This window comes from Cavia porcellus, unplaced genomic scaffold (assembly GCF_034190915.1).
Source record: "Cavia porcellus strain 051 isolate PalLab524CR breed Dunkin Hartley unplaced genomic scaffold, mCavPor4.1 scaffold_6, whole genome shotgun sequence".
Taxonomy (NCBI): Eukaryota; Metazoa; Chordata; class Mammalia; order Rodentia; family Caviidae; genus Cavia; species Cavia porcellus.
In genome coordinates, this window is record NW_026947489.1 from 94,443,275 (window position 1) to 94,501,594 (window position 58,320).

Below are 58,320 nucleotides of genomic sequence, written 5' to 3' on the forward strand. Positions count from 1 at the left end.
TAGCAACTGGAGCCAGAGGTCTGAGCATCTCTTTGGATGACCATATGCAATGTAGCAAATATGGGGATTTCCTTCCATCTTCTGTTGGAAGGCAAAAGTTGTTTTCACTGTTTTGATTCATTACAATTAATTGTATTGCACTATTCAATATTCTCTTTCAAATGGTTTTATAATGTTCTGTTTTTGGTTTGATTTTGCTCTACCTAACTGACTGGACAACTCTTGTGGTACCTGTTGCTGTTATCCTGGGATCCTGCTATGAAGTTCTGTACCAATTTCACTGCACTGTGTCAGTTGGCTATGCTCTGTCTTGTTCTGTTATATTTTTACTGCCTTCAAAATAAAAACAAATTTTAAAAAAAAAGAAGATAAAGCATGGGCCAAGGATATAGCTCAGAGATGCAGTGCCTACTTGGCAAGCATAAAGTCCTGAGTTCTATTCCTGGTATGCAAAAAAAAAAAAAAAAAAAAAAAGATAAAAACTGCCAGTGGATACATACATAGGGACTTTATAGCCTGACGTTCTAAACTCAGGCATCCAGCAGCTTCTTCGGTTTGTGTGTGTGTGTGTGTGTGTGTGTGTGTGTGTGTGTGTGTGTGTGTTTTCGTGTAAAGCCTTAGGATTTTCTATGTACGCCCACTTTTTATTCTATAAATAAAGAGAGAAGAAGAGAGGGAGGCCTGCAAAAGCCGCTGGAGCGCATTCTTCCTTCCAGTCCACACATCCAGCCAGACTCTGGAGGCGGAGCTGGCGTACAGAGGCCACCCAGGTCAGGGAGGATCGGACACGGGTCACGTGGATCCTGCCCCCCACCCAGAACCTGAGGTCCACCCGAGATGCCCGTCAAGGAGGGGGTGGACGCTCGGTCTTCTCCAGGGCTCTTTGGCTCCTGCTCCTCACCTGAGCCCCAGGGGCTGGAGCAGGAAGCCCCATGCCCACTGCGACCCCTACAGAGTGTCACAGACCCACCCGGCTGGCCTCCCAGATCCGGTCCTAGACCCACTGCACCCAGGCAGCAGCCCAAGTCTGAGGCTGCGGAAGGAGGAAGCCGGAGAGACGGTGGCCGTCACCAGGACCAGGAGGTTCAGACAAGAAGCTGAAACTGTGCGAGAAACTTGCTGACAGGATGAGGCGGGCATGGCAACGCACACCTGCCTTCTTGGCAGGCTGCAGGAGGACTGCAAATTCAAGCCGAGCCTCAGCAATTTAGCGAGGCTCCGCCTAAAAATAAAAGTAACTTTTAAAAATTGTTTTAAAGGGCTGAGGAGGGTATGCAAGAGCCGTGGGTTCAATCTCCAGTGACCAAAAAATAAGAAAAATGAAAAACTTAAAAAATGCTAAAAAGGCAAAATGTTCCCATTTTTAATTAGATTACTAAATAACTCTTTTTATAACTTTGTGGTGTTGATTCAACAAACCAAATGACAGAGAACAGAAAACTGAAACTATGTCAAAAGTTAATTTTTAATAACAATCTCCTAAACAGTTTTCATCAGTCCAGGGAGCCTGCTGACAAAAGGGTATTTACGCTGCACTGGACAGCAGATTCCAGCTGGACTGCAGCGTTCAGCAAGGAAATCAAACAAGCAATGGAAACTGTAGAAACAGAGAACTTGGCCCATATACTGGATTACAACTACCATCCCAACTACTAGGGAGGCTGATGCAGGAGGATCACTGTGAGTTCAAGGGAAGCCTAGGGTACATAGTGAGTTCAAGGCCAGTCTGTCTTTACACAAAACAGGGCCTCGGATTTAGCTCAGCAGCACAAGGACCTGCCTGACAAGCAAGGTTATGAGTTTGAACCCTGTCCAAAAAAACCCAAAACAACAAGAAAACACAATGCCATCACAAAACATAGATTCCAAATAGTAATATTAAAAAATGAAAGCAAAAAATATATAAAATGAAAAATTTTAAGTGTGTGCATATTTTTTCTCTAAGGGATGTAAACATGTATCAAAACACCACCCCTTGGGTTGGGGATTTAGCTCAGCAGCATAAGCACCTGCCTGGCAAGCAGGAGGTCATGAGTTTGATCCCCTATACCAAAAAAAAAAAAAAAAAAAAGAAAAGAAAAGAAAAGAAAAACTCGACCCCTCCTCAGAATGTGGTACAACCTCTCTGGCAGTGGTGCTGGTGGAACATTTACCTTAGCATCCAAGTGGCTCCCAAATTTGTGCAAGGTGCCACAGCAGGAGGCCGGAAGCTCATCAAGCCCAGCCTTGGCAAGTTAGCAAGACCCTGTCCTAGGGTCTTAAAAGGGCTGGGCTTGTGGCCCACTGTTATAGCCCGGGGCTCAGCACAGGACACACATGTTGTACATACATAACCACACTTACTGTGTACACAGAATTACAGCTGGGCCCTCACACTTGTGTGTTGGGGCGGCGAGAGAACTAGAACCAAAGCCAGGGCTTTGTGTGCACCAGGCCAGCACCCTGCTACCTGGACTCTGAGCCACAACGCAGCCCTTTACTTTAAGACAGGGGCCAGGACTAGGGATATGTCTCGGTGGAGCAGCGGCTTCCTGGCAAGCACAAGGCCATGAGTTTGATTCCAAGAAAAGACAAGACACAGGGACCTCCTAAGACAATAAATTGCCCAGGCCGGACTCAAACTTGAGATCCTCCTGCCTCAGTGTTCCAGGGCGCCAGGGTGACAGGTGTACACCACAGTGCCTGGCTGGATCCACCTACCTCTCTCTTCCTCCTCTTCCTCCCAGTCTCTTCTTCACTCCTTGATCTCCGGCCCAGCCCTACAGTCTGCCTGCTCTACCCACTTCCTCACTTGATTTTCTCACCCCCAGATCAACTCGGGCAGAGCTCCACTGCCCTCTGCCTCTGTCCAGGAGAACTCAGGACTGTCCCCCAAGCATGGCCAGGCCAGCCCAGCTGGCCGCACCCTACACCAGTGACCTCCCCCTCCTCTCGCCCCCTGGCCATGGAAATAGAAGCCACCAGGTGCAGCTACCAGTGCTGTGCCGCCCTAGCATCTACGCCTCCTGCCTCTTCCTGGGGTGGGGGTATGGGGGAGGTTTCTTTCCTGCAGTTAATCCCTGGGCCCCAGCTGCATCCCAACAGCTCCTGCTCCCAGGGCCCTCATAGTGGGCCTCCCAACCTCCGCATCACATAGTGGCATCTGCTCTGCTCTGGGAGCCTGGGCCCCTCTCTCCTTCACCACAGGGCTGCTTCTTAGCCTTTTCAAACCAGAGCTGTCTTTGCCTTTGGTGAAAAGTGACCTTCGGATTTAGAAAAAAATACACACAGGGTTACTTGGGGCTTGGTGGGCTGAAATAGAGTTGTGACAGCTGGGCCTGATGGCGCACACTTGTGATCCCAGCACCCGGGAAACAGAGGCAGGAGAATCTCTGGAAGTTGGGAGACCAGCCTGGGTCACATAGTGAGTTCAAGGCCTGAACAGCATAGCAAGACCTGTCTCAAAAAATAGAGAGAAAGTAAGGCAGGAAACACCAGACCAACAGAGTGGCAGGCAGTTTAACTGTCAGGTCTCTGGGCAGTCTCCAGGTCCCAGCCAGCCATGGCCACCAGCCCTGCAGGAGCCACACTGTGGGCGACTCCTGAATCTTCCCTGAAATGGCACCACCACAGCTAGGGGAGGCTGAGACCTGGAGGGCAGCCAGGTGGTCTTTAGAAAGACAGAAAGGAAGACAAAGCCCTTCCGGGCTGACTCGGCTGCAGCTCCTCTGCAGCAAGTCCCAGAGAAGGAACACAGGAGGGGACAGTCCAGGAGCTGGCAGGGACCAGTCCAGGAAGGGAAGCCATGAGACTCCACAGTCAGCAGGGGGCAGCTTGCTGTCCAGATGGAAAGAATAAAGTGGGTCTCCAGTGTGCAGCAGCCTCCAGATAACTTCCAGATGAGTGGAAGACCAGGGAACCAGCAATGCCAGCTTGGGCTAAGCTGGGAAAAGTGAGGGAGGCTGGCGGCTGGGGGACAGGCGAAGGTCTCCTCCACAAGATAGAAAAGATAAGATGGAAGCTGGGTGAGGCAGCACATGCCTGTCCACCAAGTACTCTGGAGGCTGAGGCAGGAGGATCACCAGCAGTTCAAGGCCAGCCTGGACTACATAGTGAGGCCCTGTCTCAAAAAAAATTTTTTTTGTCCAGTTGTGATGACAAATGAAGCTACTCCCCCCCCCCCTTTTTTTTTTGTTCTTGACCATTCTGGGCATCCCTTGAGAATTGCTTGCCTGTATGCTTTTCCCAGGGCTGGTGGAGTACATGCTTAACATATGCAAGGCCTTAGATTTGAATCCCAGCATTAAAAACAAAACAATAAAAACAGGTTAACATATTCCTAGCCTTTTTTTGTTTTGTTTTTTGGTTCGAGGCAGGGTCTTGCTATGTAGCACAGACTGGCTTTGAACTCCTGTCGATCCTCCCTCCTGCCTCTCAGCCCTCCAAGTGCTGGGATGACAGGCGTGTGTCACTACGTCCAGCTCTTCTCTGACATTATACTCTGTCTCCCATTTATTAAAATGGTTTTAAAATGAACCATAGTGAAAAACCCAGAATGCTGCCGTGTGTCTATCTGGGTGTGTATACACACGCTGGTGTGTGGTGCTGGGGTGGAACCCAGGGGCTCCTGACTGCTGAGCTACACACCCAGCCCTTGCTTATGGATTTTACAGTGCTGGGATTGAGCCCAGGCCTTCAAATTGAGCTGTGTACATCTCCAGATGTGTTCTCAGTTTTTAATTTTGAGATAAAGTCTCTCTGAGTTGCTAAGTTGCCCAGCCTAGGCTCCAGTTTGTGGTTCTCCCACCTCAATCTGCTGAGTAGCTCGGATGACAGATATGCACCCCCGCGCCTGGCTTTTAAATTCTCTGTGGTTTAAAGTAACATATAAATCACCATGAAATAACACTTTGCAACCATTAGAATGGCTATTAACAAAAACACACAAAGTTATTAATGCAGGTGTGGAATGGAATGAACCTTTCTGCATTACCAAAAGGAACGTAAACTTGTGCCCCTGTTGTGTGCGATAATTGATCAAAAACTGAAACAGCCAGTCTTGTGGAGCATGCCTGTCATCCCAGCACTCAGGAGGCTGAGGGCTGTCTCGAGTTCAAGGTCAGCCTGAAATACAGAAGAGGAAGAAGAAGAGGAGGAGGAGGAGGAGGAAGCAGAAGAAATATGGAAAAAAAAACCAGAATTGCCATACACGCCAGCATTCTGCTTCTGCGCATATGTCCAGAAGAACGAAAAGCGGAGACCCCAGTGGGTATTCATGACCTGCATCGGGAGCTGTCATTTACAGTAGCTAACCGAAGCTGGCATGGTGACACAGGGCTATAACCCCAGCACTTGGGAGACTGAGGCAGGAGTACTGCTGTGAGTTTGAGGTCAGCCTGGCCTCCGTAGTGGACTCTGCTCAAAAATAAATAAAGAACATAGTGGCCCAGGGGGGCTGGACATGAAAAGCCAGTAATCCCAGCACCAAGCGAGGCTGAGGCTGGAGGGTCAAAGTTCAAGTCTTGCCAGGGCAACTGAGTGCCTGAGACCCTGCTTCAAATTACAAAATAAAACGCTAGTGGTGTAACTTCACAGAATATTACCCAGCCTTCAAAAAGCAACCTTGACGCAAGTTATCAAACGCAGGAACCCTGGGATTCTACGCTAAGGGAAAGAGAACACACACATGACTGCTGGAGTCAGGCTGAGACCAGAGCTCTGGTGGCCGGGGGCTGTGAAGAGCGACAGAAAGCGATCCTCAGGGAGCCCCAAAGTTTCTCTGCGGGAGCTGACAGAGTGATTTAGAGCAACGCGTGAGGTCCTCCATGCCATAGAACTGAGGGCTTCCGAGCGGTTACACAGGTAAAGCTTGTGCTTCGTGCACTGTGGCACCACGGACAAACCAGAGAGCCCAAGGAAGGAAGCTGGCCGGGCAGCAGGGGGGCCCTCTGGTCTCACAGGTGGCCGCACAGGCCCTAACTTCCCCGCGCAGGCGCAGAACGGACCGGGGTGGGGGTGGGGCGAGGTGGTCGCGCCTCTCTGCGCCTGCGCGAGCCCAGCAGCGCTCCTGGGGAAAAGATGCCGCCAGGGTTGGACCAAGCGGTTGGGTGGCGGGGCCTGCACTGCACACGCGCAGACCTGACCCCGCGTCTCCGGCCCGCAGCGTGCTTCCCGGGCGGGCGCCGCCGCAATGCCCCGGGAGATCATCACCTTGCAGCTGGGCCAGTGTGGCAACCAGAGTGAGCTCCGGCCCGGGCTCCGGGGGGCGCGCGGGCGCGGGTCCCTGGGCTCCAGGCCGTGACCCCGCTCTGCCCCGCAGTCGGCTTCGAGTTCTGGAAGCAGCTGTGCGCCGAGCATGGCATCAGCCCCGAGGGCATCGTGGAGGAGTTCGCCACCGAGGGCACCGACCGCAAGGACGTCTTCTTCTACCAGGTGCCCGCGCGGGCGGCGGGTGGGGCTGGGCGTGGACCCTGAGTGACCCCCAGCGTCCCCGGCCCCGCAGGCGGACGACGAGCACTACATCCCGCGGGCAGTGCTGCTGGACCTGGAGCCCCGAGTCATCCACTCAATCCTGAACTCCGCCTACGCCAAGCTCTATAACCCCGAGAACATCTACCTGGCCGAGCACGGCGGCGGCGCCGGCAACAACTGGGCCCGGGGCTTCTCGCAGGTATCCGCCCGCGACTCGGCCACTTGGACACTCAGTCTGGCCCGAGCCAGCAGAGGGAAGCCGAGGGGCTGGGCAGGGTCCCTGCAGGCCCTGCATGAAGAAGTGATCCTCGTTGAGGGCTGCACTGAGGTCACTTTGGGGGCAACAGTGTCTGGGGGGGGGAGCCCTAAAGAGAGCCCGCTCACCCCATCCTCCTTCTGTCTCCCTAAGGGGGAGAAGATCCATGAGGACATCTTTGACATCATAGACCGAGAGGCAGATGGCAGTGATAGTCTGGAGGTGAGGTTCTCTCCCCCCGGGATGTCAGGGAAGACAGGCTAAAGAGTGCTGGTGGCCTGGATCGGTGATTGAAGGGGCAACTCAATTCAAAACCTGTGTTTTAAGCTGGGATGTGGTAGTGCAGGCCTCTAACCTCAGCACTCTGGGAGGCTGAGGGAATAGAACTGCAAGTTTGAGCTGCCACCCACCCCTTGGCCTGTCTGAAAAAAAAAAAAGGCCTGAAGAGGTAGCTCCATGCAAAAACCCTGGGTTCAATCCACAGTACTAAAGATGGCTAGATAGATAGATGGATAGATACACAGATGAACAGACAGGCAGGATGTGGTGGTGCAGGCCTGTGGTCCTATCACTTGGGAGGCTGAGGCAGGAGGACTACAAGTTTGGGCCCATCTTGGACAACATCCATTTAGTAGACCCTGTCTCAAAATAAAAAATAAAAAAAGGAAGATCCCAGACTCAATTCCCAGTAAGGAAAAAAAAAATCAATCAGTCACTCAGTGAACACAGGATGCGTCTGAAGCTCACTCAGCGTGGCATAGCCAGGTAGGGAAGGTCATGACCTGGGTGGTGGCGGGTGGCTCCTGAGATGTGAGTCATTTGCCATTGCCTGGCTCTGGACCGACCTAGGAGCTTCTGGCGTGGGTGGACACAGGAAGTTGCAGGCGGGTGTGGGCCATGGGGCCGGGATGCCCTGAGCTCCCCAGCTCCCCATGCTGTCCCTGCATCTGTCCCACGCAGGGCTTCGTGCTATGTCACTCCATCGCAGGGGGCACGGGCTCTGGTCTGGGCTCCTACCTCCTGGAGCGGCTGAATGACAGGTAAGCCCACGCTGGGGGACCCCAGGTCCCCTGGGAATGGTTGTGTCATCCTTTTTCTCTTGCACAAGAAGGGCTGCCACCTCCTCCTGAGCCACAGGGGCACACAGCAGGGTGCATCCAGGAAGCAGAAGCCCAAGGAATGAGAGAGCACTGGGGGGCCGCCTGGGCACCGTGACTGCCCCTGCTCCCTTCCACCCTCATTCCTTGCCAGGAAAAATATGGGGTCCATCTGGTCACAATGCACTGCACCCCTTTTCTCCTCCTCACCCCCAGGTACCCCAAGAAGCTGGTACAGACGTACTCAGTGTTCCCCAGCCAGGATGAGATGAGTGACGTGGTGGTGCAGCCCTACAACTCCCTGCTCACACTCAAGCGACTCACACAGAACGCAGACTGCGTGGTGAGGGCCAGGAGGGGCGGGCCGGGCCGGGCCTGGTCCCCTAGCCGCATCCCACCCAGAGAAATTAGGTCCTGACCTCCAGGTGACTCCTGTCCGCCCCTGAAGGCAGCAGGACTCAACACAGCGGCTGCACCCTATCCCATCTGTTTGAGCTCTCAAGTTGGGGTCACTGTTTTAGCAAATTCTCCCGTTAATACTAGAGACTTTGTATGTGTTTCAGATTGTTAAATACCCTTTTTCTTTCTGGACACAGCATCTTGCTAATGTGGTTCAGGCTGGCCTTGAACTAAGTAGCCTTAGTTGGTGTTGTACTCCAGGTGATCCTCCTGCCTCAGCCTCCTGAGTGGTAGGATGACAGCCTATTGACACTACACTCAGCCAAATACAATTTTCTGATTGACTGGTTCCAGGTTCCGGTGCAGGGGTTTGAAGTCAGGGCTCAAGCTTGCTAAGCACATATAGTGCCGTCTCAGCTGCCCCAGCCTGGCTGTATTTAGTGACCGTCCCTCCACCGGCTTAGGGTAGAGAGAAGGCACAGTGGGGCATCCTGGACAGACTTGCTGATTGTCCATGTATCCAAAAGGAGCTCTGCTGCCCGGGATGTACTTTGCTTTTCAAGGGGACAGGTCTACTTCCAGGGTTCCAAGCTAGTGGAGGCCAAGGTGCAGCTTCTGTGTGGGTCCCCTTCCTCCTCCAAGGGCTGTGGCCTCCTCTGTCCCCAGGTGGTGCTGGACAACACAGCACTCAACCGGATCGCCACGGACCGCCTGCATATCCAGAACCCGTCCTTCTCCCAGATCAACCAGCTGGTGAGCCGACTCAGCCCCCACACTGGGCACCCCCACACTACGGCCAGCTGGGAGGTGGGTCCCCCAGACCAGCCGTGATACTGCCCCGCCCCAGGTGTCCACCATCATGTCAGCCAGCACCACCACCCTGCGCTACCCTGGCTACATGAACAACGACCTCATCGGCCTCATCGCTTCCCTCATCCCCACACCGAGGCTGCACTTCCTCATGACCGGCTACACCCCGCTCACCACGGACCAGTCGGTGAGCGTGGCCACCGCTTCTGGGTCTCCAGCCCCACTCTGTGCCAGGGCAGGGGTTGTTGAGCTGCGGGCGAGGGCCTGAGTTCTATAGCAGAGACCTGGGGCAGAGGGGACCCAGGGAGCCACCCTGTGCTGGGGCCTCAGTGCCACCTGGAGCCCTGCACCCCCACTCCCCCTCAGGTGGCCAGCGTGAGGAAAACCACGGTGCTGGATGTCATGCGGCGGCTGCTGCAGCCCAAGAATGTGATGGTGTCCACGGGCCGGGACCGCCAGACCAACCACTGTTATATCGCCATCCTCAACATCATCCAGGGCGAGGTGGACCCCACGCAGGTAGGCGCGGCCCGGGCCCCTCCTGGCCATGGGCCTGGGAGAGGAGGCCGCAAGCGTCCCCCTCCCTGTGCCTGGCCAGGTGCACAAGAGCCTGCAGAGGATCCGAGAGCGCAAGTTGGCCAACTTCATCCCCTGGGGCCCAGCCAGCATCCAGGTGGCGCTGTCCAGGAAGTCGCCATACCTGCCATCTGCCCACCGGGTCAGCGGGCTCATGATGGCCAACCACACCAGCATCTCCTCGGTGAGCCCGCCTGCATGTACCGACCCATTCCTCTTCCCTTGGCCTGTGTGTCACCCCTGGCTCTTGCAGCTCTTTGAAAGCTCCTGCCAGCAGTATGACAAGCTGCGGAAGCGGGGCGCCTTCCTGGAACAGTTCCGAAAAGAGGACATCTTCAAGGACAACTTCGACGAGATGGAGCGGTCCAGGGAAGTGGTGCAGGAGCTGATTGATGAGTACCACGCGGCCACACGGCCCGACTACATCTCCTGGGGCACCCAAGAGCAGTGAGCCCTGCTCCACAGGATACACAGCCCCCCAAGGGGTCCCCAGCCCTGCATTCCTGCCCAATCTTCAGGTCCATGCACAGCCCTGGAAGGGGCCCCACCATCTGGCTTCTGTTCTCAGCCCTTGATGTGTTTGTTCTGTTCTAATAAAATAATAAAGCTTGGTGATGAGAGTCAGGTTCAATAGTTGGTGTTTTTTTTTTTTTTTTTTTTTTGAGATGGTGTCACTCTGTAGCCCAAGCTGGTCTCAAACTTACAGCAATCCTCCTGCCTCAGCCTCCATAGTGCTGAGATAACAGGTGTGCATGCACCACCACGCCCACTGGGGTTTATCCTCTAGTCTGAGTGATGGTAAAGTGGCTCTGCTTTTCACCGTGTAGTCCTGGTCTTACTCTGTCTATACTGGCTTGGGAGTCCCCTACTCTGAAGCAGCCTTGATTCCCCGGAGTGAGCCTTTCTCTGTGGATTTGGTAGTGGCTCCTCTGTGCCTCAGCTTCCAGCCCAAGTTGGCCAGTGTCACTCAAGGGCCTTCCACTGGGGATTGATGGTGTGGCATCCGCATGAGCTGGGCCCTGGCCTGCAACTTCCAAGACTGTCAGAGCTAAGCTCAACTGGGCCTGGGAGTGGCTGAGTGGAGCAGGCCCCCACTTCCACTCTCCGGGAAGTTCCTGGCTCTCCTGCCTGGTGTCTCTGTGTGCCACCCAAAGCAGTGGGCACAGCAAAGGTGGACCCACACAGCGCCCAGGGTCCAGACACCAAGGTAGGACCTGGCCAGTCTTGACTCAGGGATGCCAGGAGGCCACCCCTACACCCCTAGGAGGAGAGGCTGAGTAATCCCAGCTCTCGCACCCTCTGGCCTGCATGCCCCAGCCCTAGGACTTGGGCTGCAGAGAGGTAGGGCACAGCCCCGGGAGGGGGGTATCCGAGGCCTGCAGAAACACCCCCCCCCCCCGCTCACCAAAGGCCAGGCCCCAATGTGGGTGTCCAGGGTGGGGCCGGCCTTGGCCCCCAACACCCCCACAACAAAGGTTTGTGTAAATAAGTTTCTCTTTCATTTCTGTTCTACAAATAAATTAAGAAACAAACTAGAAAAGTGCCCACACCCAACACAGTCCTGGGAGTGGGGGTGTGCCCTGTCCCTGCAGGGCCAAAGGGGTCCAGGTCTCTCGGGTCCCAGGGCAGCCCTGGCCCAGCCGAGGCAACAAGAAGCTGTGACCTTTTGGCAGCTCAGTCCTGCAGCTGCCCCAGGCAGCCAGACTGTCCCTGGGACTGGTCCAGACCCCGAGCAGGGCCAGGAGGGGCAGTGTCTGGCTGTTCTTGGCAGGGAGGCCTCTCCAAGGCGGGGGTGGCCAAGCAGACATTCACCAGCTGCATGATCTCCTCCACCTAAGGGAGAACAGAGTCTGTGCTCACAGAGCCCCGGCTTCACTTTTCTCGTCCTCTCCCTCACCTAGTGCTCCAGCTTCCCCTCTCTGCAGCTGTCTCACCTCTCTCTCCTGGGCCCACTTCCAGCCAGTCATTCTAGCTTTTAAGATAGGCCCTCGATTTGCAACTCACACGAGTCTTCAGCTTGGGATCTTCCTGCCTCAGCTTCCCAAATGCTCGGATCACAGGTGTGTACCACCAGGTCCATCTCAGTTTCAGTCATCTTTATTCCTAATTTACTTTTCTGCTCTCCAGCTTGCATTTGGTCATAGCCAGGTCTCCCCCTGCCCCCAGGTTTGGGACTTCCCTTCCCTTCTCTTCCTGAACTCTACTCCCCACTCACCTGTGGGCTCTGCAGGAGCATTTGGCTGTCCCCGACCCTCAGCACCAGGGTGTGAGGGCCCATCAGCTGGCAGGCGGCCACGCAGCCATAGCTGACACGGTGGATGGGCTCCGTGTCTCCAGGCCTGGAGAGGGACAGGGCCGTGGCTCCCAGGCCCAAGCACAGCTTCTGTGGAGCGCCTCCACCAGGCTCCTGCGGAAAGCAGGGGCAGGGTCAGATCGGAGGAGGCCCCAGGTTCCTAGGGAGCAGGGAGTGGGTGGTGGTGGGGCGTACAGTGCAGTGCAAGGGGCAGGCCCTGGGCTGGGGCCAGCAGTGTATCCCAGGTCAGAGGGCAAAGGTGGTGCCCCGCGCGGCCTGGAGCTCTGAGTGGAGGTGTGGGGCTTGGGCCTCCAGAGTCCCCTTCTCCCGTCTCCCCCTCACCGTGCTCAGCTCCAGAACGTCATACCGAGCAGCGCCGAGCCCCGGATACTGCGCCGCCAGCGCCAGGTAAGCAGCCATGGCCTCGGCTCGGCCTAGGCCCCGCAGCCGCTTCCAGCCACCCAGTACTGTGGCCGCCGGGCGCGCGCCTCCCTCGCCTCTTCCTTCTCCTCCCGCGCGCACGCCTGCGCCCACGCTCCGCCGCGCCCCCCGCTCTGCACGCCTCGCGGTCCCGGCCAGCAGGGCGGAGGAAAGCGTGGAGGGGCGCGAAGGGCTAGGTGCGCGCGGGCCGAGGTCCCGGGGCGCGTTCTGCAGGCGCAGCGCCGCCAGGGCGCGCAGCGCGTCGTCGTCGGGCGGGGCCGGCCGGGCGCGCAGCAGCAGAGCATGTGCCTGCGAGGAGGACTAGCGTCAGTGCCACCCCCGCGTGCCCCGAGGGTTGCAGCAGTCAGTAACAGCCGGGGTACAAGTTTGGGGTGCCTGCTTAGAGACGCAGGTGCCCACGAGCCTCACCTGCTCAAAAAGGAACGGCATCTGGGGGCCTTCGGGGGACAGTCCTTCGGGGTGCAGAGGTCCGTGAAGGCGCAGGCACAATCTCCAGTCCGCGTCTGGCGACTCCAGCGGCCCGGCTGTCTCGGCCGCCAAACTGCGGGGGAGGAAAGGACGCGATGCTGGGCCGGGGGAGGGAACGGAGCGGCAATCAGCGAGCACGTGGTGAGCGCTCAGTCTCGGACGTGGCTAGGGGACCGCGGGATGCTGAGGAGCGGAGGGCGGGGCTGGGCATTTACTTCTCAAACCTGGTGAGCACGTCGGCCACGATGGTGCCCCCGGCCAGGGCGCGCTCCTGGGCCCCGCGCTGCTCGTACAGCGCGAACGCGTTGCGGCTCCTCGCCAAACCCAGCCGCCCGACCAGCTCCTGGGCCACCTGCAGGAGGAGCACAAAGCCGGGGGACCCTCAGATCCCGGGGAAGGGGCTCAGCCTGCTGGAGGAGGGGTCCATCCCTCACCAGCGCGCCCTCCGGTACTGAAATCCGAAGTCGGGCGCGGGACTGAGCAGCCCCGGGAGATTCGGGCTGAGAAGTGGGGTGGGTGAGGTGGAGTGGGAGAGGGGCCGGCCCTGGCCTCACCTCCCCCGCAGTAGTGTACGAGTCGATGGCCACCGGGCAGGCCCGGGCGCCAGGACAGTGGACGGTGCACAGCAGCTCCTGCCGCCGGCTCAGCGCAGCGATCTCCGCCAGCGACGGCACCAGCTCGCGGCCGCGCGTGCGGCCCAGCGCCTTGCGGATGAAGCGCGCGTACTCCGCCAGCTCGGAGTCCGGGAGCGCCCGCTCGGTCCTGGGTATGGAGGAGCCCAGACTCAGCCTCACAGGGCTCCTCTGCCCCCGCCCTTCTCTGCCCTGCCCTCCCCTCCCCTCCTCTCCTCTCCTCTCCCCTTTCCTCCCCTCCTTTCTCTTGTCCTCTCCTCTCTTCTCTCCTCACTCTCTCATTCTCTGGCCTTCTTGGGTCCGGCTCTCACTAACTTCTTCCATCCTCGTCCACTCAGTCCCTTGAAGGCAGCCTGAATGTCTGCGGACTGAATTAACTTCGCAAGTCTCCAGCGGTTCTCTCCTAGCTGCCCTCACCCACCTCTTCCTTGGAAAGTCTCTTGCTCGCCTCCCAAATCCTCAGTCCAGCTGCACTGCTAGTTTTCTAAGCCCTGGGCTGGCCGACCTCCCCAGGGAAGCAGCCTGCTAGGCTCCCGTGCCAGAGCCAGCAAGTGTCTTAGCTTCACAGCCCCACATCTGACAATGGGATGGGATTTTGTAATTCCCACCGCGGAGGTGGCTGTGTGCGTCGCAGCCCTGACCAGGCACGTCCCCTTGCTCTGCACCGCTGTCCTCCCCCTACCCCGTGGCTCCTTCACCTAGACCTGCGGCTGGTCTTCTCACCTCTCCAGGTGCCCCAGGAGATGACCCCGGACGGCGCCCCCAGGCCGGAAGGTGCAGCTCATGCAGGTGAGCAGCTGCCAGTAGCGCAGGGCCGCGGGGTCCTGTGCAGCAGGGAGCCCCGGGGGACCCGCGGGGCCTGAGGTCTGCTTAGCCAGCTGCAGGAAGAGCTCGTCTCGGAGCGCAGGCAGGTCCCGGCAGGTCTGCAGCACGCCCTGCATCAGGGGCCCAGGCCGCCGCGCCCCTTCCAGCGCCTGCAGCGCCAGGAACAGCCGCACTGCCTCCTCTCGTAGGGGTGCATAGCCGGGACCTATGGGGTGGTGGGGGCGGAGGGATGGTTGGGAGAGGGGACACAGAGCTGCGCCCTGGGGGGACTGCAGGCCGAGACAGGTCAGAAGGGTGGGATAAAGGGACGGGGTGGTGAGGAGGGGAGGGCAGAAGGACGGGGGAGTGAAGGGAAAGCCGTGGTCCCACAGAGCCGATTCTCAACCAGAGAACCCCTGGCAAGCCTGCGGGGAGCACGGAGGGCCTAGGTTCCAGCCCCAGGTCTGGCAGCCCATCAGTGAGAGCCGCTGCTAGGGCCAGAAAACAGGCTGGTCTGGGAGTCAGAAAACCCCTTAACCCTCTAGCTTTAGGACCTGGCCAGCCACTAGGACCCTTTGGGGAGAACTAGAGTGGGAAGAGGCTAGCAGTGTTCCCCAGAGTCACAGTGGTGTCTTTCCACCACCTGTACAATGGAGGAGGAGGAGGTGCTCTTAGTGCAGTGACAAGATCCCCGGTGTGGGGGTTCGCACCTGTGATCCCAGCACTCTGGGAGTGAGGCATGAGGACTGCAAGTTTGAGCCCCAGCTGGACAACTTAGGGAGACCTTTTCTTAAAATAAAGGGGGCAGGGACAGCTCAGTGTATAGCTCACCTGGGCTCAAACCCTGGAGCCACAACCACAATAAAAATAAGCATGCAATGAAAAAACACGAGTGTAAAAACTCTTGAAGGAATAGCAGTGGTCAGAGTGAACCCGTCAGAGGGGCTCACCACCTCTGGAGCCTCTTTCCACTCACACCTGCCTCCCTCTGCCCTGCCAGCTTCCAGTTTGGAAAGAGAGAGGCTTGGGGGCTCCATCCCCAGAGGAAGGCCCTGCCATCCAGGGCTGGTACTTGCCTCCCCACTGCCTGCCTGCCCACAGGCTAGGGGTCCTCACCTGGGGTGCCCCCTCCATAGGGCAGGGGCAGGAGTGGGGCATACAGGGCCCCACTGGTGTGCCTCAGAATGGGGTTCCTCCGGTAGATGAGGGCCACGGCCTCAGGGTCCCCGCAGCTCTCCTATAGGCCAGGAAGAAAAGAGTATAGTGACTCACCAGGAAGCCCAAGGAGCGTTCCTGCCTCACCAGCCCATCTCCGGGGTCCTCTTGCTCACCTCTATGTCCCGGAGCAGCAGCTGGGTGGGCGTCTCCAGGGGCACCTTGGAGGCGATCACTTCCCGCAAGGCTACCCCCCAGCGCTCTGCCTCGGCCTGGCGTGGGGAGCACAAGCGGAGGCTGTGTTTCCTGCCGGACACAGTCAGGGACCACAGACCTGGTGGGAAGGGAGGCACAAGGGGGGGCTCAGGACCAGCCTGTGCCCCCAGCACAGGCTGGGCTGGAGGGTCCTCGAGGCTCTCACCGGTCTCCTTGGGTCTGCGCTCGGGACCAGTGACTGAGCACAGGCTTGTGAGCACCAGGCTGCTGAGGTGCCGTGCGCCCTTCCCGCTGCCACTGAACTGGTCCAGGGAATCCCGCGTGAGCACGAACCAGGCCCGGCGCGGGGGCAGCCATGGCCGTGTCCCAGCCCGGCGGGGCTCTCGGTATAGCCAGCCTGGGGAGCAGAGGGCCAGTGGGTCGGCCCATCCGACCCGGAGTGGAGGGGCAGACCCCGGTACTCATTGGGGTTGGGGGGGCCTCACCTTGCACCACCAAGTCAGGGTTGTCCTCTTGCAGCCCCTTTTCTGAGATGAGACTTCGAGTCTCCTCCCAGCTCTGCAGCCTGAGGGGAGGAGAAGCAAAGGCCAGAGACACTGGCTGCTGGGCTCAGCTCGGCCTCCAGGGGGCTGCTCTGCAGGGGCTCCCCACAGCGCACAGGGGCTGCTCCCTAGCGGGGCTCCCCTCCTCCAGACTGTGGGAACCGTAGGGCCGTGCTGACCTTGCACCAAAAATAGCAAGGACCCCCCCCCTTCCTCCCCGCACCCCCGGCTGGACCGCCCCCGGGACCCCGGCCAAGCCACAGCGTCCGGGTGGTGAGGCCTCGCCTTATTGCACAACCACGGGAAGGCGGTAGTGGGGACAGGGTCCCGTGCTCCTGCCAGCTGCTGGGGTCACCTGCAGCCACCACCGAGGCGAAGCTCACCTGTCAGAGACCTGCCCACTCCTCCCGGGCTGAGTCAGCGTCACCTCCAGGGAACTCTGAGGAGAGAGGCAGATGTTTAGAGCCAGGGCCACCCTGCACAATGCCTGTGGCTGCAGTGCTCTGGACAGCGCCGCTCTGAGGCCTGAGGGCAGAGGAAAGGGGTCCAGATGGAGAAGCAGCTGAGCCCCGGGGTCACATGCCCCCCCCCCGGGGGGGGATCTCTGCCGCCTGCCACTGCCTCTGGAGATGCAGTCGGGGTGGTGGGTGGGGGGAGCACTGGGAGGGAGTCAGACACCGGGGACCCCAGACTCCACAGAGCACCAACTCCGGCCAGGACCGTGCAGAAATCCCATCTCTGCCCTTAGTTCCCCATCCTTGAACCAGAGAGGCAGATAGATAGTCCCTCTGGCTCTAGTGGCCACAGAGTCACTCCCTCTTGTCCTCTGGGGCACAAAGAGGAAAGAAAGAGGACGCTGGGTATGGGTACCAGGCTTTCTTCACCTGGGGCATCCAGCCCCCAGACTGGAGGTTGGGTGGGGACAAACAAGGCCAGGTGTACTTGGGGATTTGGGCTTTCAGTGTCACTCCCTGCTCACACCCTGCCTGGAACTCAGCTGCAGCCTGGGGTCAGAAAGGCCTCCAAGGTGATGAAAACCAAGCCAGGCAGGAATTGTGCCATGGTCTCATTGCACCCAGGCTGCTAAAGCCAGGAGGGGGAAACCGAGGAGGGGTAGGACACCTGTCCCCTGCTCCAGGGAGGGGGGGTGGAGGTGGAGTTCCATGAGGCAGGCCGTGTTGACTGACTGGCAGAGCAACCCTGACCAGCTGGGAACAGGGATACCCGAGTCCTGAGTCCTGTGCCCACCTTGGGAGCTGTGTCCTTGGTTTCAGGAGGCTGGGGCAGGGGTGGCAGCTGCACAACCGGGGCAGGTACTGACTGCCCCTTACACCAGCTCCCCTGGTCTCTGTCTGCTTTCCTCCTCTTCCCCTCTATATTTATCTGCCCTCAGCCTCGCCAGGTGCTGGCACCCGCCCAACCTGGGCACAGAGCCACCAAGCCTGCTGGGGACCCCCGATGGGGGAGGGGAGACAGGCCACAGGTCACTGGAGTCTGGTTGCCATGTAAGGGCCATGGGAGAGGATAAGCCAAGGGATGGTGGTCTCCCATGCCAACGTGTCTCAGTTTCCCCCAGGAGACAGCCAGAACCCAGCAACCAAAGTGTCCCTCACTGTTCAGTTGGGCATTTTCAGGGCACCTCACCAGTGAAGGCTGAGAGTTCTGTCCCCAGCGACAGGGCATCATAGCCCCCAGCTCCCCCTCCGTGGGGTCCTCGAAGCGAAGCAGACCCCCGTTTTTGGAGGCCGTACCGCCCTGGCCCACGTCCATGTCCACAAGGTGGGAGCTCCAGAATCTGGCTTCGCATTCGCCAAAGGGGAGTGCAGAGGACCCAGGCGATCGAGCCGCCCGGCCGGCCTCGCCACATTCCTTGGCGCTGGCGGAGGCGGAAGGAGACGGGATGGGACGCGGGCCCGGCGGGGAAGGCAGAGGCAGGACCAGGTCGGGCCACGCGCGACACCCCGCTGCCTCGGGCCCGGAGCAGGTGGACAGCGCCCGGGATTCGGCAGGGCCCACGGGCACCTCGCGAGTGGGGAGCTCTCCGCCCGCGTGCAGCGTTGAGCTCATCGCTGCGTTTGGCCAGAGTGGCAGCAGGGTCGGGCGCTCCTCGGGGCGCGCAGAGACGGAGCCCAGGCTCCCCAGTACTCACCCGCCCGCCGCCCATCGATCCGGGGGTCCGCAGCTCGAAGGTCTCCTCGTCCTCGTCTTCGTCCCCGTCCCCACTGAACTCGCCGTCGCCGTAGTCGCGATGTAGTAGGGTGAAGCCCCGACGGCAGCAGAGGAGCCACCACAGCCCCCCGGGGAGAGGCATCCGGGCGCGAGAGCCGAGGTCTCGGAACCTGCGGGACTTTGACGCGCGGGGGTACAAGGGGGCAGCGACGTCCAGCGCTCAGTCAGAGACCCCTAGGGGATGCAGGGGGCGCGGCGGGGGCCCGCAGAGGAAGAGGAGACGGTGTCCAGGCGGGGGGGGGGGGGACGCGGGGAGCGATGTCCGGCGCGGGGAAGTCGCGTCCGCTGTGGCGTCTCGCGCGGCGGGGGGCGCGTCTGGTGCGGTGGCCGAAGTGGCTGCGGTCCCGGCTCCGGGAGGGTTGCGTCCGGAGGGCGAGCAATGCCGGGGCCCGGGCAGCGCGCGCTGCGCTCCCTGCAGCCCCGGGACTTGCGCGCTGGGGGCGCGGGCGCAGCTAGGGACCCCGCCTCCAGCCCCCTCTTGTGCCCCCCCCCCAGCCTCTCCTTTCTCTCCTCCCTTCGGCCCGGGGCAGGGTCCACGTGTCGTCACCGTCTCCTGCGCCCAATCACTGCGCCTGGCGCCGAGAGCGGCCGCCAATCGCGGACGGAAAGCAGCGCGGGTTGCATCATGTGCTCCTGGCCCAGTGACAGCGGGGAGGGGCGGTGGCCGGGGGAGGGGCGGGCGCTACTGGCCAAGCCTCCTCCCCGAGGTCGGCGCGGGGTGCCAGTGACGTCACAGTAGCCCGCCTTAGTGCTAGGTTTTAACTCTCGGCGCCCCGACTGCAGGCCGAAACCCTCCTGAAAGGGAGTGGAGGAGGAAGTGCCTAGCTGGGGTTGGGGGAGGCCTGACGGCCAAGTCCGGGACCCTGCTGAGGCGAAGGGTCTCCGAAACAGGGAGGAGCCTTAACTACCGAGAGGGAGCCCAGACCGGCGCCGAGCTCAGCTTTGGGGACGACTCTGCACCCCAACTCCTGGAGTTGGAGTGTCTAGTTCCTAACTCTGAGTCACCTCACTTGGGGGTGAAGCTGAGACAAGGATTCGCAGAAGGTGCAGACCTAGTCCGAAAATGAAATCGAATTTATTTTTTGGTCAGTGTCTCTCCAGATGACGGACGTTTGCCGCCACGCCTGGTGGGGGATCGAGCTCTCTGAACTCGAATGGGGAGAATAGCTCGGCTTCTGAGGCACTCTGTGGTCTTCTCTAGGCAAGCAGCCAGCGGGTCCGGACAGGACGGGGTTAACCGAGGTGCCAGGCAGCCGGGGTGGGGACGAGCCACCACGGGAGGCGCCCGCGGCGCTGACTCAGCGGCGATCCCCGCGGTCTGCAGCAAGGGTTTCAGCCCGGCCCCCGGGCTCAGCGCGGGCCTCAGGCCACCCTTGGGTATCGGGCCCTGTACGCCACCGAGGCCTTGCGTGTCCACCGTCAGAGGCTGGCGGGAGCAGAGCGGTCGGGGAGGGGCTCACGCGTCCCCAGACCCCGGGCAACATCACGCCCTTCTCACCTCTAGATTCGGGCCGAAGCTGGGTCCAGCTTGGCTGGACCCAGCGACAACTGTCGCACGTGAGGACCACCCTGCCTGTAGTGATTGTGCAAAATAGACTCAGAATCCAAGGGGCCCTCCTGCCACTGTTCGTGCCCCAGGGTGGCCCTTGCTGAGGTTTCCCGGGGCTGGAGACCCTGGAGACCCGCGCTGTCTTCCCGTGTAGCCCCCAGCCCCTAGCCTGCAGGGAAGTTCTTTCCCACGTCTAACCCCCACCTGAGGGCCCAGGAAAGATGGGAGACGCAAACGCGTTCGCGCACACTCCAGCAAGCCCAGGACAACCCAACCCCTTTTTAGAAACTTGCAAATTGCAATTGTTCCGCCTCCCTGCGCGCTTGATTTTCCTCCAACGTGCAAGACTCCAAGGCGACTTTTTAAATGACTTGTTTTGTTTCCGTCAGAACTTCAGCAGGGCTTGTACCAAAGTGATCCAGTTTCCTGCCCCCACTGGGAACATCCCGCCCCTCACCCTCTGCGCCGCGGAGTCCGCTGGGAGCCCTGGAGGAGAGCCGGTTGTTAGAAAGCTCTCCTGAGGCGGCGGCGGCGGCGGCGGCGCCTGCTGCTGCTGCTGCTGCTGCTGCTGCCTGCTGCTGCTTCGGGAGGAGCCCCTCCCCTCGCGGCCTGGCAGCCTTTCCGCCTCAGCCTCACCTCTGCGGGTTAAGTCTGATGTCGAGGTGCCCAAGGTGTCTGCCAAAGCTTCAGCACACTCAGCAGCTCCGCCCACCTAGCCTGGCGCGCGGGGGTGCAGCCTAGTGCTCTGCTCTGCTGAGAATCACTTGAAAGTCGGTGGTGCAAAAATAGTAACAGCTACTGCTTGCGTCTCATTTCCACGTTATCGCTTTAATGCAGCAGCAGGCTCAGGGCCACACTTAAGTCCCCACCTCTGTCCCCGGAGTCCCCCCCCACGCACTCCCTTTCCCACCCACCCCGTGGCGGACATTCGCCCGCACCCCCCTGCGGCCCTAGCTATTCCAGGACAGATTGTGGGTCTCGGTGGGCGCAGAGCAGGAAGACAGGCGTGGCCGGCGGGGACAGCGACCGCGAGAGTGCGCGGGTCCACAGCCGGCGCCCTGCAGCAGCGCCCGCAGATCCTGGCGGAAGCGCAGGCCCAAAAAGGCGTAGAGTACGGGGTTGAGACCACAGCGCGCCAGGGCCAGGCCGCCGGTCACCAGCAATGCCAGGTCCTTGCGCTTGCTGGCCGGACAGCTGCGCTCGCGGGCGGCCAGCAGGTCGGTCGTGTCCAGCAGTAGAGCCAGGCTATAAGGCAGCTGCAACACCACGAAGGCCGCCACCAGGGCCACCACTACACGCAGCGCGCGCCGGCGCTCAGGCCCCCTGGCGGCCAGCAGCGTGCGGCCCAGGAGCGCATAGCAGGCAACCATGACGCCCAGCGGCAGCGCAAAGCCCAGGGCCACCTGCGCCACGGCGCTCGTCCCCTTCACCGTCTGCGCCAGACCCTCGGGGAGGACAAGGCGACAGCGCCGCCGGCCCTCGCGCGGCCCGTCCTGGCTGAAGAGCAGTGCGGGCAGCGCCAGGAGCAGCGCCAGCCCCCACACGGCGGCCGAGGCCCAGTGCGCGCGGCGGGACGCAGAGCGCCGAGGTCCCGTGGGGAGCGCACGCGCGATGGCCACGTAGCGGTCGGCGCTGATGCAGGCTAGGAACAGGAAGCCGGCGTGGGAGGAGGCTGCGTGGAGGCCAGAGATAGCGCGGCAGGTGGCACTGCCCAGGCTCCAGCCCTGCAGCACCCCCGCCGCCGCGAAGGGCAGGGTCAGGGCCAGCAGTAGGTCGGCCAGAGCCAGCTGCAGCAGGTGCGCCGCGGTGGGCGAGTGCGCTGCGCGCCGGGCAGCCAGGTGCGTGGCCAGGACCAAGCTGTTCCCCACCAGGCCCAGAAAGGCCACCGCCAGAGACACGCCGGGCTGGAAGGCACGGCCGAAGGCCTGGACGTCGGCCTTGGAGCAGAGCTCGGGCAGTGGCTCAGCTGAGTAGGCATCCTCCTCGTTCCCGGAGTAAGAGGCCCAGGACACCTGGGGAGGGGCAGTGAGAGCCGGACCTGAGAGATGCGCCCCTTCCTCCCTACATACGCCTGCCTCTGGGCGAGCCCTGCGACCCTGGCTGCGCACACAGGGAGAAACCCTCTAGGCACCTTTCTTCCCGGGGCACCCGGCTGCCTCCACTGTCAGCCTGCTGGTGACCTTGAGCGAGCCACTGCTCGTTCTGGCTTTTATCAGGAACCTTTCGAGGACCTAGAAGTCCTGTCCAGGCCTCTTGGCAAGGCTTGCAGCCAGGCACTTTTGAAATACTGGGCACGATGGCTCGAAGCCACCTGTAGACCAAGCGTTTGCAGTATTAATAAACTTAGCCGGCTGGTCACCTTGCAGCGCCCTCTTCTGGACAGACAGCCAGGTGCAGGCTGGCTTGGGTCTCGACTCAGGCCTCCAGCCAGTGTCGGGTGCGTGGCTGTCTCCTGCCTTTCCCTTCCCCACTGCACCCCACCACCTCACCAGCCAGCCAGGCCCGCCAGGGCTGTGCCTCAGCTCGAGCAGGTGAGGGGCACAGAGGCCTGCAGGGCCCCACCCTGCCCTGCCCCCACTCCCACCTGCTCCGCGGGCTCCGTCCCCATGTCTGGCTACCAGGGTTTCGGAGGTAGAGCCTCAGGGGTAGAGGTTAAATAACCAGTGGGGCAGGAAGGAAGGGGCGGGGAGAGGGGCCGGGTGGAGGGATTGGGGTCTGGCGCTCTGTGCACCCCGCGCCACTAGAATGCCTTCTTTTCACCCCAGTGGCAGCGGGAAAGGATGGGTGTGGGGATGTCGTCCTCTGCTAGGCACTCGGTTGGTCCTGGGTTTTTTGTTTTTTTGTTTTTTTTACTTTTCTGAGCCTCAGAGTCTTTTCCTCCATAGAGTGAAGTCAGGTAAAAATGCAGACCGCACGCGGGTGGGGAGGGGACCGCCCCTGGGATCACAGTGGCCCTAGGGGATGTTGGGTTCTGTCCCAGCCCTGCACAGCATCTCCAGGTGCCGCACTCCCTTACGCCTTTTCTTGGTTTTTTTCAGGTCATCACCCCGCTTTTGCCATCCCCCGGTCCAGTGGGGTGCTGTTATTTCCCGGCGGCTGGGGGGTGCTCTGTCCCCGCCCTGTCGCGTGGGGCTGAGGTACGCGCTTGCGCGAAGTGGGAAGGGGGAAGGGGGGAGCAAGAGAGAGGAGAGGGCAGGAGAGGAGAGGAGAGAGACGAGAGGAAGGGACGGACGGACGCAGAGGGGACAGCGCCCTGGTGCGACCCAGGGAGCAGAGCCGGGCGCTGGAGGCCGAGTGCGAGCCCGGCCCGGTCCACCTGACAAGATGCGTCTGCGGCTGCTCTGCGTCCTGCTTGCAGCCGCAGCCTCCACAGCTCGGGGCTGGGGCTACTGTGAGTGCCCGGCCGGGCGGGAGGAGCCGGAGCCCGGGCCTGCAGGGCGGGTCCCGTGCCGCAATGCGGCTGGGTGGTCGCGGTCCTTCCCCGCCCGCCACTGCCCGCGCTCCGCAATGCAGCTTGGAGGCCGCCGCATGCGCCCTGCGCTGGGCCGGGTTCTGAGCCGCCAGGACCCAGCGGCCTGCAGGAGTGTGAGGCAGGGATCCAAGGGCAGCCTGAGCGGAGGCAGGGGTGGTGACCCTGCAGGGTGCTGCTTCTGGCGGGCACTGGGGCCGGGCTTGGGGCTGCAGCTGGGGTGATGGCTGGGGTCCAGGCAGGAGCTGGGGATCCAGGTGGGGCAAAAGCTGGCGGTGGAGCCAGGGACCTGGTAGTGGGGCCAGAGCTGGAGCCGCTGGGGGCAGTGAGGACTGGCGTTTGGGGTGGTGCAGGTTTGGACATCCGGGAAGATAGGACTGGGGTGATGTCCCAGGCTGATTTGGGCTCTGGAAGGTGCTGAGGTGCTAGGTGGTGCTGGGGAGCACTTGGGCCAGCGCCAGCTGTGGGCTGGGAAGGGTCTGGCCCAAGGGCTCCCCTGGTAGATGAAGTCCCCAAAGCACAAGCAGCTGGGGCCTCTAGGGGGCAGCGAGGAGGACGCCTGGGCTGTGGGGGGCCTGGGCAGAGGCGGCTGAGTGACAGCCTCCCTTCTCCCCAGATGGCTGCGATGAGGAGCTGGTGGGGCCCCTGTACGCGCGCTCCCTGGGTGCCTCCTCCTCCTACGGGCTCTTCACCACCGCGCGTTTCGCCCGGCTGCACGGTGAGCCAGGCCACCGCCCTGGGCAGTGGGAACAACGAGGGCCAGGGGCACAGCCTGGGTGGTAAGAGTCCTTGCCGACCCCACAGGCATAAGTGGGTGGTCACCCCGAATCGGGGACCCGAACCCCTGGCTGCAGATCGACTTAATGAAGAAGCACAGGATCCGTGCCGTGGCCACACAGGGCTCCTTTAACTCCTGGGACTGGGTCACACGCTACATGCTGCTCTACGGCGACCGTGTGGACAGCTGGACGCCGTTCTACCAGCAGGGGCACAATGCGGTACTCCCGGGCGGCCTCCCGCGCTCTGGGCCGGGGCGGGGTGTGGCGGGGGTGGTAGGGGTGAGGTGACCATAAAGATGAGTTCAACACAGGACGGTGAAATCCAGGAGTGCTTCCTGGAGGAGGCGCTTTTTGGTTTGCTCTTGGAGGTGCAGAGGATAGTGACTGAGGCCAAGGTGCAGTCTGTGCTGTCCCTGTCCCCGCAGACCTTCTTCGGCAACGTGAACGAGTCGGCGGTGGTGCGCCACGACCTGCACTTCCACTTCACAGCGCGCTACGTGCGCATCGTGCCCCTGGCCTGGAACCCACGCGGCAAGATCGGCCTGAGGCTCGGCCTCTACGGCTGCCCATACAGTAAGACACAGGGGGCGGGGACCCGGGAGGCCCCTCCCACGGGCCGGCCCACCGCTTGTCCTCTGACCCCGCAGAGTCCGATGTCCTTTACTTCGATGGTGACGATGCCATCTCCTACCGTTTCCCACGGGGCGTCAGCCGAAGCCTGTGGGACGTGATCGCGTTCAGCTTCAAGACGGAGGAGAAGGATGGGCTCCTGCTGCACTCAGAGGGCGCCCAGGGCGACTATGTGACGCTGGAGCTGCAGGGCGCCCACCTGCTGCTCCACATGAGCCTGGGTGAGGGTTGCGTCCCCCTGCCCCCCCCACTTCCCCGCCGCTAGCCTGCCGCCAGGGCCCTCCTGGCTGGCGCTTTCGCTTCCTGTTTGGGTTTTTCTGGGGATTTCTGCAGACGGTCTCACTCTGCAGCTCAGGCTGGTCTCGAACCCTCAGCCTGCCTGCGTTGCCGCTCCGGGTTCAGTAACTTTCCACAACAGCTCTGTGTGGTTCACAGCTGGCACAGGGGCGTCCTCTGGCTGCCCTGCTGTGTGCCTGCGGGACACCTTGGCCCTCCCACCCAGTCTTATGTGGTCCTCCCACCCCCAGGCAGCAGCCCCATCCAGCCAAGGCCCGGCCACACCACGGTGAGTGCAGGCGGCGTCCTCAACGACCAGCACTGGCACTACGTGCGCCTGGACCGCTATGGGCGCGAGGCCAACCTCACCTTGGACGGCTACGCACAACACTTCCTGCTCAATGGTGACTTTGAGAGACTGAACCTGGACACGGAGGTGGGTGCAGCCACTCTCCCCAGCCCCCCCACCCCCCCAGGGCTCACCAACAGGGCCGGGCTTTCTGGCCCTGTTACCAGCTTGCCCGTGCTTTGGCCCCACCCAGAAACATGCAGCTGGGGATGAGAAGTCTACTTTTGGGGACAGGTGTCCTCTTGGCGCCTCCCCCAGTCCTATGGAACTGATAGAGGCCCTGGCTCCCTATGCAGACTCAGACTGGTACACAGGTTGTTGACTGCCCAAGGCTCACACAGCCGGGTGGGTTCCAGGTCAAGCCCAGGGCTAAGCCCAGGAAAAAGTGAGTTTGGAGATTTCCCTGCTTACTGTGCAATCACACCCTGCAGATGTTCATCGGGGGGCTGGTGGGTGCTGCACAGAAGAACCTGGCCTACCGGCACAACTTCCGTGGCTGCATCGAGAACATCATCTTCAACCGGGTCAACATCGCTGACTTGGCCGTGCGGCGTCACCACCGGATTACCTTCGAGGCCAGTGGGCAGCCGGGAGGTGGAGCTTAGGGGGGAGGCAGCTGATGGCTTGTGGGGGCAGGGCTGTGCACCCCTGAAGGCCATGGTCGGTCCTGTGTCCTCCTTGGTTGGTGAACTGGGGTGAGGATGGGGGACCAAGGCACAAGGCAGGACCTTGAACCTGGGGCCTTTGCTTGGACACTGAGTTCATGCCCATGCATGGGGCTAAGGGCATTGTGGACCAGTGGTGGACAACAAGTGAGGGACCTCCCAGGTTGCCTGGGAGTTAAGACAGATGGGCTAGGTAGCCTAGACCAGCCTCCTACTCAAGGTGATTCTCCTGCCTCAGCCTCCAGAGTGCTGACCTGATAGTTGTGTGCCACCATGCAGGGATGACCCCTCCTGCTGGGCACCTGCAGGGTGAAGGGTCAGGGCTGAAGGATCCCTGTGCTGGCTGTGCTGAGAGTTTCCACTTTCTCTGCAGGGCAAGGTGGCCTTCCGGTGCCTAGACCCAGTTCCACACCCTATCAACTTCGGGGGGCCGCACAACTTCATCCAGGTCCCCGGCTTTCCACGCCGCGGCCGCCTGGCCGTGTCCTTCCGCTTCCGCACCTGGGACCTCACGGGGCTGCTGCTGTACTCGAGCCTGGGTGATGGGTTGGGCCACGTGGAGTTGATGCTGAGCGAGGGCCAGGTCAACGTGTCCATTGCGCAGACTGGCCGCAAGCGCCTGCAGTTCGCGGCTGGTGAGGCAGCTGGGGGGCTGAGGGCCTGGCCCGAGGCCTCTGCCCCCTGGATCTGACCAGACCCTGGCCCTCCTGCCCAGGGTACCGCCTGAATGACGGCTTTTGGCATGAGGTGAATTTTGTGGCCCAGGAGAACCACGCAGTCATCAGCATCGACGACGTGGAGGGGGCAGAAGTTCGAGTCTCCTACCCACTGCTCATTCGCACAGGGACCTCGTACTTTTTTGGGGGTACGAGAGACCCCTCAGGGTGGGGGCATGGATGCCTAGAGGTTTCTGTGGGACTGAGCCTGCTCATGCCTGGGCCCTCAGGGCGGAGAGGGCCTGCTTGGGGCCTCCACTTCCAGTCTGGCTCCCTCTCTGCTGCCTGGCTGGCTCCTGGGAGGGAGACTCTCTGGGTCCCTCGGAGGCCTCATGGGGCGGTCACTGCAGGTTGCCCCAAGCCAGCTAGCCAGTGGGGCTGCCACTCCAACCAGACGGCCTTCCACGGCTGCATGGAGCTGCTCAAGGTGGACGGCCAGCTGGTCAACCTCACACTGGTAGAGTTCCGTCGGCTGGGATACTACGCTGAGGTCCTGTTCGACACCTGTGGCATCACTGACAGGTACAACGAGCCTGTGCCCTGGCAAATGGTGGCCCCTGACGCCCTCTGCCAGGCCCTTCCCTCCCTGCCCACCCGGGAAGATTTCTCCTTCCTGAGCCCACCTCCACAGCCTCCGCATAAGTGATGCACGCTGCACCCAAGCACCGAACCTGCTTTTGCTGCTGCAGGGGTTTCCTCAACAAAGGAGCGGGTGGAGTAAGAACCTTCCTGCCTTTCGTAGGGACAGGGACCAGCAGGATTTGAACCCTGTGTGTCCAGTGCCCCTGCTCTGGCTGGCAAGGCAGGGAGTGTGTCACCAGGTCCTGGTGTGCCAGGGACTTGGAAAGTGGCCCTCATGGGAACCCAGTAAGATCCCTTCCCACTGGGCATGGTGGCTCACCCCTGTAATCCCAGCACATGGAAGGCTGAGACAGGAGGATCCCTAAGAGTCTATGCCTACACAGACTACACAGCAAGACTCTGTCCCCCTCCCCCCAAAAATAAGACCCTTCTTGGGTGCCGCTCCCAGGTGCAGCCCTAACATGTGCGAGCATGACGGCCGCTGCTACCAGTCCTGGGATGACTTCATCTGCTACTGCGAGCTCACTGGCTACAAGGGCGAGACCTGCCACCAGCGTAAGTGGGAGGGGGCTCGGGCTGGGGCCTCTAGAGATGGGGCCTCGATGGAGCCCTGGCCCTCCAACCCCAGGCTGCCCCTGCAGCACTGTACAAGGAATCGTGTGAGGCCTACCGGCTCAGCGGGAAAACCTCCGGCAACTTCACCATCGACCCCGACGGCAGCGGCCCCCTGAAGCCGTTCGTGGTGTACTGTGACATCCGGGGTAAGCACAGTGGGGTAGGAAGCAGAGTGGGGAGCATTAAACTAAAGCAGGGTGGCAGAGGCTGGCCTGAGGATCAGTGCAGCTGGGATCCCTGCCTTTCACGCCGTGTCCCCAGCAGTTACCTCTGCTGTCTCCAAGGGGTGGCCTGGTGGTGCGGCGGCAGGCATGGCAGTGAGCATTGATGTCCTCACCTGGCCTGGCCCTGTCTCCGCCCAGAGAACCGCGCATGGACGGTGGTACGGCACGACCGGCTGTGGACGACACGGGTGTCGGGCTCCAGCATGGAGCGGCCCTTCCTGGCGGCTGTGCAGTACTGGAACGCGTCCTGGGAGGAGGTCAGCGCCCTGGCCAATGCCTCACAACACTGTGAACAGTGGATCGAGTTTTCCTGTTACAACTCCCGGCTGCTCAACACGGCAGGTCAGGCTGGGGTACGGCCAGGGCGTGGGGTGGGCCGCCGCTGGGTGCAGGGTGGGTTGGGGTGTGGGCAAGGCCAGGCCCTGCAGCATGGGGTCCCCTCTGCAGGCGGCTATCCGTACAGCTTCTGGATTGGCCGCCATGAGGAGCAGCACTTCTACTGGGGTGGTTCCCAGCCTGGCATTCAGCGCTGTGCCTGCGGCCTGGACCACAGCTGCGTGGACCCCGCCCTGCACTGCAACTGCGATGCGGACCAGCCCCAGTGGTGAGGCTGTTGCCCAGGAGGCCAGGCCCAGCGGGGTGGTATGGGAGAGGGACCCAGTGAGGGGCCGAGGAGGGGAGGGCTGAGCTCCGACTGCCCTGCAGGAGAACTGACAAGGGGCTGCTGACCTTCGTGGACCACCTCCCTGTCACCCAGGTGGTGGTGGGTGACACCAACCGCTCCAACTCCGAGGCCCAGTTCTTCCTAAGACCTCTGCGCTGCTATGGCGACCGTGAGTGCCACACACATCCCTAGCCAGCTAGTCAGTGCCGCTCAGCCAGGGCCTCCCGCCATGGTGGCCCAGGGGGCCCCCCTGCCTGTTCCCCGACACCCTGCTGCCCGGACTGCAGGGAACTCCTGGAACACCATCTCCTTCCACACTGGCGCTGCGCTGCGCTTTCCCCCGATCCGCGCCAACCACAGCCTGGATGTGTCCTTCTACTTCCGGACCTCGGCGCCCTCGGGGGTCTTCCTGGAGAACCAGAGTGGCCGCTACTGCCAGTGGCGCCGGCCGTACCTGCGTGTGGAGCTCAACAGTGAGCAGGGCCCGGGTCTTTGGGCTGAGGGGAGGTGGCCGGGTGGGTGGGTGGGAGCCCAGCAGGGACACGCAAGGCTGAGCCTGTGGCTCCTCGCCCAGCCTCCCGAGACGTGGTCTTCGCCTTCGATGTGGGCAACGGGGACGAGAACCTGACGGCTCACTCTGAGGACCTGGAGTTCAGCGATGACGAGTGGCACCTGGTGCGCGCGGAGATCAACGTGAAGCAGGCGCGGCTGCGTGTGGACCACCGGCCCTGGGTGGTGCGGCCCATGCCCCCGCAGACCTACCTCTGGCTGGAGTATGACCAGCCCCTCTACGTGGGTGAGCGTCGGGGGCCGGCCTGCTTCCCCCTCCCTCTGGCTAGTGGGGGACCCAGCCCGATGGCCCCCTATGCTTCTCCTCTCTGCCAGGCTCAGCAGAGCTGAAGCGGCGCCCCTTTGTGGGCTGCCTGAGGGCCATGCGGCTGAACGGGGTGACGCTGAACCTGGAGGGCCGGGCCAACGCCTCCGAGGGGACGTCTCCCAACTGCACGGGCCGCTGTGCCCACCCACGCTTTCCCTGCTCCCATGGCGGCCGCTGCGTGGAGCGCTACAGCTATTATACGTGCGACTGCGACCTCACGGCCTTTGATGGGCCCTACTGCAACCACGGTCAGCACTGCCGGTTGGGGTGGGGTGGCAGGTAGCCTGTCGGTGCACGCCCATCATCCCAGCACTCTGGGAGGTCTAGGCAGGAGCCTCTGAAGGGCCCAGCCTGGGGAACCCAGTGACTTGGCACAACACTGACTCAAAATTGAAATAAAGGGCCAGGGATTTTGCTCAGCAGCTCAAGCACTTGCCTGATACATGCGAGGTTGTGAATTCGATCCCTGGTACAAAAAAAAAAAAAAAAAAAAAAAAAACCAGAAAAAAACAAAATAAATAGAAATAAAAAAGGACAGAGCTGTAGCTCCTTAGGAAAGTCCTGAGCTCAATCCTCAGTATTGTAGAAAAAGCTCAACTATGGGAAGCAGCCACTCAGCCCCCACTGTCATCAGGGGGACACAGGCTACACCCCTCTGCCCCTTCTGGCCTCAAGCGCCCTGCTATGCTGTTTCCTGGGTAACAGTAGCCAAGAGCCTGAGACGTGCCCACAGCCTGGCTCCAGGGCTCAGGCCTTGGCAGTGAACACAGCCTGCTTCAGCCAGCTTCTGTACTGACACCAGACCATGCTTGCCCCTGGGTACCTGGGGATGTGATCCACAGGGTGGGTTCCTTGGCCCGGCAACATGGGAACCTGGGCACCCAGAGAGGACTGGGACTCTCATTCTGATCTTGGCTTTCATTCACTGTGGGTCTTTGGGCCAATCATGACCCATCCCGTGCCTCAGTCTTCCCACTCGTCAACGCAGGAGTCAGGTGACAGTTTTCTCATCATTCTCCTGGCTGTAAGACTCCATTCTGTAACAGAGGTCCTCACTGGGGTGGCACTGCTGGCAGCAACAGGGTGAGTCCCAGAGCTGAGGGGATGGCATCTAACCCTGTGACCTCTGCTAGGGCAGTGACTGTAATTAGCACTGAGGGAAGCTGAGGCAGGAGGATCCCAAGCTCGAGAGGAAGTTCAGTGGGGCCCTGGCTCTGATCCCAAAGCCAGGTTGGGGATGTGGCTTAGTGGTGGAGCACCCTCGGGATCGAGCCTTCGAACCCCACAAACTAAACAAACCGAGGTCCTGCAGTGCAAGGGCAGGTAGGGCCAGGCCTGACCCCAACCTTTCTGCCCGCAGACATTGGTGGCTTCTTCGAGCCCGGCACCTGGATGCGCTACAACCTGCAGTCGGCCCTGCGCTCGGCAGCCCGCGAGTTCTCCCACATGCTCAGCCGGCCGGTACCCGGCTACGAGCCTGGCTATGTCCCTGGCTATGACACCCCCGGCTACGTGCCTGGCTACCACGGCCCCGGCTACCGCCTGCCAGACTACCCACGGCCCGGGCGGCCCGTGCCTGGGTACCGGGGCCCAGTGTACAACGTCACAGGGGAGGAGGTCTCCTTCAGCTTCAGCACCAGCTCGGCGCCTGCTGTGCTGCTCTACGTCAGCTCCTTTGTGCGTGACTACATGGCAGTGCTCATCAAGGAGGATGGTGAGTGCCCTCGCTGGCGCCCTGGCTGCACCCGCAGGCCCACAAGACCCCAACACGGGTTTCCCTCCCCTGCCACACAGGGACCCTGCAGCTGCGTTACCAGCTGGGCACCAGCCCCTATGTGTACCCACTGACTACCCGGCCAGTGACGGATGGCCAGCCCCACAGTGTCAACATCACCCGGGTCTACCGCAACCTCTTCATCCAGGTACCTGGGCTGCACGGGCTCTGTGCATGGCCTCCACTCAGTGGCACCAAAGGAATGTCCCTGCACATTTCCCTTGGGACCCAGCCCTGGGTGGGAGCCTGGGATGCCTTCGGTTCTGTTTCACAAGTGAGCAGCAGCTCACGATGTCCTTTCTCCACAGTCAAACCAGTCAGCTAGGAACACAGGGCACAAAACCAGGTGTTTTAATTTCTCCCCACTACTAAGGGCTGAACCCACCACCTCCATGCTGAGCTCCATCCCCAGCCCTCATTTTATTTGCTTCTAAATTCTGAGACAGGTATTAAGTTAGTTAAATTGCCCAGGCTGGGCTCAAAATTGCAGCCCTCCTGCCTCAGCCTCCCCGAGTGCTGGGGTGATGGTCAAGTTTTTAAGCGTCTTTCCCAAACTACTGTCTGGGCCTGGGAGCCATGACCTGCCCAGCCAGCAGCTTCACCAGCTCCCCTCCCTGACCCTCGTGCAGGTGGACTACTTCCCGCTGACAGAGCAGAAGTTCTCGCTGCTGGTGGACAGCCAGCTGGACTCGCCTAAAGCCTTATACCTGGGGCGCGTGATGGGTGAGCCACGGCCTGGGCCGCCAGGCTCAGCAGGTAGGGGGGTGGAGGAACAGCAGGCCGCGGCGCCCTTGGGTCCCAGCCATTCCTCCGGGCCTGCTGTCCCTCAGAGACCGGCGTCATTGACCCTGAAATCCAGCGCTACAACAGCCCGGGCTTCTCGGGCTGCCTCTCTGGCGTCCGCTTCAACAACGTGGCCCCGCTCAAGACCCACTTCCGCAGCCCTCGGCCCATGACTGCCGAGCTGGCCGAGGCGCTCCGCGTCCAGGGGGAGCTGGCCGAGTCCAACTGTGGCGCCATGCCCCGCCTGGTGGCTGAGGTGCCCCCCGAACTGGACCCCTGGTACCTGCCCCCAGGTAGGGTGCTAGGCTGGCACAGCCTGGGAGGGAGAGATGCATGGAGGGAGGGGCTGCAGCGTCCTTCTGGAGGTGGCTACTAACTAAGCTGTCCCCTCCAGACTTCCTCTACTACCACGACGATGGATGGGTCGCCATCCTCCTAGGCTGTGAGTAGCTCAGGCCCCTAACCTGACCTCCTAGTCCCTGTGATGCTGAGGGTTGGCTGTGGGGCTTGGTGTCGCTGGTACTGCAGGATGGGGAGGCTGTGCTGATTGGCTGGAGTCTTTCATCACTCCGCTTCCCCTGCTCCACCATGTACCCCAGGCTGGCCTCAACTCTCAGTGATCCTCTTGCCTCAGCCTCTGGGAGTGCTTGGACTATAAATGAGCCCAGCTAGATGCTATGCATCTTTGTTTTTTTTGAGACAGAGTTGCACTATGTTGCTCAGGCTGGCCTTAAATTTGCAATCCTCCTGCCTCAGCCTCCCAAGTGCTAGGACTAGAGTCATGTACACTGTGCCTGGCTTATGCTGTATTTTTAATTGTAAGCTAAACAATGAGACGTGGGTACAGCAGTACCTAGGGAGATGAGAACTAGGGTAACTCCCGGAAGTACAAAGAGAACATGACAAATAAGTTGGCTAGGGCATAAACCAGGGCTTCAGATGGGCAGATCTGGGTGTGGGCATGAGGCCGGTGCAGCCTTGTGCACACTGTGGGCCCAGATCTCCTTGTGTGCGGGTACGTGAAGCCCCGAATGGCCTTAAGCACCCTGTCCTCTGCAGTTCTGGTGGCCTTCCTGCTGCTGGGGCTGGTGGGCATGCTGGTGCTCTTCTACTTGCAACACCATCGCTACAAGGGCTCCTACCACACCAACGAACCCAAGGCCACGCATGACTACCAACCCAGGAGCAAAACGCCCCTGCCAGCCTCGGGCCCAACCCAGGCCCCACCCTCAGCGCCAGCCCCAGCCCTGGCCCCAACCCAAGCCCCAGCCCCCCAGGACCAGAACTTGCCCCAGATCTTGGAGGAGTCCAGGTCAGAATGACCAGGGGGTCTCAGGAACCAAGCCCGCCTCCTCCAACCCCCATGCCTGCCTCTCCCACCCTGCCGACCCAGGGGGTCGCCAGCTGCGGCCTGGTGGGCAGAGCTCCAGATGGGACCAACCGAGGAGGCTGAGCCTCACTGCCAAGACCAGTGCCCTGCACTCCGTGCTGGGCCCACGGAGAAGCCGCAGGGTGGTGCTGGGCCCTTCCTGCCAGCCGTGTGCACCCCAGTTCACCGTGTGCACCCCAGTTCACCGTGAGCAAGGCTCGTGCACGGGGCTGAGCCAGAGAGGCGCCGCTGTCCTCCAGGGCCCCCTCCCCCGAGGCCTCTTCTACCTGGGGCTTCTCCGCCCTCCCAGCCCCTTTTCGTTTTTTAAGGAGACCGTGAGGCCTCAGCTTAGCACCTTAGCACCTCTGCTGCTTACGCCTGCGCCAAAGCCATAAGCACCCGCTGCCTGTCTGCTCAGCCACCTGGACCCAGCCCATGAGGCGCCCTTCCTGCTGGACCCACTGCTGCTGCTACTCTGCCTGCCGGAGGACCCGGCTCAGTGTCTTATTTTTTGTTGCCAAGTCTCTAGAGAAGCCCTATAAAACTCTAATTTTTTAAACTTATGTTTATATATAAGAGCAGCTCCGGCTGCCCCACATAAGTCTGCCGCGAGCTCATCTCGGCTGGCCACCAGGGTCCTGCCGACCACTCAGCCTCCAATAAAACAGGTGGCAGAGCCATGTGTGGTGGCAGTGCCTGGGTCATGTGTGACGTGGGTGGCTATGAAGGACACGCTGGGAGCACAGGAATTGCAGGCTGCTGACTGTGTTCTGTGCCAGCATAGCATGGCCAGGGCCAGTGAGGTCACTTGTACTGCCTGCTCCACAGCCCAACTCCGAACCCCAAAACACATGGCATGTGCTACCCAGCTGGTGCCAACACTTTATTAAGGAAGAAGTTCCCGCCATAGGATTGTGAAGTGCCATGGCCGCTCATACCCCGGCCTCGCTGAGATGGAAGAACATAGGGGAGGGAACACCAAGGACCAGATAGGGAGCAGTGGGATGGCCTGGGGGCAGAGTCGCCCAGCCTCAGATGGAAAATCCTGCCAACCCTCCAGGGAACCTCCTCTGTGCCCTGAGACTGATGTCACTCAGCTGGGAGTGCGAGAGGATATCCCCAGCTCACACTGCAGCAAGCCTGGGTGCGGACCCCTTCCAGTGGGCCCTAGGCACATCTCTACACCCCCAAAAGGCAGCTCAGCTGGGAGGACCTCACCTCTCCCCTGGGATACCCAAGGGGTGAGAGAAAAAAGGGAGCCTGGGCCCCTGCCCGCCTCCATGGGGGAGGGGACTGGAGAGCCGGGGCTACCTCCTCCTCCCAGACAAGGAGCTGGGGCCTTGGAGACCTCCAAACCCCTCAAGGAATAAAGTGCTTCAATCTGCAGGAGTCCCCGAGACTGTGGCCCACTCACATTCCCCATGGGTGGCTCAGGCCAGCCCTTCCTGGGGGTCAGCTTTGGGGCCCCTATTCCCCTGAGCCCAAGGATGGCCTCCCAGCCTCCTCAGTATCAGCACTGGCCCACACGCACAGGGAGACCGCTGTCCCCAGGGAGGGCTAAGTCCCTGCCAGGAGTAGCCACAGGAAGGCGATGCCTGTCCCTCTGCACGGCTGCTGCCTGCCAGGATTGGGGCTGGGCCCCTCAGACACTGTGTCCCATCGGTGACTGCTGCCAGAGGGCTGGAGGCCACTGGGAGCCCAGTGACCCCAGAAGCCTGAGCCAAGGCGCCACCTTGGAACTACTCGCTGCGTCCCAAGAATGGCAGGGTCCCCCAGGAAGCAGCCAGGGCCCCACACAGGGGAGGCACTCTCAGCCTGGAAGATAGTATGAGACCCAGCAGCAGAGGGGTGTGAGAGCCAGACTGCGTCGCGGGTGGCAGGGTTGCTAGAGGACGTCAGTCTCCCGCTCGATGCCCACATACTTGAGGGCGTCAGCCTGGCTGTACCTGGCAGGAGAGGGGGTGCAGGTCACACTCTGGCCAGTTGGTGTGGCACACAGTGCCCCTGTGCAGAGGCTGCTCATCCCTCGCTGGGCCGGCCACCCCAGGGCCTCTCACCTGTAGTCAAAGAAGAGCTCCTCACCGGCCTGGATGGCCCTCTTGGCGAAGATGCCGATGCGGTGGTCTCCGTTCACCATGACCACTGCCCAGGAAAGAGGCCAGGCGGCCTGGTCAGCATGGGGACAGGGAGGGCCCCACTCCAGGGCCCGGGAACGGGGAAGACAGCTGAGGCGGCAGCGGTGTTGCTAGGGACACGTGTAGTGTTTCTGTAGCGCTAGGCACTGACACAGGCCCCAGCCACCGCCCTGCCGAGCTGCCAGACTCCTCTGCAACCCGCGCCTGCGGGAAGCCAGACCGGCACAGCCGGTATTGTTACACATCACAGAGCCAAGTCGAAAGCAGACTGTGAAACTAAGAGGCCTCAGCGACACCAGGTGTTGGTGGGATATCTCTGGACAGAAGTCTTAGGGACAAACAAGCTGAACAACAGGGGACCATGGAAGGCGAAACCACTCTACTGGGGGCCCCAAGGGCTTGCCTTTAGCGTAGCAGTTGGGGTTCACCGAATGGTTTGCAAATCGGATTTTATTTCCTTTCCGAGTAGCATCTACCACGAAATCTGCAGAAGAGACAGAAGACAGCTGTGAGCGTCCCCAGAAGTGTGCATGCCTGTCACACCAGCACATAGGAGGCTGAGGCAGGAGGATCATCGTGACTCCGAGGCTGACCTGGGCTACGCAGTGAGACCCTGCCTCAAAACAAAGCAAACAAGCAAAAGGCAGACAGCAATGGAGCAACTAGCCCCCCAGGCAGCAAGCCCAGTGACTCAAGAGGACACGGCAGCCTGTGTTTGCCCTCTTGCCAGGATGCCCATTGCCCGACTGCTGGGCTGAGTGCCTGCCCTGCTGCCCACCCCCGAGGCGCACCGTTGTTGAGGTTGAAGAGGAAGCTGGACATGTATTTGTCGTAGACCTTCCCTCGCCGGTCAGCCTCGTCCTGGGAGATGAGCTGCGGCAGAGCGGGGACAGGTGAGGGGCAGCCGGCAGGGCAGCGTTGCAGGACACAGCCGGCCCAGACCAGCACCCTGTGAGTGCTCACCTCACCACAGTACTCAGAGATGAATTCGTTCTTCTGCACAGACTCCTTGATGAAGGTGCCCCAGCCGGCCACGTCCGAGGGGGCCAGCAGCAGGTGCTGGGGGACAGGGCAGAGCTGAGCAGGGCGGGGTGTGAACCCTCCTCCCAGGGCCGGGGGCAGGGAGCACCACACACCTTCTTGAGGCCACGCTGGATGCTGCAGTTCTTACAGGACACCACCTTGGAGTCCCAGTGGTCCGAAGCCCCGCAGGTGAGGCACAGGTCGGGGTCGCACTCCCGCACCGCCAGGTAGCAGGGACACTGCTTGGTGTTGCACTGGGTCTTACAGCGGCAGCCGGGGAAGCGGTTCTGACCTGGCCGGGGAGACACAGGAACTCGGAGTGCAGCACATTGAGGGGCCCGACCCTCAAGCACAGGGAATTTTCCCTCACATGCAACCGTGCAAAAATGCAAAAGCAGGTGTGGCCAGCCAGTGAGACAAAGAGATACCCCAGCAGAGCGCCGCTGTATGGGCGGAAGTGGCCAGGAGGTGGCAGGGCCGCCACAGACGAAAGGAAATCAGCGCCCCTCACTGCCAAGGCCCCACCATCAAAACAAGAGTCTCCCTGAGAGGCCGTGCATCCGCTCCTGCAGCCACCACCGCCCACGGCCTCCCCAGCACGGGCAGCTGCGGTTAGATCCTATCTGCCCGGAGGCGTGGCACCCTCGGACCCCCCCACCAGCGTGTAGATTGAGGCTGCTGCCCCCCACCCTGTTCCACCCCACCCCTGGACCAGGGGAGGGAAACCACCCTGGCCTCTGCTGACGCCAGGCCCTCATCTCCTACAGTCATTAACACTCCAGTATTCAAAAAAAAAAAAAAAAGACCTAAGCAGAACTATGACTGCAAGTCTTACATTAAAAAAAAGAATTACATTCACTGGGCCAGTCTCGAGTCTAAGGCTCGAGTGATCCTCCTGCCTCAGCCTGCTGAGTGCCCAGACTTCAGGTGTGGCATCAGACCTGGCCAAAGGAAGCTAAAACGATTTCCTGGAAGGGGAACGGGACTGGGCTCTGAGGGAGATGTCTGGCTCTTGGGCTTTTACAGGGAGGAGCGCAGGGAGGCATGGTTCCCATCCTGTTCCAGGCAGAGCCAGCAGCCTACAGGCTATCTGAGCTTCAGTCTCAGCTCTTGGGGGCCGCCACAGGACACTGCCACCCCAGGAACTCGGGCCCGCCTGCACAATGCAGTGAGATGCATCTCTGTGTTAAAAGTTAAAAACAAATGCTTTGGTTTTTTGAGACAGGGTCTGGCTATATAGCCCAGGCCGGCATCAAACTCGAGGTTCTCATTCTGCCTCAGCCTCCCACGTGCTGGGATTACAGGCGTACACCATCACACCTGGCTCTGTGTCTCTCAGAAAGCAAAAAGCAGACCAACAGCCCCCACAAAACCTCAAACGCTTCAGCTCTGCGGCACTGGCTCCTGAGCCGCGCTCGCCATAGCTGCTGCATGCGCCAGGGGCAGCTGGGCTTACAGTCGGGGTTGCACTGGCAGAACTTCTCGCAGAAGTTCTGGGTCATGATGCACGGGCAGGTGCCGTCGCAGGGCCGGTCGGGGTGGTCGCAGGGCTGGTAGTTGTATACTTGCGTGGCGTTATTGTCTAGGAGGCAGAGGAGGAACAGCTGCCCAGACGCTCGTCCCAGGCCAGCTTCCCACGCCCGAGCCGCCTTCCTGGCTCCGGCCCTGCTCGGGTCTGGAGCTGACAGGAAGCGGAGACCACAGGCCCCAGGCTGCCTTCCCGCTCACCCTGGCCAGTGAGCTCAGCCCTCCTGCCCAGACACAGGGGCCAGAGCCTATAGGGACAGCTGCAGGGCAGGCGTGGCGCAGGCTGGCCTCATCTGAGCCAACCGGAGTGCGCCAGAGCCCACCTTTGTGCTTTTTACTGCTGGGGTGGGGTCGGGCCTCACTGAACTAAGCACAGCCTGACCTCGGACCCCAGTGGCCTGGCCTTACCTTTCTTCAGCTGGATTTTCCTGCAGTGCGCAGCCCATAGCCTGAGAGAGAGAAGAGAAGGCTCGGCCCGGCCCATGGGGCATGTGGATGCCATTCGGTGACACAGCCTTCCCGAGCTGACCCCATGTGCACCAGAGCCCTGCAGTCCAGCGGCCTATGCTAAACCCTGAGCCTCACCCGAGCACATGCATGGAAGGGCAAAGGCACAAAGCCAAGGCCAAGGCTGTGTGAGTTTTTAGGGTGCCAGGGATTGAACCTAGGGCCTTGGCACTGAATAAAACCCTTGTACTTTATTCTCTATGTTGAGACAGGGTCTCACTATATCACTAAGCTGCTCAGGCTGGGCTACAGAGGGGCGCTTCTGCCTGCCCTTCCTAGAGTGTGGGGATCACAGACACAGCCGCCACGCCTGGCGACCAGGGTGCCTAACTGCTAATGCTTCTCTGTCTCCGTTTTTCAGCAGAGGAGATCTGGGAGAGGCGCAGATCAAAGGCTTCCCCCACCGGGGCATTTGCACTGGGGAAGCGGGTGGCCAGTGGGCTATACTATAACTCAGTGCCCAGTGCAGCATGCATGCTTGGGGGAAATAAGCCAGCACAGCCGGGGCAGTGGGGGCAGAGCAGACAGCGCTGGGCCTGGGCCAGGATGCTGGGTGCCACTCTCAGCCCCAAAGCACTTACCTATGCTTCCTCTTCTTCTTCTGCGAGGGGTTCATGAGCTCGTCGGTGGGTAGCTTCAAGATGAGTGACTCTTTAACTGCGAACTGGAAGACCTAGCAGGAGGCCAGTGGGGCGGTCAGCTGCATGGCCAGCGCTCCAGAACAAATCGGGGAAGGGGTCTCCTCCAGTTCCCTGGCCACAGAAGGGACACTGGGGCACAGGTCTCTTCTAGACTGGGAGGCTGAAGCCCTGGCTGAACACCAGCTCCCCCTGCTGGAGCACCAGCAAACCCTCTGCCTGGGGCCTGGACAGTGGTGGCCCCTGGCTATTTTCATTCTCAGACCAGCTAAGATGTCCAGCTGGCCTTGAACTTGCAAGCCTCCTGCCTCGGCCTCCCCAACAGCTTGGACTACAGGCACGTGCCAGGAAAAGCCACATGGAGATCACAGGCAGAGCCCAGGCACTCATGTCCTCGTTGTCCTAAGCTGCGAAGGCGCGTCCCAAACACAGGCACATCTTTGGGTGCCGGGACAGCTGCCATGAGGGTCCACGGGGGCAGCTCCAAAGTCGGGGCCCAGCAAGCAGGCTCAGTCCCGAAACTCCCCAGGGTCCCTTCCTGGTACGGGTGTGGGTTTAGAAAGGAAGTCAGAGGCCAGAGAGCAGCCACAGTGGCACAGCTCAGCTGGGATGCTGAGGCAAAGACGGGAACAGGTGAGGGACAGGGTCACACAGGGCCCAGGCCCATCCTGGGATGGAGCCTGACAAGGCCGAGAGAGGACGGACAGCGGGGCCAAGGGACTGGGTGGGCAGCACCTGCTTGCACGTCTTTGTGCCCAGCAGCCTGGCGATGGAGCAGAAGTTGTTGAAGTAGGTGCCATGGAAGACGCGGAACAGAGACTCCTCGGCCCCCGTCCATTCCACAGGCTCGGACGGGGCCTCGACGACACAGAGCTGGGCCGGCGCAGGGCTGGCCTTCTGCTTTGTGGGCGTCTGGCAACGGGAGTTGGCCTCTGAGCAAGGATGGGCAGAAAAAAAAAGTGGACAGCTGCAGCAGGTGACAGGTCAGGAGCACTTGCCCCCAACCTGGAGAGGCGGCAGCTTAAGCATGGAAAGATTCCCGTCTCTACTGCCTACCGGGGCGCTTGGGAAGAGAACTCATGATTCTGCTTTTTGGAGGCAGGGTGTCATGTTGTTCAGGCCACCCTGAGCTGTGTAGCCTAGGCTGGCCTTGAAACTCTTGGAGATCCTCCTGCCTCTGCCTCCTGAGTGCTGGTATGACAGGTGACCACCCCACCCCCCCACCCGCCCATCAGTGAACTGGCTTTTGAACAGGTATAGCTATTCAGAACCAGTGGTCCCAGCCTCCCAAGTCCTTTTGCGGAAAGACCAGAGCCAGGCGACAGCAGGCCGTACCCGAGGAGCTTGAGGCCCAGTCATTGCCTGTGTCCCTGTCACTATCTCCTTCTTTTGTCTCGGCCACTGTGGAGGTGGATGTGTTGGGACAGGAAGCGCTGACCACGTGGTGCCGTCGCCGCCGGCGTCCAGAGCACTTGGAACGTGGGTTGTGCAGCATGGCGTACTCCTTGGCACCCTCCTGGAATGAGGCGCCACCCTGAGCTATGCGGGCTGGGACCGGAGCCATGGGACCAGCCTGTGCCCAGAGCGCACAGCCTGCCCTCACCACCACGTTCAAGCATGGCCCCAGGTCCAAGACAGTGTGACGTTAACTTATAGATGCACAATGTGCCTTTGAGAGCTGCCCTGCAGCCCTGAGACACCGCAGCTCTGTGCCCCCGAGCTGGACCCACTTCTGCAGGCCCTAGCTCTCACCAACCTGTGTGTGGGGCAGGCCCTCCTGCGAGGCCCAGGGTCCATATCCAGCTGCATCTCCACTACTTTACAACAAATTTTTAGCCAGGTGTGGAGGCACATGCTTGTTATCCTAGCACTGAGGAGACTGAGGAAGAAGGATTCCTGTGAGTTCAAAGCCAGCCTGAACTACAGAGTGAGACCCTGTCTTGAAAATAAGCCTCTGCCCCAAATGTGGATTATAAACCAGCTTGGAATTATCAAATAGAAGAAAACAGCGGTAGAATTGAGATCAAACATCTGGGTGCAGTGGTGCACACCCGTGAGGTAGGAAGAGCACAAGTTCGCACCCAGCCAAGGAAACTTCAGGACTTAGTGACCTTAGACCCTGAGCCAAAAGAAAGAGAAAAAAGAAAAAAAAAAGAGAAGGAAAAGAGAACAGGGTTGGCCGCAGCCGTGGAGCACAGTGCCAAAGCACCGTCCACCCTCAGTCCTGAAAGATGGCAACAGAGCTCTCCTAGGCAGGGGCCCTGGTCTCTCCTAGACTTCTGCAGAAAGGGACAAGGCTGAGCTTGCAGCCCATACCCTAGGCCTGGCTCTAGCAACGCTGTCACAGGCACGCCCACCTGCCACTGTGTGCCACTGTCACTCATTGCTGCCTGCAGTCTAATACGGCACAGGCAGACCCTGGAGCTGGCGCAGCTGCCCTGGATGCTGCTCCATCACAGCCTCTGGCTGCGCTGGGAGACAGGGTCTCACTGTTGCCCAGCTGGGCTTGAACTCGCGCTCTTCCTGCTTCAGGCTTCTAGTGCTGCGGTGTGCCCCAGCACTCACGTACCATAGACTCAGTCACAGCAGGGACGTGCACCTAACTTCCACAGACTCGGATTCTACCTTGTGGTGTCCCCACAGGGTGCAGTGAGATGGTGTGTGCTAAGGGCCCCAACTCCTGGCCAGGAGTCCAAGTGTGTCAGGGAAAGGAAGCCAGCCCTGTCACTTCACTGTGCATGTTCCCCCGACTGCTGTGCAGCCCGCGTTCAGGAGTGCAGCAGACTGCATACACCACCACCGCTCCTTCCACTGCCACACTCAAGTCCAGCCCACAGCACCAAGCTGCGCACCTGCCTTCCACAGCAGACTCCTCACCCAGGGCTTCCTTCCAAGCTCAGTCTATGGTGCTGGAAGCCCAGTGCGGGTCCATGTGGATAATCACACCATGAGGCCAGCGCCTCTGTCCTGCTGCCACGTGACACATGTGTAAAGGAGCTGGGGGGACACGGGGTGCACATGCCAACACCTGGCACTGTCTCCTTTACCCTTTTGGCAGAGCTGGGACTTGAACCTGGGTCCTTGGTTGTGCTGGGCAGGTACCCTCCCACTGACCCACAGCCCGGTCTCTCAGCTCAGAGCCCAGGGATCAGCTTCAGGCTCGAAACATCTCGGCTGACGATGGAATCTCACACCTGACGCCGAGCTCGGGTGCAGCGGGAGCCCTGGTGCTGTGTCCAGGTCTCCTGGTCTATGGTTCCCAGCGCCAGAGAGCTCCAGGGCTGTTTGCGTGTCTGGCTCAGTTCCAAGCCACTACCAGTGCTGGACAGTGGAGGAACTCACCAGCAGCAGGAAGCATTCAGAGCCACAGGGCTCCGGCTCGATCTTGATCTCCTTGTTCTTCCGTTTATACACGTTCGGGGTGGCGTGGAAAGCTGCACAGAAAAATGGCCATGTGTCCAGGGCTCAGCCGTCCCCTCGCCCAAGGTAGTACCCAGGCCCTCTGGGAGCAGGGTCAGCCCAGCAGCGGGGCCAGGGGAGATGCAGCACTCACGGTGCAGGAAGCAGTCATACTTGAAGCAGCGGCGACAGAAGAGCGTGTGGAAGGAGTGCAGGGACTGCTCGCGCTGCACCGACCTGGCGTCGGGGCCGTCGATGTTGGGCGTGCACTGCGGAGGAAGTGCATTGGGGTCGGACATCTCCGTCAGCTCCCGGTACCTGCGGGCAGGGGCAGCAACCCATCAGGGGCCGTTACCACCATCAACCCAGATCAGCCTGGACCGGCACCATCTGCCACAGCACAGGTGTTGGGGCTGCCGCCGAGTGGACTGGACACTGTCACAGGTCCTGGTACAGGACTGAGGATCTCGGGAAGGGAGGGGCCGCAGGGTGTCACTGGCGGGCAAGCAGTCTCCACTCTGCAAACAGGGTCCTTACTCCTGCAGGCACCAGGGAGCAGGCACCAGGCACCAGGGAACACGCACCTCTCCTTCATGTCATCCGGCACGCCGCTCTCAGGGAACATGGAGGCGATGGCACTGAAGATCATATCATTGGGGAACTGCTTCTTGGAACTCTTCTTGCTGCCTGGACCAGAAATGATTAAAAACAAAACAAAAAAATCCTGAGCGCTATGATCAGGGCTGAAAACAAAGCTACTTCACCTTTTTCCTCTGTCATAGCAATTTGTGTTTTTTCCTGGCACTGGGGACAGACACCAGGGCTTTCACATTGAGCTCCATCCACAGCCCTTTGTACAATTTTTATTCACTGAGTTACCCAGGCTGGACCTGGACTTGCAATCCTCCTGCCTCAGCCTCCCGAGGTCAGAATGACAGGTGTGCCTGTCACAGCATTTTAATAAGCTGCTCTGCCAATCGGACGCCTGCCAAGCAAACCCTCAGGCCCTCCTCCAACCTAGAGAAGAATCCTGTCGCCACGCTGACACTGAAGGACAACACAGACACCAGGACAGTTAAGAGAGACACTACCTCTAGACGTGCAGCACTACGGGTGACACACACACCATCAGGCAGTTCAGTGTTGGTGATGAGGGCAAGGTGAAGGAGCCCAGACCAAAGTGCACAGGCTGGCCTGCTGCGCAGTACAGCTGCTGCCTGTGCGTTCCTAAATCTAGAGGGTTGTTTTCCAAGCATGCTGGCTACGGAATTGGAAACAAGGGACTGGGAACACAGCTTAGCAGCACAGCACCTGCCTGTCACATGGGGCTGTGAGTTCAATCCATGGTACCAGGAAAAAAAAAAGGAGCAATGGGCACTTCTGCACTCTGCAGTCACAGCCCCCTGCCACATGCAGCCCTGGTCACTGCGCACGCAGCCTGTGGAGCCCAACCCTCCCTCCCTCCCTGCGCTGCCCCTTCACACCAGAACACAGAAGACCGGCACGGCAGTGAGCACGAAGAAGCCTATACACAGGAGGCTGAGGCAGGAGGGCTGTGAGTTTGAGGTCTGCCTGAGCTACACCGAGAGATGCTGCCTCAAACTGAGAACAAAGGGGCCCAGGGACAGGGCCGCGCACCCTCCACAGCATGGCGCTTCCTCTTCCGCGTGACTGGCAGGTCCTCCTGGCCGTCACCCTGCTTTCCATCCACACTGTCGTTGTGCCCCTCCTCCTCCTCATCTGAGTGCTGATTCAGGGCGTCCACCAGCTCCAGGAAGACAGCATCGCTGATGAGGACAGAGCCAGGGATCATGTCTGAAACCAAGGAGGGGGAGGTGGTGAGCAGGGTTAGGGTTAGGGTGTCTTCCTGTGGCCCTCAGGGTCACCATCTCACCTGACAGGTCAGCTGGCTGGGCAGAAAACCACCGCCCACCTTATTCTTACTGGGCTGCTTACTGATCCACCCTGGGTTCAGGCACTGACTCCCAAAAAGGTAATGAAAACTGAATTTTACTTGGCTTTGCTACTGAGGGACTAACAGTGACTTCTCTAATTAAAAAAACAGCTTTGGTTTGTGTTTGTTTTTGAGACAGGGTCCCACTGTGCAGCCCAGGCTGGCCTTGAACTTGTGATGACCCTCCTGCCTCAGCCTCCCAAATGCTGGGATGACAGGCATGTGCCACCACACCTGGAGAAACAAGACTGTCCCTAAAATCATGCTCCACCAGGCTGTGCAGAGCTTGGGGAGTCTGGACACTAGAGGTCGCCGTGGGGAAAGATTGCGTCTGTGCAGCAGCCTAGGGTGGTTGCAGATGGGGATCTCCCAGCCCCACCCTCTCTCCTAGACCTCGGCAGCCCCACAGGAGACAGAGGCTGCTGTGGCCACTCCCTCCTGGACAGGGGCTCATGGCCAGCTCCATCCAGCATCATTTCGATGCCGATCACAGGCTGGCCGCCAGGGTTCCCCACCAAGGCTCCCGGTGCTTACCTTCCTCACCGTGGACTTTGCCATCGTAGTTGTTGATCAGCTCCTCGATGAAGGTCTCGTCTTCCTCCTTCACCTCATCCCCCATGTAAGGGATATTGCACAGAACTGTCTCATCTTCTACCTGAAGCCGGGCACCCTGGGTTGTCACCTGAGCCTGGCCTGGCTCTCCCTAGCCCAAGGCCCCCGAGTGCCCTGCAGTATGTGCAGGCTTCCCTGCGCTCTAAAACTCCAGAAGGGGTGAGTCATTGCTGCCCGTGACTGTTACATAGCCTAACACCCATGGACATCACCTGCATCTCACCGCGCCCCCTCCTCCACTGGGACCTTTGCAGGCCCAGCCAAGGAGATAGGGCCGAGAAACTCTGTCCACAAAGCCAGGCCGTCTCTACAGCACCGCTGCTGCCCTGTGACACGTGTGGCAGGTGCCTCCTCCCCTTCCCTTCCTTCTCTTCCCAGCTGAGGGGCTCCCAGCCACGTGCAGACAGGAGATGCTTTTACAGGGCCAGATCTATTGCAGTCAGCCACTTGCACCAGGCAGGCAGACAGGCCACAGCAGGACATCTGGGGAGGACATGGATGGCCCTATTCCTTCCATAGGGAGGCGACAGCCTGCCAGGCCAGGACCTGCACCTGATGCTGCCACCTGGGGGTGGCGCACAGGGTAAACCGAGTCTCGCCCGTCTCATTTATCGGAGGCAGAGAGCGCCGGATCAGACCTGTCACACTGCCTGCAAGTGGCAGTTGTGAGGGTAGCCTGGGGCTCTTGTCCCTCAGCTGACTCTGCCCAGCAGCCCCCACCGGGTATGCATGCCCAGCCCGCGCAGTGTACGCACCATGAAGTTCTGCTGCAGTGGAGACCAGGAGTACATGATGGGGACCAGCGCTACTGTGTTGAGGGACCGCATCAAGAGGTGCTGGCTGGCGAAGCCCGGGAAGAGGCTCTCCACGGTGCACTGTGGGCCAGGGGATGGGGCACAGTGACACACACCCGCCCCATGACCCGGACCCCTCCCGTCGGCTCTGTCATGCTAACCCTAACCCTAATGCCCATCAGTGTCCTCTTTGGAGCCCAGCCTGGGGCCAGGAGGCTCGGAGACTTCCCTGAGTACCCGCCTGCAGGCAGTGCAGGGGAGCACCGTGGTAAAAAAGCCACGGCCTGCTGTGAGGAAGACAGTTGCTCTCATACTCTTTGCTTTTAATTTTAAAAAACGATCTCTTGCCCAGGATGTAGCTCAGTGGCATAGCACCTGCCTGGCAAACACAAAGTCCTGAGTTTGATTCCCTGTAGCAAAAAAAATATCTAAGAAATTGGAATTCTCTTTTCAAATTTATACTTGAAGCTAAGTATGGTGGCACATGCCTGTAATCTCAGCATTCCAGGAGGCTAAGACAGGAGGATACAAAGTTTAAGCCCAGCCTGAACAACCTAGCAACTCAGCAGGACTGTCTCAAAAATGGCGATGACAACAAAAAACAGCCAGGCTTAGTGGCACACACCTGTAATCCTAACTCTTGGGAAGCTGAGGCAGGAGGAGCACTCCATCCAGTACTACACAGTGAGTTCAAGGCCAGCCTAAACTACATGGTAAGACCCTGTCTCTAAAAACCAAAACTAAATATATAAATGAGGGCTGGGGACATAGTTTAATGTGAAGGTCTTGGGCATAGTCCCCAACAATGCAAGGAAAAATATAGTTCAGTTCAATAAATAAATATACAATAAGGAAGGCCTCTCTGGCCAAACACTCACTCCTATTTCCCAGGTGGTCCCTTTCTATACTAAAGTACTCAAAGAGCTGGCCACAGTGGAGCACACCTGCCATCCCAGAACTCAGGAGGCTAAGGCAGGAGGATTACTGTGAGTTCCAGACCAGCTTAGGCTACAAAGTGAGCTTAAGGCCGGCCTGGATGACACAGAGACACTCTGACTCAAAAAGACTGAAAAAAAAAAAAAAAAAAAAAAAGAGTCAAACAAGTGCCAGAAAAATGTGTTTTGGGGCTTAAGACACAAAGCCCAGGGAGGCACATGGTAAACGCCATGTTTTCTATGAGAGTCGCAATTATACTCCTGGACGGAGGAAAGACAAGGGGAAAAGCTTGTCCCGCTGTCCCCTAGCTGGGACGGTGCAGCCCCAGCCGGAAGTACCTTTTTGAGAAAAGGGTGCCCGCTCACAGGTCTCATGGATTGCACGGGCTGCACCCTACGTTTCTTCCACTCTTCGTTAAGGATTTGGGTTTTTTCTTGAACCTTTGCAAAATTTGCCACGTACAGAGCCTGGCGGAGCCAAGGAGAATGTTGTTCAGATTTCAAAAGAAGAAAACAGAACCCAGGGCAGCCTCACGTGGGACAGCCACCCCGCCTGGCCGCCGGGCCTTGCCTTGGCTCCCATGTTAGCCTGCAGGCGCCGCAGCTGCCGCAGCCGCATATACTCAGACTTGACCTTCCTCTTCCAATATGTGATGCACTTGGAGGAGGGCGGGCTCGCGATGTCCATCCCGCTGGCCTGGGGACACAGGGACCCAGTCAGTCTCCTGCCCGCTTCCCTTAGGCTGTGCCCAGGACCACTAAGTGTCCTCCGCCATCTGTCAGTGTAACGAGGCCGCCACTGAAGGGAGGCTTCGCAGCTGCAGTCCCCAGCCCTCATCCTCCATGGGGACGCGTTCTAAGCTTGGGGCCCAGTGCCCTGCTTAGCGTGTCCATAGTTTAGGGACTCGCATTTCTTGGATACAAGGAAGATGACTCAAAGAAATGTCTCCCCAGAATGAGTTCATATGCAATAGCCACTCAGGAGCAGCTGCCACAGGACACACTGTCCCCACCAAACCGCCTCATCTCTGAGCGGGTGACCAAGCAGGGCACCATGACAGTACACACCAATCTCCAGTCCTCATTAAGATACACTAAGTCACTTTTTGCTCTTTTGTCTCTTTGTTTTGTGAGCCAGGGGTTTGCTATGTACCCCAGGCTGGTCCTGAACTCACGGTGACCTTCCTGTCTCAGCCTAAGGGCTGGAAATGACAGGCATGTGCCACCATGGCCACGTCTTTTTTTTTTCATGGACAGGTCTTTTGAATTAAGGTTCAAATTTCACGGGAATGCACCATGAGATACTTACCTCCCTTGTAGAACGCAAAGTGGGTGCCAGACTTCGGGGTGGGCCTCTGTTCTTCAGGGGAATAGCAACGGGCAACAAACATCCAGTTTGCAAGAAAAGAGACAACACCTTCACCCAATCGGAGCAGCAGATTTAGATCCTGCCCCAAGCACTTCAGGACTCCCCATGCAGAAGACTTCCCAATCTCAGTGGCAGGACTGGGCCCACACCTCACTCATGCCAGGCAAGGTCGAGCACTAGGATACAGCCTCGGCCTGGCCTCAAGTTTGTGATCCTCCTGCCTCAGCCTCTGGAGTGGGTGGGATTACAGACAGGTGCCCTGCACCTGACTTCTACTACCATGATGTTCACATGTAAATCAGGCCCCCGAAATACTCGATGCCATTTCAGAAGAGGCTTTTATTTTATTAAGCTCTGCCCTTCTGCTCACATGTGCAAATATATCCACACAATTACCACGCTGGCTTTGCCCACAGCCCCAACTAATAAAGACAACAGGTAGAAACTCACTAAAATCCACACGACAGCACTTTTACTCCACAGGAACTAGTCAGGCTTCTTAGAAAACGCTTTCTTTTCACTTCATCTAGCCTCCAAAAATATTACTGTGGAAGGCAAAAATAACTGAAACTTCAGTTTCAGACTGTTTTTAAAATTCTTCTAAGACCTTTTTTTTTTTGAGACAGGATCTTATTATATAGTTCAGGTGAGCACTGAATTTGTTATGCAGCCAAGGCTGACCACAGTTTATGGAGACTCTCCTGCCTCAGCCTCATCAGTGCTGGAGTTACAGTTGTGCATTATCATGCATTGCCAGGCTGGCCTCAATCTCATCGGCTCAAGCACCCTGCCATGCCTAGCTTCTAAATTTAGAGGATAAGCAGCAAAGAAGCAGAGAGATACACTGTTGGTTGTTAACCCAAACCCAGTGAGTTGAGCCTGTAGTTAATAACAGACCTTCTCTGAGTTAAACATTATCTGTTCAAGAAAAGAATAAAATAACAACAAAATCCAAGAACGTGAATCCCAGCCAGGTGTAGCGGTGCATGGCTGTCATCCCAATGACTCCGGAGGTTAAGGCAGGAGGACTACTTGAATCCAGGAGTTCAAGTCAGCTTGGGCAACAAAGCTCCCCATCTTTTAAGCGGGGAGTAGGGTGACTTTCAAACTGGGTTAAACAAAATTAAGACTTGAATTTCATTCCTTCAAACTGCATGATCTCCATTCCCTCTGCATCTTTTAAACATTTCTCACATTCCCACAGGGAATGGGACCAAAACACAGCCTCTTTCTTTTCTTTGGTACTGGGGGTCGCACTCTCTACCTCACTCTTGCCAGACAGGCGCCTACGCCGTGAGCCATACCCCAGCAATGCGGCCTATTTCTGTGACAGACTATGAGCAACACTCACTGTGGGCCTGCTGATCACTCAGCGACTGTCTGTGTTGTTATTTCTGTCCTCAGTAAACTTAGCGATGGTTTGGTTCAGAAAGGAGAAATGGTTCTGATCTAGGACAAAACTGACTCAGAACCCTCAGGCTGCGTCCGCCTGAGACCTGGATGCTCGGTGAGCCATCACAGCCTCCCTCATAGCCTAGCTTTGCACTGTGCCCTCCTCGGACACACTGCCCTCCCGGAAACACGCACCTGGAGCAGGCTGTGCCTCCTGGGAGCTTTTACAAGCGGAGACTGAACAACGGATGTGCACACAAGCTCTGCTCTTGCTAGGATGTGCAGATTGCTCAGAGGATGAGGTCACAGAAAGATAGCAACAATTTTATTTTTTGTTTTTTTGAGACAGGGTCTCCTATGTAGCTCGGGCTGGCTGTTGAACCCTTGGTGATCCTCTTGCCTCTGCTTGCCTGGGGCTGGGGTTACAGATGTGTGCCACCACACATGGCCTGCAACATTTCCATTGAGATGGACACAGTGGTCACACCTTGAGACCCAGCACTCTGGGAAGCTGAGGCAGGAGGATCACAGGTTCCAGGCCAGCCTGGGACAACTCAGCAAGACCCTGTTTCAAGACACAAATGAGTATACGGGCTGGGATACGGCACAGGGGCACAGTGACTGCCTGACAAGCACAAGGTCCTGAGTTTGATTCCTGGCACCAAAAACAGAAGGGGTGGGGGTATGCCTCAGTCTGAAGGCCTTAGGATCAATCACTTGTACCAAAATAAAGCATTGAGGGGCTGGGGATTTAGCTCAGCCGCATAAGTGCCTGCCTTGCAAGCGCGTGGTCATGAGTTCGAACCTCGGTACCCATAAAAAATAAATAAAAAAATAAAGCATCAAATTTGAATTCTGATATGTGACCTCGCACAGTCAAGGGACTACACTAAACACATCACAGTAAGCCATAGAGAACAGAACCACCTAATCGCTCTCAGGTGTTCTGTGGGCCAACAGAGTCATGCACACAGGTGACACACCATGGAGCTGAAGCCAGGCAGTGTGAGGAAGCCACGCCCCTCCTTTTGCAAAGCACTACGTGAATCTGTTTGTCCCGGAGCTAATGGGTACTTTGGTTGCTTGGTAAGGGATTCTCAACGTTCCTCCCCATTTACTTGGCAGCTGATTGTTACTGCGGAACAGGAGGAAGAGACACAGGTTGTGGAAAGAAACACGGGAGGCCCATTGTGCAATATCACAGCAGCCATGCCCTGACCAAGGGCTGAGACCAGATGAACACACACTCGGGCTCGAGCGCAGGTATGCACGTGCACGCACACACAGTAGAAGGAAAGCCTGCTGGACCCGCTTGGGGTCTGGGCACAGTGACAGCACACACTTCCTCTCCCCTCAGTTACTTCCGCCAGCAGAGGAGCACCCGCACTCCCGCTAGGGACTCGAGCACCCTGCTTTACGACCATTTGTGCACTGCAAACAAACTCCAAGTGTGCGCTGCTTTGGGCACAGCCTTTATTGGTAACTCCGGTGACCCCTAAGGTAAGCCGCCCAATACGGTAGCGGGCAAAATGTTACCCAGATGCTTCTCTAACGGGCACTGCCTGGCCGGGCCCATGGCTCCCTGCCTGAGCGCTCACCTGGCTCATGGAGGCCCTGGGTTCGAGCTGCAGCAACCAAAAGGGGACAGAAAAGAAACACCAAAACAGCAAAGAGGTACGCGAAAAAGTGGTGACAGCACCAGTCACCAGGACCACTTGCATCAGAACCCTAACGAGGTGCCACTTGTGCCCACCAGCACAGCTGCTGGGCACGACAGACACAGGAGAGTGGGGCCCTGCACTCCACCACAGGGATGCGGCACAGCTGGGCCGCTCCACTCTAGAATGCCATTCAGCTCAGCAGTTCTCTTTGGTTTTGTAGTTTCAGGGGTTTGTTTGTCTCCCCACATTCTTAAAACCACAGCCCATGGGTTACGCAGACACATGGATTTCATGTAACATACTGTGGTCACCTTCTGTCCCACCTCATGTATCTTGGGGGAGTCAGCGTGTGATGTGTTATGATCACACTCATTTTTTGTTTTGAGACAGTCTTGCTCTATCTACAGTCCCCGCTGGCCTTGAACCCACTAGGGAGCCCAAAAATCTTGAATTTGAGATCTTCCTGCAATAGTAGCCCCTGTGCTGGGGCTACAGGAGCAGGACCCCTGGCCAGCATCTTTACTTATAGCAGCCAAAGAGGACAGAGATGGATGGGTTATGCTCAGTGAAAAAAACAGACATTCAGAAACCACCCTGCATCAGGCTCCACACATAACATTCTATTAGGATGATCCCCAGAAGTGCAAAACTAGTCACAAAAAGCAGATCAGTGGCTGCCAGGGGCTGGTGTGGGCTTAGGGACTGAAGGAAAGGGACAAAAGAAAACTGGCTCGGGTCTGATGTGTCCCACTGTGTCCTGGAGCCTCTGACAGACGCATCCTGATGGACACTCAACATGCTCCATTCTCAGAGCAGGTGAACTTTCTGTATGGAAACTTTATCTGTTTAAATCTCACTAAAGATAGAAAAAGGATGGACCAACCCAGTATTTTCTAGAGACTTTTACTATTAAAAAGCTAGACAGGCCGGGATTTAACTCAGCACTGTAAGTGCCTGCCTGGCAAGGGCGAGGTCGTGAGTTTGATCCCCATACCAAAAATAAATAAATAAATAAAATTAAAAGTTGGACAGTCAGGCATGGTGGTAGGTACCTGTATTCCCAGCCACCTGGGAAGCTGATAACAGGAGGATCTCTAATCCAAGACCAGATGAGGGAATACAGAGAGAATCCCATCTCAAAAATGCAAAGATCCATATGCAATCAATCCCTCTTGGCTTTTTCATTTTATTTTTAAGCTGTGCAGCGACCTCAGAATAAATAACATTAGAACTGACCAATAGTAACTCAGTATCTGACAATACCACCAGATGTTAATAAACGAGCAGAGACAGGAGCACCCCAGATTCAAGTCAGCCTGGCTACACACCAAGATTTTGTCTCATCCTCTCCCCACCAAAAAGATGTTACTAGGGGAAATTGCAGGTAGGGTTTATGGAATTTTCCTGTACTACCTTACCATTTATTTGTTTTCTCTTTTGTAAACCTAAAACTGTTCTAAAAAATATGCCAGGTATGGTGGTGCATATCTGTAACCCCAGCACTTGGGAGGCCGAGACAGGAGGATCACTATGAGTTTTAGCCCAGCCTGTGCTAGTGAGACATTGCCTAAATCCTACCAACCCACCATGCCAAAGCTAGGCCAGCTCAGAAGGAATTACTAGGATGAGTCAAGTGTAACACACCGGAGGCACTGGGCCCCAGGCACCCATTAAGTAACCCGTGACGCTGGACTCAGAGCCCTGGAGTCCCAACTGATAACCCAATGATAAAAGAGGAAGGACAGGGCCCAATGTGTTGCAGCAGGGACAAAAAACAAAAAACAGGGCTGGGGATTTAGCTCAGCGGCATAAGCGCCTGCCTTGCAAGCAGGCAGTTGTGAGTTCGATCCCTGGTACCAATAAAAAACGAAAAAGACCAAAAAAACAAAAAAACAAAAACCAGACACACATGGGGACTTTCCAGATGGAGACATTTCCAGAGCAGCAAGCCTTCTTTCTTATTACTCTGCTGCCACTCAGTCCCTATCTGGTATAAATTATCTCCCCCTCCTCTGCATTTTTTTTTTTTTTGAGACAGGGTCTCACTACATAGTTCAGGCTGTGATCCCTCTGCCTCAGCTTACTGAGTACTGAGATTAGAGGTGTGCACCCACCCATGCCCATACTGGTTTTTCTCTTTATCCTAGGATAAAATACTGTGGTTTTCAGAGTTGGGGTTTCCAGCCTCTTCTGGGAAGTAACCAAGAAACAAAGTAGGAATTTTTAAAACCTAGCTGCAGACCACAACAAGATACACTTAATGAAACTGTTCCATTTTTTCTGATTAAGACACAAATAGAGGGCAGACAGTGTTCCATAGAGGACTAAGAAAGAAGCCCGGATTCAAATTCCAGGAATTAAACAGGTAAAATCTTCATCCCAGGTGCTGAGAGCCTTAGCAAGTGTTTGTCCAGCATGATGGTAATTTTCATTTCTAATTCCAGCTCTGCTTGAGGACCCTACCATAACTACCATACTGAAGAGCTAGCTCCTTCACACTTGGAGCTTCCAGGCTGTGCCAGCCCGGTGTGGTGATGCACGCTGTCACCTCAGGGCTTTGGGAGGCCGAGGCGAGAGACTCACCCTCAAATTCAAGGCCAGCCTGAACCACATGGCGCGAGTGTATCTCAAAAAATAAAAAATAAAGCCGGGTGTGGTAACTCACCCCTGTAATCCCAGGACTCGGGAGGCTGAGGCAGGAGGGTCGCTAAGAGTTCAAGACCAGCCTAAGCTACAAAATGAGCTCAGGCCCAGCCTGAACTGCATAAAGTTTTGCCTCAAAGACAAAAAAAAAAAAAAAAAAAAAAAAAAAGCCAAACAAACAAAAAAAGAAAAAAGCCGTGTTTAGCTCTGTGACTGGCCTGCAAAGTGCTCTGGCTGTTTTTATTTTACAGAACAAAGACCCAGGCTTTCTGACTTCCAGCCCAGAAAGGTTCTGCCATGGACTCCACAAATACTTCCGGAGCCTTTCCTACACGCCGAGTACTGTCTGGGATGCTCAGGGTCACCAGTGAGAACACTCGCGCAGCCAGGGGCGCAAGCCCACCCACTAGGACTTCTCAATCTTCGGGTGCGGGTGTGACGGCTTCTGAGTCCGCAGATGCTCCGTTTCGCAGCGCTTCCCTCCGACCTAGGCAGCCTCTGGTTGGATCCCGGTTCCTGGATTCCAGCTCAGGTCAGCTGGCCCTGCTGGGCGCTTCCCTGGCTGCAGGCTGCACTCACTCAACACCTGTTTCTCTATCTTAACCCGAATGGGGGTCTGCCCACTCCGAGGCGTCAGGGAGCACCCAAAGAGTGCACACTCTCACCGCAGCCCCAGGTTCACCCGAGGCCCCCTGTCACCCATTGGATCCGCCTGGGGCATGGGGTACAGCGCCAGCCTAGCAAGCAGAGCTCCTTCCTGATGCCCAGCACCACTGAGAGGTCCACTCGTGCAGTACGGTGGCACACAACTGTTACCAGCCCAGCTCTCTGAAGGCTGAGGCAGGACAGCATGATCAAGCCCAGCCCGGGTAACTGAGCGACTTAGCGAGGTCTCGGATCAAAAATAAAACCAAGGCTGGGGGAGAGGCTGGGAGCTGAAAGCCCTGGCACGAGCCTCAGAACTAGGCGAGGGAACGGGGGTACCGGCGTCTGCACCCCGCACCCACTCCGAGCCAGGTCCCTGGGCCCCGTAGCCCAGGTCTCCTCCACCCCAAGCAGGAAGCCCCGCCCCTCCCCCCCGCACCTAACGCTTCTCCCCCCCCCCCGACCCCGGGTCTCTCAGCTCGGCGCCCCCTGCCCCAGCGCTTGGAGCCGCAGGGCGCCCTTCCGCCTCCGCGGCTAGGCCCCGTCGCCGCCCGTCCCCGCCTCGGCCCGCCATGTACGACACCCAGCCCGCCATCCCCCGCTTGTTTACTCACTCTCTCTCCCTCTGAAGCGTCGCGGCCGGCCGCTAGGGCGCATGCGCACCAAAGCGTCGCCGCCGCGTCGAGGCCCCGCCCCTACGTCCGGTCGGGCGCATGCGCGTTGCTTCGCGTGAGATGCGTGGAGACCACCTCGGTTTCCCTTTTCGGGTGTCTAGCTTTTGGGGCCAACAGGGCAGACTCAGGAGGCCGGAAAGTTCTAGTCTGGCGCTGTGATTGGAGAGGAGGGGTTTAGGGACACCTTGGCGAGCCATTGGTACCTTCTTAAAGACCTCGCCCAGCTGTGCACGATCCTCCGTCCTCACATGCTGGCAACTTCTCGCTTTAGGTTTGAAGTCCCCAGGGACCTATTGATGAGGATGCTCACGCTTAGCCAACTCCCCAAACGCCAGCAGCGGTTCCGAGTGGCGGGCGTTCTCTCAGGCCTTCAGATGCCAAAGCACAGCCTTAACCAAGTGACCAAATCGAGGTCGCGAGGCCGGGTGTAGGTGCGCACGCCTGTAATCTCAACACTCGGGAGGCTGAGGCAGGAGGATCATTGCAAATTCAAGACAAGCCCGAGCTACAAAGTGAGCTCAAGGCCAGGCTGAACTGCACAGAGACCCTGTCTCAAAAAAAAAAAAAAAAAATTGTCAATATCAGCTATCACTACTCAGCATGTCTGCGAAGAAATCACACAGCCTGGGGTTCTGTGAAGGGCAGCAGACAACCTCAAAGGGAAGGCAACCAGAACCCAGCTGACCTGGGACTCCCATAGTATCCAGGACACCTAAGACCAGACAGACAGACAGGACCTGTCCCAGATTGGAGGTCATGAGGTGTGACCACTAAAATGTCATTTGTGACCTTGGGTTGAAAAAAGACCTAAGTAAGTTAATCTGAGGAACTAGGTCAGTGGTTTAAGAGTAGTATTTTATCAGGATACATTCCTGGTCTTTTTGTTTTTGTTTTGAGATGGTCTTACTCCTGAGATGGTCTTACTCCTTAGTTCAGGCTGGCCTTGAACTCAGTGATTCTCTTGCCTCAGCGTCTGGAGTGCTAGGGTTACCAAGACTGACTAGATTCCTGTTGATTATTTATTTACTTGAAGTTGGAAAAAGAGTATGCATTTCTACACTGCAACTACTGTAGTTAGTAAATGTAAAATTATTTCAAATATAAAGTAAAAAAATAGGGCTGAGGATTTAGCTCAGTAGCACAGCACCTGGCTGAGAAGCACAAGGTCTTGAGTTCAATTTCTGGTATAAGAAACAAAAAATAAAACGAAAAATTAAAGATAAAAATAGCTTGGCCTTGTTTTTACCCAGAATGTACAATTATAAAATCCTGTAATGTTCATGTTTTTTCAAACAATTTCATAATAACCCTATGAAGTACAGAGGGCATGTGTCAGTTTTCCAATAGGCTGGCCTAGAGGCCAGTGTGACATAAAAGAGTTAATGAGCCAGGTATGGTGCCACATGTCTGTAATTCCAGCACTTGGGAGGCTAAGGTTGGAGGCTGAGGCAGGAGAAGCTCTATGAATGAGGCAAACATAGTTACACAGTCAGTTCAAGGCCAACCGAGGCTACATAGACTCTCAAAAAAAAAAAAAAAACAGTGACCTGCCATGTAAACATGGAAAATTGCTCTGTCAGGCCTTACATGTACACCTCTCTGGGTCTCAGATTTATTATTCTTTTTCTTTTTTTCAAAACAGGGTCTCACTATGCAGTTTACAGTGGCCTTCAACTCACTTTGTAGACCAGGCTGGCCTTGAACTCCCAGCAGTTCTCCTGCATCAGCCTCCCAAATGCTGGGATTATAGGTGTGTACCGACACACCTGGTTTACTTGTCTTTTTCATGTATCAAAAATTTTGAATTGGGTATGGTGGTCTACACCTATAATTCCCAGCACTCAGGAAGCTGAGCCAGGAAGATTGCAGTGAAACCCTGTCTCGAGAAAACAACAAGAACAAACTTGAACTTCACTGTTTCCCTTTACACTCATTGACTTAACTGCGAAACAAGGTAAACATTCTTTTTTTTTTTGTCTTTTTCCTTTTCCTTTTTATCGGTACCAGGGATCAAACTCACGACTGCCTGCTTGCAAGGCAGGCACTTATGCCGCTGAGCTAAATCCCCAGCCCCCAAGGTAAACATTCTTGTACACTGCACCTTTTTCTGTACTGGGGGTTGAATTCAGGCCCTTTGCCCTGACTATACCTCTAACTTTTTTTATTTTTTACTTGGAGGCAGAGTTTTGTTGCGTTGCCAAGCTTGCAGTCTTACTGCCTCAGCCTCTCAGAATGCTGAGAGCACAGGTGTGTGCCACCAGGCCTTATGGACACTGCAAGCTGCAGTGATGTTTCTTTCCATTTTCACTGCCTGCTGGAGAAGTGATTCTCAAAGCTGGAGCAGAGCCCCAGGCAGCCCTAAAACCAGGGAGGCTGGGCCTCCTGCCCCTCAACAGTCCGGTAACCGGTCTGGGTTTCGCTCAGACTCTGGGAAGTTTACCAGTGTCCCAGGAGATTGCAGCAGGCAGTCATCTTGGGAACCAAGTTGCTGAGTAATGACTATTGAAGGGAGAAATTGGCGGAAGACAGGTATCCAGGAACTCAGGTGGCGGCAGAAGACCATGAGGGCTTGGGGACCTGTCTGTGAAGCCATGGGAGAGGACAACCTCACCTTAGGGGACTCTGCCAGTGGACAAAAAGATGATAACAGGAACTGTCTGAGGTAGAGACTGACAGCGGGAGTACTGGCTTGTCCTTCAGCCTGCTCATCCTCCTGGACCTGC

General features: G+C 58.4%; 5 protein-coding genes across 16 annotated transcripts; 2 read left to right on the forward strand and 3 right to left on the reverse strand.

The window, feature by feature from the left end:
- The first annotated feature begins 6,022 nt into the window (after positions 1-6,022).
- LOC100720136 (tubulin gamma-2 chain) lies at positions 6,023-10,219 on the forward strand. Of its 2 annotated transcripts, XM_003466997.4 has the most exons (11): positions 6,023-6,218; positions 6,299-6,411; positions 6,482-6,649; positions 6,860-6,928; positions 7,667-7,746; positions 8,020-8,146; positions 8,869-8,955; positions 9,050-9,199; positions 9,379-9,531; positions 9,611-9,772; positions 9,842-10,219. In XM_003466997.4, exons 1-11 carry the CDS (start codon positions 6,170-6,172, stop codon positions 10,037-10,039), a joined length of 1,356 nt encoding a protein of 451 aa, XP_003467045.1. In that variant the 5' UTR covers positions 6,023-6,169; the 3' UTR covers positions 10,040-10,219. The 2 variants fall into 2 exon arrangements, with proteins under 2 accessions (XP_003467045.1, XP_023419706.1); XM_023563938.2 differs by lacking the exons at positions 7,667-7,746; positions 8,020-8,146.
- Positions 10,220-11,064: 845 nt separating this feature from the next.
- Positions 11,065-18,789, reverse strand: Plekhh3 (pleckstrin homology, MyTH4 and FERM domain containing H3). 4 transcript variants are annotated; one of them, XM_003467125.5, is made up of 13 exons: positions 18,289-18,789; positions 16,523-16,578; positions 16,083-16,162; positions 15,803-15,994; positions 15,558-15,715; positions 15,343-15,463; positions 14,146-14,452; positions 13,345-13,552; positions 13,006-13,142; positions 12,731-12,863; positions 12,224-12,610; positions 11,804-11,995; positions 11,065-11,421 (listed from the first exon to the last, which is right to left on the reverse strand). In XM_003467125.5, exons 1-13 carry the CDS (start codon positions 18,448-18,450, stop codon positions 11,263-11,265), a joined length of 2,292 nt encoding a protein of 763 aa, XP_003467173.1. In that variant the 5' UTR covers positions 18,451-18,789; the 3' UTR covers positions 11,065-11,262. The 4 variants fall into 4 exon arrangements, with proteins under 4 accessions (XP_003467173.1, XP_005002513.1, XP_063107674.1 ...); XM_005002456.4 differs by having other exon boundaries at positions 13,015-13,142; positions 18,289-18,788; XM_063251604.1 differs by lacking the exon at positions 18,289-18,789 and adding an exon at positions 17,784-18,282 and having other exon boundaries at positions 13,015-13,142.
- Positions 18,790-20,273: 1,484 nt separating this feature from the next.
- Positions 20,274-22,647, reverse strand: Ccr10 (C-C motif chemokine receptor 10). The gene is made up of 2 exons (XM_003466998.5): positions 22,502-22,647; positions 20,274-21,929 (listed from the first exon to the last, which is right to left on the reverse strand). The coding sequence occupies exons 1-2, from the start codon at positions 22,523-22,525 to the stop codon at positions 20,868-20,870; spliced, it is 1,086 nt and encodes a 361-aa protein (XP_003467046.2). The 5' UTR covers positions 22,526-22,647; the 3' UTR covers positions 20,274-20,867.
- Positions 21,618-34,369, forward strand: Cntnap1 (contactin associated protein 1). 4 transcript variants are annotated; one of them, XM_063251602.1, is made up of 25 exons: positions 21,618-21,755; positions 22,956-23,054; positions 24,003-24,104; positions 24,191-24,384; positions 24,591-24,738; positions 24,813-25,016; positions 25,323-25,507; positions 25,852-25,995; positions 26,459-26,720; positions 26,801-26,950; positions 27,152-27,323; positions 27,832-27,938; positions 28,025-28,144; positions 28,361-28,564; positions 28,670-28,826; positions 28,928-29,055; positions 29,174-29,359; positions 29,461-29,682; positions 29,772-30,011; positions 31,124-31,477; positions 31,558-31,685; positions 32,167-32,260; positions 32,368-32,613; positions 32,715-32,762; positions 33,380-34,369. In XM_063251602.1, exons 4-25 carry the CDS (start codon positions 24,250-24,252, stop codon positions 33,640-33,642), a joined length of 3,897 nt encoding a protein of 1,298 aa, XP_063107672.1. In that variant the 5' UTR covers positions 21,618-21,755; positions 22,956-23,054; positions 24,003-24,104; positions 24,191-24,249; the 3' UTR covers positions 33,643-34,369. The 4 variants fall into 4 exon arrangements, with proteins under 4 accessions (XP_063107672.1, XP_063107671.1, XP_013005114.1 ...); XM_063251601.1 differs by having other exon boundaries at positions 21,750-21,887; XM_013149660.3 differs by lacking the exon at positions 21,618-21,755 and adding an exon at positions 22,432-22,448.
- A 190-nt stretch (positions 34,370-34,559) lies between these two features.
- On the reverse strand, positions 34,560-55,615 carry Ezh1 (enhancer of zeste 1 polycomb repressive complex 2 subunit). 5 transcript variants are annotated; one of them, XM_013149669.3, is made up of 21 exons: positions 55,538-55,615; positions 48,523-48,573; positions 47,785-47,910; positions 47,553-47,681; positions 46,240-46,359; positions 45,407-45,527; positions 44,557-44,733; positions 43,503-43,605; positions 43,073-43,236; positions 42,862-42,953; positions 40,855-41,035; positions 40,255-40,451; positions 39,463-39,554; positions 38,783-38,823; positions 38,304-38,429; positions 36,961-37,139; positions 36,788-36,883; positions 36,616-36,697; positions 36,228-36,308; positions 35,747-35,831; positions 34,560-35,635 (listed from the first exon to the last, which is right to left on the reverse strand). In XM_013149669.3, exons 3-21 carry the CDS (start codon positions 47,899-47,901, stop codon positions 35,575-35,577), a joined length of 2,244 nt encoding a protein of 747 aa, XP_013005123.1. In that variant the 5' UTR covers positions 47,902-47,910; positions 48,523-48,573; positions 55,538-55,615; the 3' UTR covers positions 34,560-35,574. The 5 variants fall into 5 exon arrangements, with proteins under 5 accessions (XP_013005123.1, XP_063107678.1, XP_063107675.1 ...); XM_063251608.1 differs by having other exon boundaries at positions 48,523-48,568; positions 55,538-55,559; XM_063251605.1 differs by having other exon boundaries at positions 48,523-48,604; positions 55,537-55,554.
- Between the last annotated feature and the right edge of the window lie 2,705 nt (positions 55,616-58,320).

Coding starts and splice junctions, on each gene's coding strand:
- Cntnap1 (XM_003467126.5), top strand. CDS start 23,242: ATGCGTCTGCGGCTGCTCTGCGTCCTGCTTGCAGCCGCAGCCTCCACA. Junction 27,324..27,831: donor ACCTGTGGCATCACTGACAG/GTACAACGAGCC, acceptor TGCCGCTCCCAG/GTGCAGCCCTAACATGTGCG. Junction 30,012..31,123: donor TGGGCCCTACTGCAACCACG/GTCAGCACTGCC, acceptor TTCTGCCCGCAG/ACATTGGTGGCTTCTTCGAG.
- Ccr10 (XM_003466998.5), bottom strand. CDS start 22,525: ATGGGGACGGAGCCCGCGGAGCAG. Junction 21,930..22,501: donor GGACGGAGCCCGCGGAGCAG/GTGGGAGTGGGG, acceptor GCCCCTCCCCAG/GTGTCCTGGGCCTCTTACTC.
- Plekhh3 (XM_063251603.1), bottom strand. CDS start 18,206: ATGAGCTCAACGCTGCACGCGGGCGGAGAGCTCCCCACTCGCGAGGTG. Junction 15,716..15,802: donor GCGCAGACCCAAGGAGACCG/GTGAGAGCCTCG, acceptor CCTTCCCACCAG/GTCTGTGGTCCCTGACTGTG. Junction 15,464..15,557: donor TGCTGCTCCGGGACATAGAG/GTGAGCAAGAGG, acceptor CCTGGCCTATAG/GAGAGCTGCGGGGACCCTGA.
- LOC100720136 (XM_003466997.4), top strand. CDS start 6,170: ATGCCCCGGGAGATCATCACCTTGCAGCTGGGCCAGTGTGGCAACCAG. Junction 6,219..6,298: donor GGGCCAGTGTGGCAACCAGA/GTGAGCTCCGGC, acceptor TCTGCCCCGCAG/TCGGCTTCGAGTTCTGGAAG. Junction 9,773..9,841: donor ACCACACCAGCATCTCCTCG/GTGAGCCCGCCT, acceptor TGGCTCTTGCAG/CTCTTTGAAAGCTCCTGCCA.
- Ezh1 (XM_013149669.3), bottom strand. CDS start 47,901: ATGGACATCGCGAGCCCGCCCTCCTCCAAGTGCATCACATATTGGAAG. Junction 39,555..40,254: donor GCACAAAGACGTGCAAGCAG/GTGCTGCCCACC, acceptor GCCTCCTGCTAG/GTCTTCCAGTTCGCAGTTAA. Junction 36,698..36,787: donor TCTCTGAGTACTGTGGTGAG/GTGAGCACTCAC, acceptor GCTCTGCCGCAG/CTCATCTCCCAGGACGAGGC.